This window comes from Python bivittatus, unplaced genomic scaffold, assembly GCF_059951505.1.
Source record: "Python bivittatus isolate LINGU-HERP-01145 unplaced genomic scaffold, Pbiv_v1 ctg000080_np1212, whole genome shotgun sequence".
Classification (NCBI taxonomy): Eukaryota; Metazoa; Chordata; class Lepidosauria; order Squamata; family Pythonidae; genus Python; species Python bivittatus.
In genome coordinates, this window is record NW_028277035.1 from 26,385,970 (window position 1) to 26,458,058 (window position 72,089).

The window sequence follows — 72,089 nt, forward strand, 5'->3', positions numbered from 1 at the left end:
TTATATATCAGCTCAGTCCCCATTCCCTTGAGTAAATTCTTCCTTCTGCTTCCTTGTAGCAATTATTTCTTTGTGTGAGGCTCTATCAATGTTTAATCTTGAGGTGTCCTCTTAATCCGTAATGTGAGAGGGCCCATGGAGCTTTTGAATTATATATTGCCTAGCTCTTTCTTATTTATTTATCTTTCTCTCTGTGTTTGTTTGCTTGCTTGTTTATTTATTTAGGTGCCTTAGAAGCTACCCTTGCTGAACGAATTCCTGGGAAACTCTGTCAAAAACCAACATCTATGGATGAGTTCCAGAAGAAACCCAACCAGAAGCATGATACAAGATCCCGAAAAGTAAGATTCAAAATCTCCTCAGCCTACAGTGGTCGAGTCTTAAAACAGGTATATGAAGATGGGCAAGAGCTTGAAATTTCAGAGGGAGACTACTCTCAAAATTGCCGGCCCTGGAGTTTTGAACCCCAAAACAATTTATTGGGGCTTAGAGAAAACCTAGAACCCAGCTTTTGTCCATCAGCTAAACTGAATGCACAGAGGATCAGTGTATTCAGAGAAGGGAACAAATATACCCTAACAAGTAGCTCTTCCCTCCTGAATGACTACAAGGTAGAGGGTAGTCATATGGTAAGTAATGTTTTAGTAAGCAATGTTTGGTCAAATCTAGTAAAACATTACTTTAGTACAGCATTAGTAAGTAATGTTTAGCCATGTTTAGTAAGACATTATTTTAATGAAACATTAATCATTTGTTTCAAATATATATTCTAGCTAATGTTACAGAAATATTTCAGTCCAGCATAAATTTGGAAGCCCAAGCAGAAAATAGACATAAGTGGTAGAATATGTTATGGGGAAGTTCCATATCCCAGTTAGGGAATTTATGTTTTACATGCCAAAGAACTCATACTTAGTTTTTTTATTGCTAGCTTAAAGGATGAAAGTACAAGCAGTGTAAATTGAAGACTTTTGCTTGGGTTCTGGAGAGCTGTTGACTATCAAAGTAGAGCATGTATGGTCTTAACTCAAACTTGTGAGATCCGTTCTACTAGCCTGCTCTACTTTTTTTATAAACATAAAGACCTATCAGAGGTTTGTGGAAATATACAGATATAAAAATGATCAGTTTTGGAATGTTATAGCTGTATAGTGTTCAAAGTCCTATGTTATATAAATCAACTTCTGGTTTCTCTTCACCCCACCCTTTTTTATTTCAGTAGAGTAATTTAGATGAAACAGGTGGACTGGCAAGGATTTTGTTGCTTCTATAGCTAAATGATTAGCTGTCAGAAATCTTTGTCACTCTATTGCAATCCTCCAGAGAACTACCAGTAAATCCAGATCTATTTTCTCTGCATCTCTTACAAATGGATAAATAGCCTAACTTGCTGTAAAGCAGCTTCTCATATTCCTATTGCTGAAAGAATAATTCTTTTATTCATTAAGCATTTTATTCAATCATATTTCTTATTAGGAAAACTGACATCCATATAGGACATAGATAGGAATGGAGAACTCTTTTTCATCTTAAAGTCCACATTTCCTCATTGTGAACTTGTTGGGGCTGCAGTAACCAGTGAGGGTTAGGAATAGTCTAGATGCCAGAGTCCAAAGTAGGTGTGTGTGAATCCACAGCGTGAAGAGCCAGTGCTGGCCCTATATGGGGTCACCCTCCTTTCTCTCTGCCTCTCTCTCACACCCACCCACCCACCCTTCCTTCCACAATATGCACCAATCAATTAAATAGTATAACAATGAGAAGACCTGCCATTATTCAGCTGGTTTGGAAATGTAATCAGTGCATGATCCAGATATCTTTCTTTGTGCATTGAGAAAGAATAGCATTTGGGAATGCTATATAAAGGCTTTCCTACACCTTGGCACAGGAACATCTGACTAAGCTAGTTTCCCTCTACTTCTACTCCCATTGAAGGTGGTCAGGGTTTTTATTCAACTTTAAGAAAAGTCTGGTAGGCTAGACCAAACTTGGTTTCCTTCCACTGAGATAGACAAGTTGAAGCTCTTTTGCACAAGCTGATTTAGTTTTTGTTTCATAAAGACATATCTGTTAGGCACTAAACAGAAAACGACTGGCATTCAGGGAATATATAAGATTTGCAGATCAATGGGAGCACTTTCTTTTAGTGGGCATTGAGAGAAAGCAAACTTCTCAGTATTAAGTATGGATTGGAGCTCATTAAAAAAGCCACTGGTCTTTTTAAAAAATTAAACATCTATGTACACCATTCCATTTCAGCATCCCCCCATTTTAGATTTTGGGAAGATTATCATCTATACCAGTAATCTAAAAATAATCCGGACACCACTGACCAAGAAAGAGCTAATCCAGAGAATCATGCAAAATGAAGGTGTTGATGACTGCTCCTTTGTGCACTCTGAAGGAAGAGGAGAAAGTAGCAGCAACCAAAGCAATGGAAACATAAACAATGCTGAAACTGAGTTGGACCACAACAAACATGTTTGGGTAAGGCAAATGATTTCTTTTTATTTGGTTAAGGATTCTCCTAGATATGGCCAGAATCTCAGGTGTAATTCCATCAGCATTGCCTGTTAGAAGGTTTGGTGCCTGGACAGTTGGAAGCAAAAGGGAACATAGGAAAAAAAGTGGCTTCTACATATTCATACATTAAAAGAAAAATTATATAATTAAAGAGGACCTAGGAGTTTTCAGGGCATATGGAATGTTGATGACAGTTTCGCTAGCAGAGATAAGAAATTCTAGGTCAAAGGAACTCACCCCATTATCACGCCATAATTATTTCTAGGTTCATTCCACCAGAATTAATAAACATGCAAATAACACCTCACAATATATAAACTTGTTTGTCATGTTTATCATTGATGTCACCTGCTTTGTAACTACAAACAAAAGCATTTTGAAACCTCTGAAGTTAGCTAATGCTGAGCCAGAGAATCTGGAGCTATAACCTTTCCAAGCACAGTGTTGCTGAAGTTCTTGGACAATAGGTCACTTTTACTCATCCAGATGGTAAGACATGGCCTTGTCAAACCATTCAGTTTTCTCCCTGTTTGGTAGAACAAGGTGTCAGTAGATCTGTGTCTAAAGCCATACACAAAGACAAAAAAACCCCAAAACCTTGTCTGTTTAACATGCACAAACACACACAAATACCAGTACTGTTTGGGACAAGTATATAAGAGGTCCCATTCATTGGGAAGCATATATTATGCTCCCTCCTGCTTGTCTCTTTTTCAGTCTTTCTTCTCCAAGTGTCAGGAAGAGAGGAATAGTTCTCTTGCAGGAAATGGTTTCTTGTTTCCTCTGACTCTGTGCATTCATTGGAGTGAGATCAGGTTATCCATACCAGGGGTTGACAACAAGGCACTTCTGATTCCTCCAGACAGGGCATAAGGAACCCCCACATGGATAATTAATTACAAATTAAATATGGCGCAAATGTTGTAAAGTCATGCAATCTTACATTACAAGAATATGGCATATTTCTCCTGTGAGATCTTGAAAATTAGACTGTTGGACTCTCACAAGATACAACAATTTGTCAGTATTTTAACTATTTAATTTTTGAAAAGATAGTGCCATCCCCTTTGTTCTGGACTGCATGATGATGTTACCAACTTCTTTTGAATATTACTGAGACTTAGGCAAAGAATGAAAAGGCTGACAAAACCTATATTTTTTCTAGGTATGAGTGAACTATCATCAATATGCACATAAGCAAACAAAAATAAGCATTAGAAAACATTCTGGATAAGTCATTTTCCCCCCACCCTGGCTTGTAATAAACAAGCCCTTCTATCATTATTAGAGTGATAGGCCTTAAACCCAAAGTTTCTGCCCATGTGCAGGAGGGCTACAAGATCAGGGCTGAAAAATCCAGACAGGCTCCTGCTTTTGGCAAAGAGATACAGAAAACTAATTCTTGGCTACTATCTAATGATTATCTGACTTTTGCAGTCTAGATATGATAGCCCTAATTTTCAGCCATAGATAAACATACAATTATCTTCTTTTTCCTTGTCTTTTAACACAGCATGAAGTGTACTCCACTTTAGTTTCCTTCCTAAGGTTATACATACATGTCCTCTGCCAAAGTGGCACTCTGAACAATTGCTTAGTATGCCTACTGGTAAAATGATTGCTATCAGACACAGACACCTAACATCTGTAAACCACCCAAGTCCATGAGGATTGAGATAGAAGATAAGTGGCATCAATAAATAAACATATCATAGCTGGATCTTAGAGGCCATCTAGTTAACTCCAACAGATCCTCTGTTCATCTCTGACAGATGAACATCTAGCCTCTGTTTCAAGACTTCTCAGGGAAGGACAACTCACAAGACCACATGTTAATCTGTTCCACATACATCCAGGAAGTTCTGATTGACTACAGTGTGAACCTCCTTCCTTGTCCTTTTAATCCATTGGTTCTAGACCTGCCCTTTAGGGCAATGGAGAATAAATCCACTCCATCTTCTGTGTGAGAACCCTTCTGTCATCCTTCAAGGTAGAAATAGGCAGGGATTCCAGGATTGTGCTTTATTCATCAGCTGTTCTAGTTCTTAAACGTTGAAGAACTGAAGCAACTTGCAGCAATGAAAGGCTGTAAGATGTCTCCCTTCCCCACCTCAAGCAGCAAAATTCAATCTACATTTGAATAGTATTTAACATTCTGGAATGGAAACCAAGCAAATACTGTAACTGTACATTTACTTATTTTGCCAAGGGGAAAATGGAGTGAGGAAAAATAGGCAAAAATATTGATTAAATCAACAGAAAAGTAGGCTATTCAAGCCATACCCTGGAGAACTTTTCTTGTCATGTGTTTTTCTTTGGATTGTGTGAACTGGTACGAAGGAAGAGTGTTTGATTGAGCCTTTGTGTTTCAGGAAGACGATGAGGAGAACAGCTGCTCACAGTGTAAAGGATCAGGCTCAAACCCCTGTGCTGTGTGTCACGGAAGCAAGTTTTCAATGTTGGCTAATCGGTTTAAAGAATCATACAGAGCTCTGCGATGCCCTGCTTGTAATGAAAACGGGCGGCAACCCTGCCAGATTTGTGTTGAGTGACTCTATCTGTTCTCTAGTTTCTCTTGACTTTCTTTTGAATAGAAAAGAGTCCATCAAATAGTCTATGCCCATCTACCTTTGTTTTATGCTAGGAAGCTATCTTTCCATGCCTGATTGTAAGAGTCTATCAATTGCCAGCCTTTCTACTGAATTAAAAGAGCTGCCACATGTTTTAAGACAGGTTTTGCTGATTCCAGTGATTGAGAGTCAAACTTCACTCTTACAGTAAGATAAATGTTATGTAAAAAGGCTTAACTTTGGCTAGCTCATGTTCTAGGTTCCTATTGTTTAAATTTTTAAAAGAACAGATCCAGCTCAGGATTCAGCATAACAGAAGAAACAAAATGGAACTCTTGTCCTGGCATAACCAGGAGTACCAATACTCAAGGAGAAAACAAGTGAGAGAGATAATGGGACTGTTGTAATGACCTTTGGATGAAAGAGTCTTTTTGGAGTCAGGCAACCTAAACAAATCGAATAAAACAAACAAACAAATAAATATATTTGTAAAAAGCCACGTGCTTACCTTTCAGGGAATTAGGCATCTGGAAACTCTTGAGGTTATTCAAACTATTTGTAAGCTAAAGTTTCCAGGATTCCTTTAGTATTTATAATTTCTTGCTTCTTTTTGGCAGAACAAAACTTATTGTTTTGGGGCTTGTTAAAATGGAGATGCATCAATTCTTAAAATGTTCTGAAAAAAATCTAGATTATCGCCATAAGGTAACAAAGAGATATAAAAAATTCTAATTCTTGGCTGCCTTCCAGTGATAGTACAAAGCTTTGCATTGCAGATGTAGAAGCCCTATTTAAATCTATGTTTAGGTATGGCTTCTGCCAGAAGATTCTTAGCACATAAAATAAGTTGTCAGATTCTATTTGACTACACTTTTAGCTGACTAAATATCCTGTAATGTTTAACATTCATTTGCATTTTCAGTTTGCAACCCATTTTGCAATTAGTTGTACATTCATTTCTCCACTGGTTCATCCTTTTCTTTCAGAACAGGATTATTTCAAATGGAATTTTTTTCATGTATTTTATATAGAGAACCATTTTTCTTCCGTTGTTTGATTTAGATAGCACTTCTTATTTCTAGACATTACTAGCAGAAGAGGGCGGGGAAGAAAACTACAATCATAGACCATTTGGGGGGGGGGAAACCATACTTTTCTTTATGCCTTTCTTCAGAGGGAAACTACTGTACAACTGAGGTTAATGGGGAAGCTTTGCCTCGCTCAGAATCTGCTGTTAACAAATGGTACTTGTGTTCTTTAAAAAGAATTCCCACTTGTAATTTCTAAGACATGAGTTCTGATTAGTTTGGATGAAGAAGCAGTGTTAAATATTTAACATGCTACTGTTGGGAACACCAGAAATATTGCTAATAAGCAGGACTGTGCAGTGATTTGGATCTGAAAGGGAAAAGGTGATTCAGAGCCCAGGTGCACATGAAGCACCTGTAGGCATCTCCTTCAATCCCACCGCTGCAACATAGATTCCTCAGAAAGTTGCAGACAAGGGGTATGAGTGCCCACATGCTCTCCAAATGATCCTTTCCCCTTCAAGTCCAAATTGCTGCACAGTCCTACAGATAAGTAAGCAAATGTGTTTTCTTTGGATGCTGTAGGATTCACTTTATTTTCTATGTTGGCTTTGCTCGTATATGAGATCTAAGGACTTGATGAACTAAAAGATTTCTTACACATTTTATCTCCTGAAGTTGCAAAGGTAAGTAATTTAGAACTGAGATGTGTATGTTATATGATTTTTTTAAAAAATAGCTGAATTATTAGCATTAATACCATTGTGCAACTAAGACCAGCTTGGATGTGCCAGTATGTGTCTCATTCAGATAAATACAACTGACTTGTAAATGTATAACCACAATAAGCCATTTTTGGTTCTAAAAAAATGTAACATAGAAACTGCTTTGAATTTTAATGAATGCAGAGAATGAATGTAAAAGGAAGGATTTTAATTGAAAAATCCTTGAATTTTACCCCCTAGTTGTATTTTGCTTCTGAATTGTTTAAAGTATATCAGCTTCCCCTTACTGCTAAGGATATAAAAACAATCCTCCATGAATTTCTGTGGGAATCCATGGAAAAATCTTCTAAAAGGACTACATTGTAAAAAATGGTAGAAGCACTTGTGTGGAATCTGCTAACATCTCCCTTTCTCCAGTCAAAAACTGGATATATTTATTTATGAACCTTTATTTATGAAAGTTGCCTATGTAAAAGGGGTAATTTGGGGGTGGGGAGGGTAAAGTTTCCCTTTGGAAAATTTGCAAAGAAAAACTATACTGTATTGAAAATTCATGTTAAAAAGAATGACAAATTATCGAGATATTGTTAAAGACTGAATTGTTGTTGTTGTTTAGTCGTTAAGTCGTGTCCGACTCTTCGTGACCCCATGAACCATATTGCGCCAGGCCTTCCTGTCCTTCACTGCCTCCCTGAGTTTGCTCAATTTCATGCTCATTGCTTCAGTGATGCTATCTAACCATCTCATCCTCTGCCGTCCTCTTCTCCTTTTGCCTTCAATCTTTCCCAGCAAAAGACTGAATAGATTAGGGCAAAAGAAAACCAAATTTTGGGACTATGCTTTGTCTTTCTCCTGTACTTGGGGACCTGCAGGGGATATGGCCAGCGATATAAGAAAGTCACTGAAGGATGTGGGTTTGATATTTTTGGCTCATTTCTTTCATTTTGCCTGATTGCAGAAATATAAATCTTTCATCTTGCCTTTTAAACCTCTAATCTCACCAAAAACATATAAGCCCCACTTATATTTAAAATAGGGGTTACATGCAATTTAATTTATCTATGAACCATTATGTTATACTGAACTTTTTCCCATGGGCTATTACCCCTCACCCAAAAGAGACCTGGTCACCCGAAACAGGGCTGCTGATCGGCTATCTGCAGATGCAATAAGAGCAGGAAAGTGAACTCACTTCTATGCTTTTATTTTCACAAGTAAGTCCTAATAAAGACCCTTACCTGTGTCTGGTTGGCCTCGTTCTCTTTCTTCAGCAGCATTCTAGGCATCTCTTGCATTACCACTTCCTAAAACTCCTTGGTAAACCAGGAGACCCTATGGGATCCACGACTGCAGAGTGTCTACACAGGCATGATCTATCTGATCTAGAGCCCTTGTTGTATTCTCATCCCAAGCCATGACCAAAGCCTTGGCTAAACCATGCATCAGAACTTTGGGAAAAATCTCAAGTTTCTTCTGAAACCTCACTGGATCCATCAGTTGATTGGGATGGGCTGATCAAATGGGATCATGGGACCTACCTCACTGCAGTATGTGTGTGGGGGGGGGGCACAGAGAACTCTGGGGTCAAGACAGCACGTCCATGGCAAGGGACTGATATTAACATCCCCCAACCCAAGATCACGACACCACTGTTCTGAGACAAAAAACAGATCTAATATATGATCTCCACTGTGAACTGGATCCTTTATAAGTTGGATCAGGTCTATGTTGTCATGGTGGCCATAAACTCCCAAGTAGCCTCTGACTCTGGGCCCAGTGAAGGCAGATTTTGCTTTCAAAGGCACAGATTTATTACTGTTACATCTACTTTGAGCCTCAGGAGAAAGTATGTATATACCAATCATATTCTAATCATTCAAATCTGAAGCATATAGTTTTAATCAATAATGGTATACAGATAGTCCCCTACTTGTGACCTTTCCTGTTGCGAATTTTCACTGATACAAACAAGATGGACCTGGAGGTCAGAACCGGAAGTTGGAACTGGAACTCAGGAGAAGGTGGGAAAAGGTTAGTTTGCTGCAAACCAGCCCTTTCCCACCTTCTCCCACCTTCCATTTGCATTTGAGGTTTGCACTGGAGTCGGAGTTCCCAGAAAGGGTTAGTTTACGTGGCGTGCTCCGTTGCTGTGTGAAGCAGGAGAGGGGGCAGTGGCAGAGGACAGGGGAGAGGGGGCGGAGGTTTCCTTCCTCAGACAGAAACAGAGCGTGCTGCGTTCCACCAGCTCATCCTTTGCTCCCCTCTCCTCCATTAGCACCCCCTCTCCTGCCTCACCTGGTGACGCATTGGCAGCAGAAGATAGAGCTTCTCTGCCCACACTGCTGCCCTGCCTCCTGCTCTTTTACTTTTTACTTGGTTGGACTTATGAACAAAATGGACTTACGAACAGCCTCTTGGAACGTAACCTGTTCATAAGTAGGGGACTATCTGTAATAGAATTGTCTAGACATAACAGCAAGGAAATTACAAAATTATCAGTATTGTTATCAGGTTGCTTGGCTGTGATCCTAAAGGTTAACAGAAGCACAAAGGCATTCTCATGGCTTCTATGTATTTACATGGGATTATTCAGCATACATATTCAGAACACAGAAATCTCTCTCCAAAGGAATATGCCGTATGCTCATGCATGGATTCGCATTTGTACACTATAGGGTGTTCCTAACAAACATCTGATTCAGAGATAATATTATTTGCCATCAACAGATTCCTTTCTATGACTGTAGTCTTCCATATATTACTCATATATTATTTGAAAAATTACCTTGTTGAATGTATTTATTTAAATGTGATATATCAGAAATTCATGTCAGATTAGTGGTATAGTAATTTGGCGCATTGAATGTCATTCATTACATAAAAATAATTCATATACAAGTGAATATGACTAAAATTCTTTGCATTGTTTTCTTTATTTACTATTTGTCTTTATATAATAGTCATAGCTAGTTTTTTTTTAACATTCTCTGTGAAAACTGTATGACCTTGCAAATTACTCTAACAGTTTGTAGAAGGGTAAAGTAAAAAAAAAGAAATCACTACAATAACAAATACATACTATTACTTATTTGGATGATCTATAACTTCCCTTTTATTATATTATCATTTCATTATCTCTTTTATTTCAAATGGCTTCAAAATTACAAAAGAAATTATGTTAATCAAAATGTAAGAAGTATATCAAGACAGGGAAGAACACATGTCCCTTTATTATGTGTATAAATAAAATATGAATAAATTGTTTCAACATATCTTTGCATACTGTAATTATATCAGCAATTTACCATAAAGGGAAATGTTTGATTGGAATGATAAGTATATATTAAAGTGATATTTCTACCTTTCAGTTCCTGCAACAGTGAGATGGGTGGTGACAAATTTGAAATATAAACAAACATAAACAAAAAGCAGAGCAGGGCTACTGTACAAAAATGTACTTTCCCCTGCAATCTTGTTATTTGCCAAAAATGTCAGAATAATGTAAGGTGGCAAGAACCCCTCTCTAGGGGCTGCTACAAGGTGGGGGTGTCAAAAAAGTTGAGATGGCAGCTGCAGTCATTTAAAAGAGCCGTCTCTTTTGTGCATGCACTGTGTGATCTATATAAAAAGGGTGGGATTCCGATCACATAATTTTAGCCGCTCTCAGGGGCCACCCTTGCTTCTCTCTATCCCTTTTTCAAAGATACTTCCTTAGCTAGTATCAGTCACCTCCAGGATTGGCTGGGGCATCAATGGGATCTGTAGTCTATCACTTACAGCACTGAAGAATTTGCCATGGACCAGTTTGGTTCAATAAAACTCTATTTAGTGTTTTAATTTTTCAGTCAAGACTGCAACCATCTTTTTAAAATTTAAGCATGCCTAAATTGTGTGCCTATATGTCACATATAGTATCAGCCTGAGTGCTATAACTACACTGAAAATACATAGCACCTATTAACCAAGATGTTAGAAATGGACAATGAAGGCAGAACCAGGAGAATGCTGCTTCTATGGGGACTGAACTAAATTCTCAAAGACCTCACAATGCCTGTAATTGAGTACAGGTTGGAATATGCAACTTTTGAGGGTTACAACTTGGTATACCACTTTGGGTATACTTCTTTCTTATTCTTTCTGTTCCTTAGTTTTCTTCTTCCACGCATGTATCTGCCATTCATCATTCTAAGATCACTGAGCATGATGAATATTCACCAGATTGGTTTCTAGGTAAGGGAGGAAATGCCTCCTGAAATCTTTGTTTTCTCTGAAGATTTCCTTGAAGATCTTATCATCCCCCTGAGCCTACTAATATCTTCCACTTGGGTGCAGTTGGACTACATAAGCAACAATACTTATCCCTGAACATTGTTAATGGAAACTTTTTGATGGCAAGCTAGTCTCTAAAATCAACTCTGCTTACATGCCCTCCAATAAGAGCAATGAGGTTGATGAGCACAAATGACAGAGATTTTCCTGAGGTGATTTGTTCCTTGTGCAATGACCTGCCATGGGATGAGGGCATGACTCCCTCTTTGACTCCTTTTAAATGTGTGTAACAGACTGCATTATCCAATTTCCTTTTAACTGAATTAATTTTCACTGCTATTAATATTTTATATTACAGTGTCTTATTTCATTTGTTTTTTTTACGAGCAACAAGACTTTTGCTTGCAATTTGCCCAGGAGTAGCTTTTGCTAAAAAAAAAAAAAAAAACCACTACAAAAGTATTATAAATAAAATAGGAGTGATTGGTGATGCATGTGGTGCTTTGAAACCAGTACATATTTATCCATGCAGTAAGATGTGGATGGCTAGGGCTGGCAGCGTTCCATTCACAAAAAGGTTTGGGGCATTGTAATATAATTTTTTTTTGCTTCTCTACTAGGGTTTGCTAATTTCACAGCTGAGTTCAGTACCTGATAATACAGAAGCTACTCCTAGTCAGCAACAGAGACACAACACATATTGGCTTACTAATGCCAGGCTTTCTAATCCTTGTTTAGGATTTCCAGATATGGGATGGAAAACCACTAGGGGGCAGCACAACAATACAGGAAAAACTATCCCTTTGATGCCACCCAGTGGTTGTCCAAACATTTGCAGCCTATATCTTGTAGCTCTACACTTGTTTCTCTAAAAAGTTGCTTACATACTCATTGCTCTAATTTTCCCAAAATAAACTGTCAAATGGGTTGATATCTGAAGGTCTGCCCCTCCCCTTTCACCTGTAACAATCTACCTGTACAATAATCTATCTGTACTTACAGGTCAATATCCAGAGTGACTCCCTGTTACAAGATGGGCAGAGATGAAGAAGGGGACCTTCTTGGCAATGGTCCTGTGGTTATGGACCCTTGTGGTAACTGTTCTAATACCACTACTGGCATCTCTCATTGTAGGCAACTCCTTCTTTACTACAGTATTACTCCCCCCCTTAACTTCAATTTTCTGCTTACTTCCCTGAGAGTAAAGCTTTTCACCCTCAGTCATAGTTGCTTCAGAATAGCAATATTTAGGATTACAGTGCTGTATTTGTGTGATTTTTACCTCTGATCTAATGAGATGTTTATGGCCACTGGCCTTTTTGCTATTATTTTGAGGAAGTCAAGGGCTGACCAGGAAGGGCAGTGGCTGTACCAAAATGGGCTAGAAGGCTATTAATGGGATTTTGGGGGTGTATCTGGGTTAAGACCAATCAGTTTATGCACTGATTCCGATCAAAAAAGAGAAACTGTTTTTTTTTCTTCTTGGTTTGCTTCCAACATTCAGTAGCACAATTACTAAAGGCTGCATGCTGTGCCACTTCTGTTTTATGACCTAATACTAAGCATTTTATTCCATATATATTCTATTTCAAATAAGGGCTTCCCTACTGGTACAGGCAGGCTAAATCTCAACACTGAGGTTCAAGGCCCTGCAGCCTGGAGTGGCGGGCAGCAGGGGCAACAGGAAAATGGTCTGACATCAATTCTTGGGTATAATTTAACACCAGGATTTTCAAAAACCGGATACTCAGAAGCATCTGGCAGCCTCTACTGTTGCCTAAGCTCCTTTTTTTTTTTTGAAATACAGTATGGTATTTTCTACTCCGAAATGCTGCTTATCCCCAGCTAAATAAACCTTCCTGTAAGGTTTAGTTGATCATCTGAAATTACTTCATCCGGATTCGATGCATAAAGGATTAATCGGAGTCTGTGCCGACGCCCACATAGCATCTGCCGGCACCTCCGTAAATCCGTGTTCTTGGAATCGAGCAGCAGGATCCGCGCAAATCCACGAAACACCGCGGCTTCTTTATGGAGTTGCCGGCAGGCGTAACTCAAGCGCTTCCGCGCTCCCCCACCCTAAATGCGTCGCTCGGGAAGAGACTTTGCTGCCCGCCGCGGCTTCCCCACGGCGATGATGCTGCAGTGACCGGTTTTCTTTTACAGCACTTTAACTGAGTGACTAGCCCGGAGGGAATCGCCGTTTATTTGAAAATCCAGAAGTAGCAGCGCAAACTTTGACCGGCGTCCGGAGAGCGGGCGAGGAGGTGTGGCGAGAGGCACGTGAGAAAAGCCGCTGCCTAATTGGATTGATCAGGCTCTTCCTTGTAGGTCGTACGCCAAACCTTTTTCTCCAAGGGCAGCCTTTCTATGTTGCAAAAGACATGGGAGTCGAGAATGTGGTTTAGCCCCGCGCGCCGAGTTATAATCCAGTACGTGTCCGTGCTGCTCTCTCCTGCTTTGAGGTCGCGGCCGGCCGCGACTCTCCGAGGCAAATTCAGAGCATCATTCAGGGAGCGCCACTTTTGGAAAGGGCGCTCCGTGCTCCCTGTCGGAAGAGCCCTGACCTGCCCCCCTTCCCTGTCTCCGGTTTGGCTCTGTGTTTACATTGTGACCTAGGACGGTGTTGTTCTGCAAGCAGTGCTATAGCCCGTCATAAAAGTTTTACGTAGTTCAGCAGTCAGGACCGGAGGCGAGGCTGGCGCCTGACGGAGGGAAGGGGCCTAGCCAGGCGGCTGGGCTGCCCACGCCGCCCGAGTTTGGCCTGGGTGCGCAGGAAGGGGCCGTGGCGGCTCCGTTCCCATCATGGGGGTGACCGTGGAGGCCCAACGAGTTTATAAATATCCTTTCGAGCAGGTGGTGGCCAGCTACCTCCGCAAGGTAAAGCGGGGAGCGCGGGGGCGCGCCCTTCCCCGGTCCTGGTTCTACTGTGGCTTGGCGCGAGCGCGGCCGAGTCCCGGTTCCCAGTCTCCGTCACTCGCCCTCCTCTTAAAGGCCCGGCGCTCGCAGCAGCACCTCCGCTCCCCACACGGTCCCGCAGGGGCTGCTGCTTGCCTTGCGCTCGAAGCAAAGCAGCTCGAGAGCCATGCCCGCCCGAGAGCACAGCTGTTCGGGCTGGGAAAAATGGCGGCGGCGGCGCCGTCAGACGTCTTTCTCATCTTAAGTCGGTTCGCTCCAAAGCCCCTTGTGTGTGCAGCTCCGGTTTCCTTGGCAGACTTGCCTTTGACTGCGGCGAAGCCAGGCTGTAAACATCTGTTCCTCACCAAGTGTATCCTCTTCGCCTTTTTCTGTGTTCCTGTTTCGGCCGCGGCTCTCTGCTTCCCTGTCTAGCTGTCGCATAATATGCGATCAGCCTTGTTCCTCCTTTGCGGGGGGAGAATGTGGTCGTGAACCTTTGTGTGAAGTGGTGTGCTTTTTCCTCCCTCAGCGATTCCTGGTGGACGGATGCTCTTAGTTTCATGTGTGTTTTGCATTACCGAGCACTTCTGTCCTTCCTTCCTTATAAACTTTTCTGCCTTGGATAATTCCCAAAGATGGTTTAGCTTTATCACTTTGGAACTATTGAAATCAAAACTGGTGCATAAACGCTGTATAGCTCATGCATGTCAGACTCTTATTAGCTACAGCCATGTTAAAATGATGTGCATAGCATAGTTTTCATTGTTACTGCTATCTCTCCTCACCTAGCCATAGACTTCAACACAGGTGAACTAATTTAGGGAAGTCTATCCCCCAAAAATGCATTTGGACAAGGAATAATTAATTTTAAAGGTCAAAATCAAACATTTGAAATTGGATGGAAGCCAGATGGTATCTATTTTAACTCAGGCAAGATTAGTGTTATACTAGAGTTTGCTGGTATATTTTGCAGGAACTTACTTTCCTGAATGCTATTTAAGGGAGAGTCCCACAAAACATGAATTGACAATAGTCGAATTTGCAAGTCACACAAACCGGAGTTGGCCCCAGCATTCCAGGTTGGGTTGCAGTAATGGAAAATTAGGGATCATTAAAAGCCATTTGTAGCTTTGGTTATAACATAGCTACCATCAGCAGCCCTAGTCAGTGGTAGTTCACAAAAGAGGGCAAATGCTAATCCTGCATATTGTGTTTATTTTGGAGTTTGTCTTGGTTGGTTTGTCCACATGCTACAGTGGCCAGATATGGCTTTGTCTCTTGGAACATTGTGGGAAAAACATAGACAATAGCATGGTAGGTAGTTTAAAAACTGTTAAATCAGACTGAAGGAGATTCAGGTAGAGAAAAATACCCAGGTATTTTTTTCTTTCTCTTTTCTAGAGAATGGTATCCTTATTCATTGAGGACTTCTGTGCACAAACAATTGTATGCATGAAAGCTAGTCTACTTCATTGAGATGTTCACACTGTTGGCACCAATGCCTGGAGTAGAAATTAAAATGTACACCAGTATTGAAGGTGAAACTGTATGGTGCAACCCTTCTTGAATATTTTCGTAATGCTTGAGTTGAGTTTATTATTAGACATTTAGTTGAAGTTGGCTTTTGGAATTGTAAGTTTTCACCAACTTTTTAATTACTAGTAATCATGATGATAACAGATAAGTTTGCTGTAGTTCTTTATCTGTTGACTTTTTCATATTGATGGAAAAACTCTGAAAGGAGGGGATAACCAAGGTTCATGTTTTTGTGGAGTGCTGTAGTCATGGTCATCTGAACATAGTTCTGTTTGAGGAGACCTTTGAAAACATTGTGTCCCGAAGCTCCAATTGATTCAGAATGGCCAGATATTGTATATAGACATATCTGTAAGTTCTAACAATTTTTTGAAATGAAAAGTAGTTTTGGGAAAGTGCACTTCCTTTTTGCATTTATTGTGCTTCTGATTATAGTTTTAAAAGGGAGATTTTTAAAGAAGTGACATTCATTTCTTCCTAATGTCTGGTTTTAGCCATTGGAGTCTGATTTCTGATATGGACATTCTTGTTCTCCTTTTGTCTTTATATGAATAGGAGTGCATAATTTGTTTAATTATAGATTGCATAATATGCTGACTTTATTGCCCTCTAGCTGTGACTTTTTAGAAATGAAAGTGAAATTAAAGAAATAATTACTACTTCCCTGCATGTTTTGTACTCCTCATACTAAGAACAGATGACCTTGTTAAAAACCATCTCTATTTTGTTCAAGGTGAACAAAGGATAGCTAATTTTTAAGCAACCAAGCACTTTTAATTTTATGGAGCTCTGTAATTTAATTTAACTTCACAGGTAGCCTTGTACATGTGAACTTTTTCTTTAGTTTCTATTATTTGTTTCTGTCTAAGAGAACAGATAGCTACAGGCGTTTTCTTCATCTAACAGTGTAAACTCACTGCTGTATTCTGAATCACATTCATTTTTAAATCTAGTCTTCTTAATATTTCATATCCTAACTTACACAATACTTTTTTTTTATAATATACCATCATGCTAATAAATTACAGTCACATCCAATGACTTAGTGTAATTTTGTCGTGTGTGTTACTAGTTCTCTATATCTTTCTGTCAGGAATTGTTCAATTCGCTTTTGCTAGTTTTGGCCATAGCTTTGCATTTTATGCTGAAAATCCTGCTTTAATAAAATTGATATGAGTTTTCTTGGTGTTTTTAGTGGTTTCAGGACTAATTTGTTGACTGTTTTTCCTACAGGTCATCATCCATGACTTGTAAATGCAGATGTTACAAATTAAATCAATTTACATAAGTTAATTTTTGCTGTAGCGTCTGTCGTTGTTCTACCATATATTAATGTATGTTACTTGTGTGATGGTCTATTTAATGAATAGTATTCTTGATAGAATAGGGTTTATTGGCAAGGGAAGAGGACAGTTCCCCATTTCCCATGCAGCCTCCTCAATATTTGTTCTGAAAGAGCCCTTGGAGCAGGTTTTGGAGGGTATAGTAGGAACTCATGAATTTTCATCCACAGATTTTCTAAGGGTTGCTGAACAGTGAAGGAGCAGAAAGGTGGCCATCATCTGCTCTATCTCATTCTAGTCCCCTGGCTAAATCTTTTGTCTCCTCCCCCCTTTCTGCTTTTCCTGTAAGTATTTGGTTATGTTGTGATCAGTCTTTTTTTTTAAATATAATTTTATTAAAGCCTTTTAACAAGATAAAAACTAACACAAACTAATATAAAGTAAGAAAGAAGAAAAAAGAAAGAAATCAGAGAAAAAGCAAAGCAAGAAAAAAAAGAAAAATAGAAAAGAAGGGAAAAAAGATATAAAGAAGTGGCTTCCGATATTCTTCACAGCAGTCATAAGTATAAATATGTTTTAACCTCTCTACGGTACATCATATTACTCTTCTTTCTATAATCTATCCTGTTTAATCATCAAAAACATAAATTACAAGTTCATTTTTTTCATTCTTGTGCAAAAAGTCTGTATGAGGCTTCCAGTCACCAATAAATGTAGATGGTGTCTTTTCTCTAATCAAAGAAGTCAGTTTATCCATTTCAGAGAAATCTATCAACTTCTCCAACCATTCCTCCATAGTGGGTAGTGTCAAATCTTTCCATCTCTATGCATAGAGTAATCTCGCTGCAGTAATCATATATTGAAATAATCTTCCATGGCTTTTTTTCTCACTGTTTGTCCATTAATCCTAAAAGGAAAAGTTCTGGTTTCAGTTGAATATTAATCTTTAAAATCCTCTGTATCAAAGTATATATTTGAATCCAAATTTTTTTAGCTTTTTTACGTGTCCACCAAGCATGATAAAGTGTCCCTTTATGTTATTCACATTTCCAAAATACGTTTGAAATGCCTTTATACATTTTAGATAATTTTGCTGGCATCATGTACCAACGATACATCATTTTATAAAAATTCTCTTTGAGATCATAACAATGTAAATCTCAACCCTTTTAATCACATATTTTCCCACTAATCCATCTGTATAGTATAATCAAAGTTCTTAGCCCACTTTATCATACATTCTTAACCTGTTCCTCCTTTTAACCACATATGTTCCCATTGATCCATCTGTATATTATCATCAAAGTTCTTAGCCCACTTTAGCATACATTCTTTAACCTGTTCTTCCTCTGTTTCAAATTTCAACAAAAATTTGTACAGGTAGTCCTTGCTAAATGACCATTCAGTGACTGTTAGAAATTACGACAGTGCTGAAAAAATGAACTTACAATCTGTGCCTGAAGATACAGCCATTGCAGCACGCCCGTGATCAAAATTCTGGTGCTTGGCAGCCCACCGACACTTATGACCGCAGGGGTGCTGCAACTCCCCCCACCACCTATCTCTCCCCCCCCCATTTATGCCCTTTTGGCTGCCCTGCACAGTGGCACTTGGCGGCAGCCCCAGGGCTGGGGCTGAAGTAGAGGCCCGAGGCATTCGGCAGTCTCAGCCAGCTGCCACCGGCCCCAGGCCTTGGCTTCAGCCCCAGCACCGCTGCTGCCACTGAGAAATGCTGCCTCACGCCCCATACTGCTGGCCTTTGCCATCTTGTACTGTTCCCCAAGCCACGCCTCTCCTTCCTTTCCCGGAGCCAGTGTCCTGTCATCCCATTCCTTCCTTAAATCTGGCCTCTCCTTCCTTCCTTAAACCTGGCGTCCCATCTTCCCATTCCTTCCTAAAGCCACGTGCCCCATACCTTCTGCAAGCCAGTGTCCCATTCTCATGATCCTTCAGAAACTTTCTGGTCTTCCCCAGGTCTCACAAGAATGGGACACCCGCTCCAGAGATGGAAGGAGAGGCATGGCTTGCAGAAAGTATGGGACACATTGCTTCAGGAAGGAATTGTAGGGCAGGATGCCAGTTTAAGGAAGGAATGGGAGGACAGAATGTTGGCTCTAGAAAGGAAGGAGAGGCGTGGCTTGGGGAATGACACAAGGTGGCAAAGGCCAGCAGCGTGGGGCATGAGGTGACATTTCTCAGTGGCACCGGTGATGCTGTGGCTGAAGTCAAGGCCTGGGGCAGTGACAGCTGGCTGAGACTGCTGAAGGCCTCAGGCCTCTACTTCAGCCCCAGCCCTGGTGTTGCAACCGATGAATGCCGCTGTGCAGGGTGGCCAAAAGGGCATAGATGAGTGGGAGATAGGTGGGCAGGGGGAATTGCAGTGCCCCTGGAGTCGTAAGCGCTGCTAGGGTAGCTGAGGCTTCCAGGGTGGCTGCGGCTCTGGGCCGCACTGCAGCACCCCCCAACTCACACGTGGCCTGCACCGGGCCTCCCAGGGCCTCCCCCACCCCCTGAGGCATCCCTGCACTCCTTACCTGGGACTCTGCTCACTTAATGACCTGCAATTCTCACTAAACGATGGCAGCCAGGAGGGCTGGGATTGTGGTCGCTAAGTGAAGCAGTCACGTGATAATTCACTTAACCGCATTGCTTAGTGATCTAAATTCTGGTCCCAGTTGTGGTCAGATAGCGAGGACTACCTGTACATTTTAGCAATTACATGTTCATCATCAGTACACGATTGTATTTCACATTCTGACTAACTTTGCTCCATACCATAAGTCTTTTTATCCATTTTAAATCTTTCAAGTAACTGTAAGTGGGAAAACCATTGACAACTATATCTTTCTGCTATTAGTTCTTCTGTTGCTTTGATCTTAAATTCCCCTTGATAGTTTTCCAATAAGTCAACCGTTTATCTGCCATTTCTCTTCTATAATATGCTTCTTAAGCTAAGATCCATAAAGGTGTTTTTGGGCACAACCTGGGTTTATATCTATTCCATATTCTCAATACAGCATGTCTAATAAAATGATTTTTAAAGTCTACATTAATAGCTTTATCATACCATAAATATCCATGCCATCCAAACCTCAGGTCGTGATCTTCTAACTGTAAAAGTCTCTTGTTTCTCAACAACATCCATTCTTTCATCCAGACCAAACAACAAGCAGTGAAATACAATTTTAAATCTGGTAAACCTAATCCTCCTCTTTTCTTTGTATCTTGTAACACTTTATATTTAACTCGTGTTTTTTTCCCCTTGCCATATAAATTTAGATATATCTTTTTGCCATTGTTTAAATGGTACATCTCTTGTCAAAACAGGTATTGTCTGAAACAAAAACATCATTCTTGGCAAAACATTCATTTTTATCACAGAGATTCTCCCCAACAGTGACAGTTTTAATTTCTCCCATTTTAACATGTCCTTCTTAATTTCAAATTGCTTCCCCCCCCCCCCATAATTTAAGCCACGCATGATTAAGGAATGGTTGATAAAGAATCTGTTTGAATAATGGAATTGGAAACTTATTTCATGATACCAATAAGTATTGTTTATATAGTGTGTAAACTTCTCTATTGGTGTGGTAGATTTAATAAAAATGTGATGTTTCTAGGTTTTCTCAGCATTTAATGTCTTTTTAAAAACTATTTTCTCAGAATTTCCATGTGTGTATTGAATTAATGCAGCCTCTCTTAAGCTGTGAGCATTGTTCTACAGCTCTTAGTAGTGGGTCTATTAGTTGGGCAATTCTGTTTTCCATACCTGAATCTTCAGTGAATTCCAGTCATGCTTCCTAAGTACTGATACATATCAGAAATACAGTACAAGGCAAAAACACTATAAAAACTGTGGAGTCCTAGGGGTTCTCTGAGCTTGGTTGTTTTCTTGCAAACGTTTCATTACCCGGCTAGGTAACATCTTCAGTGCTAAAATGGAATAGGGTTTGCTCTCTGTTCATATACAGTGGCATGCCCTGCCAGGGTTGGTGGGGGTGTGGGTTTTGTTTTGTTCTATTTTTTTCCCCCTCTGGTAGTTCCTTGATTGAGGTATTGTTTACTGCTTGTATGTCTAGTGGTAATCTTGGTGTTAATCTCTGCTTATCTGGGTGATGATTGCTGGTGAGGAGATGTTCTGGTCTTTTGTTTTCCTTTCTATTGTCTCTTTTGAATAGTGTGTAGATGTTGTTTATTTCTATGTGCCTGTTGATGGCTGCCTTGTCTGAATACCAAGATTCCAACAATTCCCTTGCATTTTTGGATTTAGCTTGGTCTAAGATGCTGACAGTTTCCCAGTTGAAACTATGGTTAAGTCTGTCCATGTGTTGTGAGATTAAGCAGTTTTCATCATGTCTTCTGACTGCTAGTTGGTGTTCATGGATGTGCTCTGCAAGCCTTCTGCCTGCCTGTCCTACATAGTGGTTATTACAGTCCTTACACTGTATGTTGTAGATGACTCCTGTTTTTTCTTGGGCTACTGGGTCTTTTGGTTTGCTTAAGATGTTTTGGAGGGCTTTAGTTGATTTGTGTGCTACGGAGATGCCATGTGGTTGTAATAGTCTGTTGGTAGTTTCTGAGACATTTCTGATGTATGGTAGTAGTATCCTTTTCATAGCTTGTGTTGGTTGTGTTGTAGTAGGTTGAGTGGTCAGGCACTTTTTGATAAAGTTGTGTGGGTACCCATTTTGTTGGAAGATGTTGTATAGGTGGTTTGTTTCCTTTTTCTGCTGTTCTGGGTTGCTGCCATGCGTTTGTGCTCATTTGAATAATGTTCTTACACAGCTCCTCTTGTGGGAGGTAGGGTTGTTACTTTGGTAATGGAGTACTTGATTAGTGTGGGTTGTCTTCTGATAGACTTGGGTTTCTAATTTGCTGTTGTTTCCTCTGCTGATGAGGATATCCAGGAAGGGTAGCATGTTGTTGTTTTCTTCCTCTCTGATGAATTTGTTATCTCTATGTGCCATCAACAGGCACATAGAGATAAACAACATCTACGCACTATTCAAAAGAGACAATAGAAAGGAAAACAAAAGGCCAGAACATCTCCTCACCAGCAATCATCACCCAGATAAGCAGAGATTAAACACCAAGATTACCACTAGACATACAAGCAGTAAATAATACCTCAATCAAGGAAGTACCAGAAGGGGGAAAAAATTAGAACAAAACCAAACCCACACCCTCGCCAACACTGGCAGGGCATGCCAATGTATTTAAACAGAGAGCAAACCATATTCCATTCTAGCACTGAAGATATTACCTAGCCAGGTAATGAAACGTTTGCAAGAAAACAACCAAGCTCAGAGAACCCCTAGGACTCCACAGTTCAACCCTGAGATACCATATTCACTTCTATTGGTAACATTATAAAAAGGCTGATAGATTGTAAAAGAGTTTTCTGATCTAAATTCTGCAGCCACAAGAATCATAAAGATAACATATAAAATCTCTTTATATTAGCATGCTTCATTTAATTTGCTCTATATTTTAATTATTCTTACACTAAAGCTTAAATAAGATTAAAAGGAATTCAGACTCTCTTGTCTTTAATTACTGATCCTTTAAGCCAAGGATAAGAAATTCTTACTCTCAAGTGAAAGTCTTTTATTTAGGATCTGTTATCTTTACTATGCAGCTTTTAAGGATTCACCCTTAAACACAATTGTGTGAGAAATAGATATTGAAAAAAGGCATAACACACACCTTAGATGATATCGTAATGTCTGTGTGTCTCTTTTTCTTAAGCTGAATTCAGTCTTGTTTTTATACATCAGTAATTATATGTTATATTCATCAATTCTAAATTCTCTCTACTCAGATAAAATATTCCTTGCTGTGTTTTAATTTTTGTTTTGGCAAACTTTGCCTCAGTAGATACAGGTAACCTTCAAGTTATGACCACTCGTTCAGCAAGTGTTCAGACTTGTGACGGTGCTGAACGAGGGGACTTAGGATGGGTCCTCAAAGTTCTGGCCATCACAGCATCCCTGCGGTTATGCAATCGCAATCTGGGTGCTTGGTTTCCAGCTCTCGATTATGACATTGCAGCGAGCTGCAGTCATGAGATCACAATTTCTGACATTCCCTGCTGGATTCCCATAAGCAAAATCACTGGGGAAGCCGGCAGAAAGTTGCAGTCATGTGAGTTCCTCACTCAATGACCTGTGTGGTCCTCGCTTAGTGATGGCAACTGGGACTGCAGTTGCTAAGCAGCTCAGTCATGTGATATGCTTTACGACTGTGTCACTTAGCAACGGCAATTCTTGTCCCAGTTGCTGTCATAATGTCTTACCAAATATCTGTACCAACACCTCACTGACCTTGCAGGGCTGAAAAGCTATGCAGGATTGGTCCTGGTTAGTACTTGGATGGAAGACTACTATGGAGTATGGCTAGACTGGAAAGCTGAAAACTGTCCTCAAAGAAGGCAGTGGCAGACTGCTTCCATGATGTTGCAGGGACACGTCAGTGAAGTTCCCAGAAATCAAACTTCGCTTGAAGGAGTCTTTACCTTCCCTTTGTTTTGACAGATCTTACATAGTATGCCCATTACCTAACATCTTATTTAAGTTTTCACAGTATGCTTAAAGATTATATTTTTCTTACATTTCTTAGCAGAAGCTCCACTTACAAAGTAAGTTGACGCTGGTATAATGGTGACACTTATTTTAATTTTATTTGATTGTACATGTGAGAAATAAATGCATTTTCAGAAATAGTATATAAAGAGGTAGCAATATAAATCAGTAAGTAGCAGTATAAATCAATAGCAATATACCAACACTGAATCTCAAAGTTCCTCTGTCTTTCAACAGACAGCAGAGGGAGTACATTGTAATCATAGCTCATCATATGTCAGGATTCAAGATATTTATATATTTATGAGATATTCATGAGGTATATTTATATATTCCGTCTATCTATCTCATGAAAGCATATTCCACCTGCCCAAAGCATTGAAGTGGGGCCAGTCTGCCTTGATTGTTACTTGCTTATGACAATAGTTACCTTTGCCAATTGAAGTGAAGGATTGTGGCTGATGGTTGTTTAGAAGGGGTGCCGTGGCACTTCAACAACTTATTCTGAAGGAGTCCTTCCCTTGAGGCAAAATATTCTTCTGAAGATCCTGATAGCCCCAAGATAAGCCAGGAAATGATGTAATGCTGTTCTCTGCTTTATTTGTTTATTGTATTTGTATGTTCTGAATCAGCCAAGGATTCCCACTACCTCCATATAGGCATACAGATAATTCCTTGGTGTAATGTCTGATCTGGTTCTTATTTATTGAATACATTTACACAGTTGACCACAAGATGGCATTAAATTGTTTTGAAGGCACTGAGCAAGTTAAAGAAGTTTGTGTTTTTAGAAAATATTAGCCCTTTTCACTGATAAAGCTTTCCACTAAGGTTGCTGATCTGTATTGTTTTCATTTATTTGAAACAGATGCCTCCCCAACAATGAAGTATTCCACCATACTACATGCTCTTCAGTTTTCTTTTCCATTTTAATTCCCCATTTTTATATTTATATATAATAAATATATATATTTCTATTTAGTTATGACATTGTCAAACCATTAACTGTATATGGTACTTGTAGAATAGAGATGTAAGATCTTCCTTGCTTTCTTTTTGCTTTTCCTGTGTAAATGGGGTGTTGCATTTTATAGAAATCCATTACTAACTCAGACTTGAAATGTTTACCTCTCATTTAGAGTAGTTGAGGCGTTAGGTTTAGATGAATTGCATTTCTTAATTTATAAGTGGCATTTTCTTATTGTCTTGAAGTGAAAAAGTGGAAAGGACTTCTTTGATTTAGGACACATTTGCACAGACATGCTTGTGGTTCTTCTGGGTTGGGGTTACCTTATTGTGGGACTCACAGTTTATGGTTTAGCTGCTCAGAATCCTACAACTGGGGGTATTATACAAGAATCATAAAATAATTAAATTTGACCTATAAATCCAGTTAACAATAATTTAATAAACCACAATTTAGCTGATGTATGAAACCTGCCATTGTTTTGGGAAAGGAGGCTATAGAGGTAGGTCTGCTGCTCTATTTCAGCTAAGTTGGGATTGGCAACTTCCTACAAGGTATCTTCCTTTTCCTTTTCTTTCTTTTTTCTTTTTTTTTCAGTTAGTGAATTTGCATATTACAAGAAGTCAAACCAGACAAGCCATGTTAAGAATTAGCATGGTGTGCAAATCCAGCCACTGGGAGTTGTAATCTGTGGTTCATTTAGTAAGTTTGTAAACCAAACCAATTACAGGCCATGCAGTAACATGACTAAACCATGGTCTTGTGAAAAATGTGAACTTGGTTGATGTAGTTTATTCAGCAATATGGGAGAATCTCAGCATGAAGACACAGATCTTGTAGAAGGACAATAATGATGTGCAATGCAGAGCAAAAATCTTCTGCCTGATTTTGGAAGAAAATTCCTTTGTAGATTTCTTGTGAAATTTGACTTGTGTGTCATTTTATCCATTTTCTTATCCATTATTTGATCTATAATGGTCAGAAAGCGGTTGGGTTTTCCACTGTGCTATTGCATATTGCAACCATATACCTGAAATAGGGATGCAGCAGCAAAAGCCAAAGAGGATGAGACCATCCCCTTAAAAGTAATCAAATGACTTAGATGCTGCTTTAAAGCAGGTAGTTTCGTATGGATATCAAATGAGCCTTCCAGAAGTGAAAGGACTCCTTTTGTTTCAGAATGGCTTTTGATTCCATGATATGCTACCATTTACAACTCCACTGTTTCTAGAGAGACCTCCAACCATCTGGAGCAGCAGGGAGGGAATGGGTCCTGCAAAGGAAGAGCTGAAAAACAATTACCTTCTCCTTTCCATTGAAGGTACTTTCTCCTGAATAGAGTTCAAGGGAGCACGACAACAGTGATGTGGGTTTTCCAGAAAATCTTGAACTGAAGATAATAACTGTGTGTAAATCAGGGTAGTTTTTATAGGGTAATTTCCAGTTTAGGTCAGAAAAGAAAAAGAAATTCCAAATACAAATCACCACGTGTATATGCAGGGAAATCCTACCCTTGCCCACAACTTTAGTTCTGTGAGCTGAGTTTGTATTCCTTGGTCTTCTGACAGGAGAAAATTGGCACGAGTGTGAGGTGGAATATTATGGGCTGGCTAATGAGTATCACTTAATTCTAGTAAATTTTGCTTCCCTCTTCCACATTTGGATTGGGTTTCCAGCATGTTCTGAGAAAAAGCCATGCTTATATTAATTAATTTATTTTACCTTCTGTGTGTTCAGAGAAGCGTAGTAAATGCTATATGAATTCCTATCAAGAATTTTTACAATTTCCCAGAATATATTTTTTTTTACAGAGATTGCCTCTCACTTTCTGGTATATTGATGTTTCTGGGTAAATCTGTCTTGGGATTCCAGTTCCTGTTTGAAGTTTTTTTCACTGAGGAGTCAAGCTGGAAATATAAACCCATACTCTACAGTACACTTAATCTATAGAGAATTTCTCCTGTTGACCAGTCAATATATTTTCTTGTTCAGTTTTCTGTAATCTAAGGATACAACAGTGGTCATTACACATAGATCTGGTTTACGTAAAAGTACAAGTAGTCCCTGAGTTAAGAATGCACAGTTTACGGATGACCCTTAGTTAAGAACAGAGCCTATTGTAGCAAAATTCAAGTTAAATACACAATGATTTGAGTTAATTATACAATGCTACTTGCACAGTATTATACAATAATACTGTTCTGGCTTACATACAAATTCGACTTAAGGGCAGATGTTGGGAATGGAACTTGTTCTTAAACTTAAACTGGTGACTACCTGTATGTTGTAGCTTCTAGTTAAATATCTCACCTAACTCATCTCCTTGTAATGGCATATGGAATTAAGTTATTTGTGGTTAAATATACATGGGTAATAGAATCTGCTGTTTAGTGGAAGATTTATGCAAATGATTTTTTGTGTTTCACATGAATGGATCTTATAGATTGTAAGTTTCATTGATTATGTAATTACACGATAACCTGGTATTTGAAAGCAGCAAGCAGAATAGAAACGTCTGATTTAATGGCCATATAGGAATGCTTAATACCTTATTCAGTTAATAAAACTTTCCTGCAATACAAATAGAAATGCGTTTTATAGTTACTATTTTGTTCTGAAATTTTACTTTTTATAGCATTTGATTACTAATATATAAGCATATATCTGAATTTTACCATTATTGCATAATCCATTTACTGCTACTGTCTTAAGTGTAGTTTCACCATCCATGGCTTCTTTTTGGTGGTTCCTTTTTTTTCCTGTATATTTACTTGAATGTGTGCTGCTATCTATATTTGAACATTTGTGCACTACTTTAGTGGAGTAAGGTATCATTTGATTTATGTTTTAAAATGCATTGATGTCAATAGTTGCATTATATTAATTTTTGAGCTCAAAAAGTGATTAGCTTAAAAAACAGAATAGTTAAGAAGGAAGGAATAGGTAATAGAGGTATAAAAATCAGTTAAGATCTGATTTAAATTTGAGATTTAAAAGTGGCATAATTAAATCTGAATTAAGGCTTCAAAGGCAACTTAATCTTAACCGATTGGAGATTCAATTTAGAAAGAAATGGACAATAAGCTATAATAGCAAAAAATACAAGTGTGTGCAACTACTCCATTTAAAATATTTTTTTGGCAGAATGATGAAAATAGGAAGGATGGTATACCCTTTGGAGGACAATCATCCTGCAAAATTTCAGCTGGATAGCTACAAGGATTTGATCATAACACATTTTTGGAATATTCCCCTAAAGAACATTCCCATTTTATGCAGAGATAGCAGGGATGAGGAAGCAGTTTCCAAATTGTCAAGCAAAGAACCTATTTAAAAATGGTGCTGAAATACTCCTTGTGCGTCATTCCCATTCCCATTCCTTCTCTCTCTCTCTTTCTCTTGTATGTCGCCCATTCCCCAAGCTCTGAGCATCTAACAGTCAGAAACATAGGAAAAAAGCCCTCAATAAAAATAAATAAATCAACCAAAAATAATCTCAACAATATTGTAAGGGAATAAAAAAGAGGACAAAAAACATAATGTGTCTGTTACTGCTTCCCAGTGTTCAAAGCTTGCCTTCCCCCAGGCCAAATGGGGAAGCCAGGTCTTTATTCCTCTCAAGAAACCCAGATGGGAAGAGGTAGACTGGATCTGCGTGGGGGTGGGGGGCTTTCCACAAATGGAGGCAGCAATAAAAAAACGCCCATTTTCAGGATCCTGTCAGATGGCATTCTTGGAGCAATAGTACCTGGAGGGGTACTGACCCTGTTTGATCTGATTGAGTGGGCGAATGGCTGTGGGAGAAGGCAGTCCTTTATCTGGTCCAGAAAACCAGCACCTTGAATTGCACCCGGAAGCCAACTGGCAGCCAGTGCAGCTCCTGAAGCAGTAGGTCACTGGAGTGTAATAGGAAACACCTGTTGCTGCACAGCCCACCACTTTTTGTGACAGCTATATCTTCTGAATGCTTTCAAAGGGCAGCCCCACGTAGAACACATTAGTGGTATTCCAAATGGGAGGTGACTAGGATATAAGTGACTGTGAGCAGGACTTTCCAATCCACAAATGGTTGCAAATGATGTCCTCTTGGTCACAGCTGCCACCTGTTCCTCCAGCAGGAGCTGTGAACTCAGGAGGACCACAGAGTTGCAAATCATCTCAGTGGGGAACTCCAGTCTTGTTCAGAGTCAGAGAGAGTGCTATCCTGGAATCATTTGGCTCACAGACCCAAGACCACTTTGTCTTGGAGGGGCTAAGCCTGAGTCCGTTTCTCCCCATCCATATCTGATGCCCCCCACCAGCACTGGGTCAGCATTTATACTGTGTATCCCAACACTGGGGGTGGCTGGTTTCCTTGAGGATGCTCTCTCCATCTTTTAACTTTATCTGTAGTCTTTTAATGTGTTTTGTAGTTTTTAAATGTTTTTTATGGTTTTTATTTGTGAGCTGCCTAGAGTCACTGATAGTGAGATGGGTGGTGTATAAATTTGATTTATAAATAAATAAATAAACAATCTGGGAAGTGTGTGTTATTACTTTATAATAACTTTACAATTTAAGAATTAGACTGATCCATATATAATACAGACTAACAGCAATAACACTATTCCAGGCACAGTTACACTACCTGCACCTGCATCTTACTGTTTTTAAAATTGTCATAGCATTTATGACATCTTTTTCATCATTTTTTTCTTGGATATTAACTTTACAGCAGTTGTTTCACTTCTGCTGTTTGTTACAGTACATCATTATCATTCCCATACAAATCTTTAAAATACTCCTTCCAGCATTCTCACTTAAGTTTCACTACAAATCATTTCATTACTTCTATTTTTAATTCCATTCACTCTGCAGGACTTTAGCCCTCTTTGCTCACTTCCAAAACAATTTTTATTTCATCAAAATAATGAATTGTTTTGCATTTTCTCTTTTAATTTTAACTGCTCCTTGACAACATACTTTGCAACTATTGTTTCTCTCTGTACACCTTACAGTACACAATACCTTTCTCTTACCCTCATTTTTTGCAGCAATCTTATATGTGTTTTTTTCTCACTCACCGCCAATTTCACTTCATCATTCCACCAACCATGCTTTTTCACTCTTAAACTAAATCTGAATACTTGAGTGGCACTCTGTAACATATTTTTTCACTTTGTTCCAAGCAGTTTTCCACATCCTCTTTCTTATATCTACTTTCTATTGATTCTGTTGAGAGATTAATTTATCTTCTAGTACTTTCTCATACAAAACTCATACTTTCTCTTTCTGCAGTCACTCCACTTTCACTCATGTTTCTTTCATTTCTTCCTTTTCCATTCTTAACACTATAGAATAATGATCTGTCCTGCGATCAGAGCCTTGTTTCACATTTGTATCCTTCACTAATTCTCTCAAAAAAAATTTGCTCATGAACAAATGTCATTCTTTAAGATTTACAGGTACTCCTCAACTTATGACCACAATAGGGACCGGAAAATTTGTTGTTAAGCCATGCAGTCATTAAGCGAGGCATCACGTGACCCCACCTGATCTAATATATTCTTAGTTCTCTAAATGGCACAATCACTTTTACTATATTCTCATCTTGTTTCCACCCATCTGTTCATGTCCTCTAACAATAGTTCCCCCCCGGATCGCATTCATTCAGAATGTTGTATGATTTTCTCCCAACTCATATTTGGTTTTTCATTAACACTATTCACTCTAACATGAGCTGTCAGCAACCTATGGATTCGTACTTTCATATGAAACCACAACGTGTATGACATCAATTAATACTTTTGACATATATTTTAATCTCTTCATTCATAATTAAATGTACACTACCTTACACATTTTCATCAGCTCTGCTCTGTAGGTTCAAACTGCCCATAATCAGATCTGTTACATCATTTCCCAACTGCTAATTTATTTACAGGAAAGCACATTTTTGTCTAACTCTAAATTATCACTTCATTAGAGTGAGTTTTATGAATAAACAGTATCAAATACACAGTGAAGCTGAGGATATGAAACCTTTTTGGGCTTGTGGGCATGTTTGAGATACTAAGAATGTGTTATGGTCACCACTATGCAACAACAGTTTATGAAATATTGCTCTTTGTTCTCTGCCAGTCAGTTTCCATCCCCACCCCATCTTGTCCAGGAATTAGACTAAAGGAAGGAATGAAACACACAGAGACAGAAGTGTGGAGAAAATATGTTAAACCATACACATCCCCCCATCACATATACCCCTTTTCTGCTTTTCCTTGCATGACCTCTTCTGTTCTCTTTCCACCACTACTAATATTGCAGTCTACAGGCTTTCGGTCTGATTGGGTCTGCTATCCACTTTTCTAGTTTTCCTCCTTCATGGCCACTATCTTTCTCTTTTCTACCTTGATTTTTTTCTCCTTTCCTCTTTCACCCTCCCAGTGTTGTGGCTCAGTTGATCCCCTTCAGAAATCTTTTGCTACTGCCAGTCAGAATAGTTAATCTCAAACCGCAAATGAATGGTTCTGATCTCATGGTAGCCCACAAAAAAGAGAATGGATCCCTCAGTGTGCATTGAGAGATTCTGATTTATGAAGTAATGTGGTTGACTATGAAAATTAAAACTGATGCTGATCTTCCTTCAAATTAAAGTTAAGCCAGTTAAATAGGAAAATTACTAAAATTCACTAATAAAAGTATTTCTCGTAGTGTTGTATGTAATACTTTGAGTTTAAATTGTGTTGCTTGAAATGATCTTTTTCAGCAACTTTGGAAAAGTCTTGAGTTCAGAAATGTTTACTAAATGAACCCAAACAGCAGTTTCATTTAATAGTTTCGTACTCAAAAGGGGGGTGTTTTGAATTTGAAACAGTTGAAATTCAAAACATTTTGATTGATTGATTGATTGATTATGTGCCATCAAGTCATTTTCGACTTCTAGCAACCACATAGATAAATTTTCTCCATGATGATCTATTCCTAACCTGTTCTTTCAAGTCTCCGAACAGTTCACTCATCGCCACTGAAACTGAGTCAGAATATTTTGGTAATCCTAGTTTCTTGATTCTAGCTCCTGAGTATATTTCTTAATTAATCAACAGTCACAGCAAATTTATTGGCATAAATTAACATCCATTCTCCTTCAACTGTTGAGAAATAAATAAAAAATGTTTATAGGTTTTATAAGTAACTTAGGGAAATTTTATTTTACTGTATAATAATTTGTGATATTTACACTTTGCATTTTTCTCTAGTATCCCAGTCCCATGGAGAAAAATGTTATTGCTGTAAAAACAGTAGAAGAGAAAACAGGTAAGCATTTTTAAAAATGTGTAGCACTGCCCAACTTAGCCTTGATTCAGTAAACTGTGCTCTCGTAAATTATTGTTTAGATTTTTATTTTATTTATCGTGTTTGTATAGCTGCCCATCTCACATAAAGCGATGATTACCGCAATGTGTTATGTGTGGGACTACCCTTGAAGATGGTCTGGAAACTTCAGGTAGTACAAAATACAGCAGCAGGAATATTGATTAGAACTTGGCATTGTGAAATATTAGGTCAATTTTCCATATTATTCTCTGGCTCTCAATTTATTTCAATCCTCATTCAAGTGCTGGTATTAATCTGTGAAGCCCTTCAGGGATGAGACCACATTATCTGAAGGAATTTTATTTATTTATGTATTTATTTGAATGTATAAGCCAACTCCAATGGACTCTTCCTAGATGTTTCTACCTGTGTCCTAAGATTATCTTCAGAAATGTCTGTCCCAGGCCAGACATTCACACACACACATGCACACACATTGGGAAGTAAAAGTTTTACTTAAAATTTAGTAAATATAGGCAGTGACAGGCTGAGCTTGTGTGAAAACACATCCACAAAGCAGCAAAGCCTCAAATCCCTAGAGAGCTTGCCTACAATGAGTTCCGAATGGCCAGAGTCCAAAGTGGGGAGCAGAAGCATAGTCAGGTCACAGTTCAGAAATCCAAGAATCCAAATATATGTATCCAGGACCCGGTTTCAAGAAGTGGAGTTTTCTCAGGCAACAGGTTCAGGATGCAAACACACAGTATTCCAGCAAACAGAGCGGTTATTCCCACAAAGAACTGCTGGACAGCAATGGCTCTTAAATGGAGTCTGCGTGAGAGACACCAATCTCTTCTGTTCTAGAGCTGGGAGGAGGTCCTGGATCCAGCCTTTCATCTGCCTCAGCTCAGCCATGTCAGCCTCAGGTGCCTAGTCGCTAGGCTTCCTTGAAGGCTGATATTTGTCCTGGGCATCTTGACCATCTTCCTCCATTTCAGACTTTTGAATCTGAGCTGGCCATCACAAGAGATCCTACTGTTACTGTTCTTGCTGAGGTGTGACAAATGGCCATCAGGCTGAAGCCTTTTCCATAGCAGCCCCCATGACTCTGGTGTTGATTTTACTGCCTTCTTGGCACCAAGCAAATATGTATTAATGCTCTCAACTTTTTAATGTATTAATGTTAATTTTAAATTTACATGTTACATGGAACACTAATCTGGTGGCTGTTTTAATTTTTTTATTGTATATTTTAATTCAGTTTCCTTACAGTTTTTACACTGCAATTTTAATGCATTGTAAACTGCCCTGGAAAACTTAGTTTTGAAAAGCCATATACAAAATAGATTTACTTCCTTTTTTGTTTAAAATGCTCAAGAAAATGTTCAGTTAATTTCATGTAATTGTGAGAACATATTCAGAATTAGTCTGCAATACCTATTTAATGTTCATCCACTCATAGAAATACTGTATACACAGAACTTTATAGACAATCTGACTTTGCTTTTAATTAGTCTAAGAATATTTATGAGATGATGCATACTGTAATGCTGGCATAGTAATTTTTACATCTAAATGTACAAAATACTTTGAAGTGATAGTAATTTAAATCTGTTCCAGTTAAGTTTCTGGTCTAATTTTGGAAATGAATCGTCTAGTTTTCTGGGTAGATGGTCTGTGTTAATAGGCTGGAGTGGCAAATGAGTATAATGCTGTAGGTTGTCCTAGATCTTTTGGCAGCGAGTTTCCATCAGTCATGTTGTCTTTTGCACTGCTGTATTTTTCTTTGATGTAATTGAAAAGTACTGTCAGGACTTCCAGAGCACCTAAGCCTTTATAGTTTATTTTTAATCAGAATATGTTTGCTTGTCTTTACCTTGTACAGATCCCTGTGATGCTCTCTCTATATTTTTGATAGTCTAGAGTTTTCAGACAAAGTTAATCAGTGTTTGTCCTTCCTGCTTCCAAGCTAGCTAATAGCTGTTTGTCCTTTGTGTCCATCTACAGGGCCCACCTTCTTTGCATGCATCTAATAAACATCTTTTCACCTCCCTTCACAAAAGGAAAAGGCTTGTTACATTAATCCCTCATCATCCATCCATCCATCCATCCATCCATCCATCCATCTCCCTCCCTCCCTCCCTCCCTCCCTCCCTCCCTCCCTCCCTCCCGTATTTACTTGCAGTGTACTTCTAAGTGTCTCAGGTAACTTAAAAAATGTAAACATTAAAAATCCCAAAGTAGCATAAATGATCCTAAAACTCTATAAGGCCTTGGTAAAATAATACATTTTGATCACTCTTCTGTTCTAATGGGGGAGGTGGGGGGCAAATGTCAACCAACCACAGTTTGTTTTACAATATTTATTTACTTGTGTCTAGTAGTCTGTGAGAAGAAGTGTTTTTGACTGGCTAAGTTGATGAAGACAGATGAGCTAAAAATATGAATGCCTTTAGCTCTTTGGTGACAGAGAAGTAAACCAACATTCAAAGCCTCCTGCATGGCTGCAACTGTAACAGCATAGTGATAAAGCTGCAAACAAACACCATTCTTCTTGGAGGAGGAATGGAAGGAAGACAAGCTATAAAAATGCATACATAAAAGCAGGATGTAGAACAATATGCTAAGCCTGTGTGAGCAAGGAAGGGAGAACAGTGGTTGAAAATTAGTCTACCTTTGGTTCAGTTAGAAATGAAATGAGCTGAGCTTGGGCCAGGAGATGACAGGCAGTATGGTGGAAAATAATTCTTATGGGGAAAAACCCAGCACCCATCACCCAAACCAACATTGCTGGGGAAGGCTGCTGTATTCACTTCACAAAAGTAAGCTACATTGAACTCTGGTTCTTTTGAGTAGACATGAATCAGATTGCATTGCCAGCTCATTATTAAAATTCACTAATAATATTTCTTGTTATGTGTTATGTGTAAAAATAGTCCTCGTTTAGCAACTACCTCATTTAGTGACCATTTGAAGTTACGATGGTGATGAAAAAGTAACTTTATGACCAATCCTCACATTTACGATCTTCAAGAGTGTGTAAAGCAAAGGAAAGCTGAAATAAGATCATAAGCACAATTGTGGTTTCATTTAGCGACTGCTTCATTTAATGACTGAGTTGCCCCCAATTGTGGTCCTAAATGAGAACTACCTGTATTACTTTGAGTTTAAATGGTTTTGTTTGAAATAATCTGTTTCAGCAACTTTGGAAAAGTCTTGAGCTCAAAAATGCTCACATGGGTTGCAGAAAAGTGGCTGAAGATCTGAGTATTTTACAGGAATGCTGATAATACTGTAGATTTCAAAGAAAAGCTGGCTTTTCTTTAGGGAAAAGTCATGTGAAAGGGAGGCACATATATTTGGGTAGAAATGACATTATTTTTGTATCATGAAAATTGTCATTTGATGAGCATTCAGATGTGAGATTTCTACTGGGTGGACATGTTTAGTGTCCTAGCCTTTCCTGGATAGTGGTCCCAAAATATCATGTAAGAAAACAGTTGTTTCACTCTGAAACATTTGGTTTACAAGTTAAATGACTTAAAGGAGAGATGAAGAACCAGTAACTTTTCAGATGAAGTTGGAATTCAGACTTCGGCATCTCTCACCAATAACCCTGCTGGCTGAGGTTCCTCACTGGTTCCTCATGCTTATTTAGAAGGCTGAGGAATAGAACTGAGTAGATATAATCCTTTGTTTTTTGGCTCTGTAGTTTTTCCTTCATAATATTTGGATAAACACTGACTTGAGGTGCAGTTGAGTGAAAAGAAAACAGAGGTCTCTGTCAAATTTCTGTTCTCCACAGTACTGAGCTGATATTACCTTGAAAGCTTTAGAGATAAAACCTGTTAATCCACAGCTTCTTAATCTTCATTGCCTACCTGCCTGGACCACCAGTTTTCCATTTGTCTTTCTGCCCTGTAATACCTCTCCTCTTTCCTTTACACTATTCTCTGATTAGATTTGAGATGGACTACTAGATGTTGCCAGCCCACCTTGACAAGAAGGAAAACACCCCCCCCACACACACACATACATACATACATATAATAATCCCTCTGACCCCTGTGGGTGGTATGTGTCTTCCTCAATCTCTGGTCCTCTACCAGAGGCCTGGGAGTTTGAGCATTCTGTGCAATATCTTAGCTGTTCCTAACACTGCACTCTTCTGGACAGAGAGTTCTGAGGTTGTTCCTGGGATCTGTTGGAGCCATTCTCCCAGCTTAGGAGTCACAGCCCCAAGTGCTCCTACTACCACTGGGACCACTTTGTCCTTTACTTTCCACATCCTCTCTAGTTCCTCCTTCAGGTCCTGGTACTTCTCCAGCTTCTCATACTCCTTCTTCCTGATGTTGCTGTCACTTGGCACCACTACATCTATCACCACCGCTGTCTTCTGTTCCTTGTCTACTACTTGTCTGGTTGATTGGCCAGTACCTGCTTGTCCATCTGGATCTGGAAGTCCCACAGGATCTTAGCCCTGTTATTCTCCATGACTTCTGTGGAATCTCCCATCTGGACTTGGGGGGGGTCTAGCCCATACACTGTGCAGATGTTCCTGTACACAATGCCAGCTACTTGGTTGTGCTGTTCAGTGTATGCTGTTCCTGCCTGCATCTTACACCCTGCCACTATGTATATATTCTTTATCAGTTTTTTTTCCTTCAGGTAGTAGGAAGCATTTAATTGCTAGTCCCCAGCAGTTATAATAGAACGTTTGATGTCTTGCAGCAGTGAGTAAAATGGGGCTATATAATTTTGTTCAGCTATGCATAAGCATCCCATTCAATTTCATATATTTATATGACTACTGCATACCTGCTGAAAATTATGCTGGGGTAGAAATATGAGCAGAATTTAGGATTGTGAGAAAATTCCTATGAGCCACTTTTCTAAGATACAAGATGAATCTTATGACAATCTTGGGTTGCATTCAAAAGGGATAATGCCACTTTATTCCTTAGTACTGAGATTCATCTCTATGGTTCAGAATAATCTAGCAATAATAATCTGTGAATTGTATTGATGATGCCTTCTTTTTTTCTGTTACTTAAAATCCTCAAGCATCTTTTTTTTAAGCTCTTAATTAGCTCTTTAAAAAAGCCACAGATTAGTTCAGCTACTGTTCTTCCTCCCTACATGTCTGCCAAAATGCTTCTTCCCCCCCCACACCCCAAGAACTGCCTTCTTATCCATTGTGGCTGTCAGATTGGGGTCACAGAGGTAGAAATGCCCTGTCTGCAGGAAAGAAAGGATCTCATTAGTGCATCTGCAATACTAGTCAGGAAATGAGTAAATAATTACTACTTTTGTGAGGAACAGGGACTAAGATGGCACCTTCCACCAACTCTGTTTCCAATTATTGCCTTACATGTTTTGTTTTGCTTTTTAAGGAAATAATATAGTAGAAGGGGAACCAAGCTATTTTTCAAAATATTTTTTTCTATTTTGTATTTTTGAAAATATAAGTTTTTGTATTTTCCGTTGCATGCAATTTTTAATATACTTTTTTCCTTGGGAAATATCAGCATATGACTCCCTGTAAATGTGTCAAGTGGGAAATCCATATACAGTACTACTATGTTTATTTAAAACTCACTGCAGAACGCTGCTCCCAAGGAAGAAAAATTCAGATAAGGTTTGAAAAAGATTTGCCTCTTCTTAAGAGCAAATAATGGCCTTGCTGCAGGCTATTTGCCCACCCAGATTATCAGTTAACATCTTCCTGAAACTCCTGGACTTAATTGGGAATCATTAAATATTAAAATGCAGATTGATTTTAGAAGCCAATCACGTTTGCGTTGTAGCTCAATGCCTATAATTTGAGAAGGGGGCTGCGCTTTAATTTTCAGAAAGGAGCTTTATTCTTGTCACTGGTTCAATTCAGGGCAAAAATAAATGTTTGTTGTCCAAGAGGATTGCTTTAGACTTCAAACACTGGCATTGCTGGGTGGCAGAGAGATAGTTTATGCTCTTAAGATGTACTTCAGAATGCAGAGTGAGCAGAACGAGCTGCTTTTGCACTGAAGTGCTGACCCAGGAAGATACTTGAAGCTTGTAGCTAGCAATATAGCTAGCTCAGAAATTAACTCCCCCATTGCTGTTTGCCAAAACTTACTGTGATTTCAGGGCAATTCCAGGAAGTTCTGGAAAGGTTGAATTTAGCATTTTATTTTATGCTTTGTTATCACCATCATAGGTACCAATAACATGGTAGATTTAAATGAGTTGTTCCAGCACTGGTAAGCAGGGGTGTTGACATAAAATCCTTCCTGGATTAACATGCTTCAGTATTCTTTGGGTGCTAAAAAGAGAACATTAACTAAATCCCTTTATGGCTTCCAAGCCTTTCTGCTGATATTTATGGGTCAGTTGTTTGCTTTTGTTTGTTACTCTGAAAACTTGTTCTTTTATTATCAGACTTGGGTACAGGAGTGATATATCGAAGAAGGATTGCAACATGCCAAAATGTAATTCCACAGATTTTAAGAAAGGTAACTAGTTCAATCCATTGAAATTCATTATATTTTTAAGATGATATAAGCAAACTATGTTTTTGTTCATTAGTTTAACTTTTCTGAGTTACGGATGATGGTATTTAAAATCCCACTTTGTGTCTTAATGATGAGATAGCTAATGTTCAAAGTCCTTATCTCAAAACGAGTATTGTAAAGCAATCAAAACAACATTTTTACAATATAGGAAATCTTGCTCTAAAATCAGAATAGGATGGTGATTCTTTTGTTTAAACTTCTCATATCTTCAACTTTCAAATTAAATTACAATATGTTCTGCTATGTATCATAACACTTTTTAAGGTGCTTTTTTAATCTGACATATTGAAAATATAATGATTCATATTTACTGCATTTCTTTTTACCCCTTCCATGCCTCATCTAGATGGGAAAACATAAAATTTACAGGTACCAAACAGAATGAAAAATGAACCCAAATGTTTTGAGTGATTATGTCTTGTGGGCAAACAGTTGGTGAATGCTTTCTTTTGGGTCTGTTACATTAAACTGGACTTAAAAGACAAATAAAATGACACACATTAAGTTGATGCTTTGCTTTAAAACATTGCAATTGGCAACACTTAACAGTGGTGCTAAGCGGTGAAAATAACCATTAAAAGCTTGCATGATTTGATCATCAACTGCTAAAGTTAATTCATGTGTTAATGTCAATGGTTACATGTTACTGATGGATATTAGCCTTAATATAACTATTAATCATTTTAAAAGGATGAAAACATTTGCTGAATATACATAAACTAATCTTTTTTTCCAAACTCCATTTACCCACCCTGTAAATATTGCATCTGGCAGATTAATATCCTGAAAGTGTCAGAAGTCTATTTAGAAGAGGAGTCATGGCTTAATATGCAAGAAAGAATTATGTCTATGAAGACTCATTGTCTTACGTGGACAGAGTATGCCACCATGAATGAAGAATCAGTCTTCAGAGAAAGCTCTGAAAATCCTAATTGGTAAGGCATAGTAGATTCATTTATTGCAAAGAGATACAGTGGTACCTCTAGTTACGAACACCCCTCCTTACGAATTTTTCAAGATACGACCAGCTCCGGCCCCAAAAATTTACCTCATGTTGCGAACCACCTCGAGTTACGAACCGGATCTGCAGCCATTTTCCCTCCTGTGACACGTGGCCTGCGGCCATTTTTCCGCCCGTTCCATGTGGTCTGCGGCCGTTTTTCTGCCCCTGCCACATGGTCCGCGGCTGTTTTTCCGCCCTGCCGCATGGTCCGCGGCCGTTTTTCAGCCCTGATGCGTGGTCCACGACCGTTTTTCCGCCCCTGACGCGTGGTCCGCGGACACCGGAACAGATTAACGGTCATTACATTGAACCTTATGGGAAAATTTGCCTTGTGTTGCGACCAATTCAAGTTGCAACCAGAGTCACGGAACGGATTAAATTCGTAACTCGAGGTTCCACTGTGTATGGATTTTCATGTACCACCTTCAGTAGGAAGAACTGAAGGTTTTGCCTTGGGCAGCTATGATAGTTCTTGGTGATATGGTAAGTCTGCACAATTTGTGAGCCACAAGCCAAGGGCTGCTTGCCGTATGCATGTTAATATGGAGATTCAGTGAAAATATTGATTTGAGGCCTTTCTAAGACTTTAACATGTTCTTTTTGTTTGTCAGACAGCTTTCAATTGAGCTGTTGTGCTCCATTAAAAGTTGATAGATAGGATGTCATCCAGCTGTATGAAAGTCATAAGGGACAATGGAAGAATACTCTTTCTGGTACCTAGTTGTCTCTAAAGCCTTATTTTCATATTTTTTATATTGCTGTCATTATTTATTGATTGTAATATTTTTGTGCCATTTTTCATGCTAAAAAGGCTTTTGGAAAGATTTATTACAAATTAAAAAGAGACAACAGTGGCAGAAAAACATAAAACCAACAGTAACATCACATTAAAAACATTAAAACAACAATATGGTCCTGGAAATAATATAAACTGTAATCTTATAGCCCAGGACTGTTATATAGGAGGGGTTAATCAGGAGATCCCACCTTGAAAGGGGAAACGAAACATCGAGTCCCTTTTTTCAACTTTTGCAAACCATCAGAACTCCAACATTAGGAGAGGGAAAAGTGGGGAAGGTAGTATAGGATCTGAAAGATCCAATTCTTCACAACACTTCAGCTGGAGAGAAAACTTACACCAGCCCTGCAGCTGATATAACAGAATTACTTCCCATTGTTTGCAAAGAAAAAAATGATGAGTATGTGTTGTTTGTTTGTGTGTGTTAAAATTGTAGCTGGGACCAGAGGGCTCAAATGCCTCTCTGCTCTCACTTCCAGTCTATTGGTTGCATTGCCCAGAGGGCGCTGGATAGTTTCTTGAAACCTCCAATCCTGAGGGGCCTTGAAAGGAGAAGAGCATTGTCTTAGTAAAATGCCTACTTGAAAGACCTAGTGACACTTTTTTAAACAATGAAACTGTTTGTAATTCTATTACAGATACTATATATTTTATATTTTGGGAATAATACAAGAGAAAAGCCTGTTGCACATGCCTAGCAAACACATTTATGTGAGTAAACAATTGCTCAAGAAGGCCTCCTCTATTGATGGTAATATTTGGGCTGGTTTGTACAAATAAACTAATCAAATGTTTGGGACTGTTTTGTTCAAATTAAATAGAAAATACCACATCCCTCAATACAACCAAAGACAATCCATCGCTGATCTCCCATGTTATATGAATCTTTGACTTCTAAAATACTTTAAAAATGGTTTACCACTTTTACATTTAAAAATATCTATTCAAAAGAATTGAACATAAAATACGGAGGTGAATGTTTGTATAATAAATGTACCAAAATGAAGCCGACTTATGCAAAAGTTATGTTGGAAATACATTTTTTTCATTGAAATCTGATAAAAAATTACAACACAAAAATAAGCTGTATTCTGTAAGGTGTACTTTCTAAAATCTGGTTACACTTCCAAAGTAAAGATTTCTTCAGATGAAGGCCAACTTTCGTTTTATTTTTGAGCTATATTCCAGTTGTTCTGGAAAAATAAGCAAATGTAATGAACCATTGATAAGAACAAGAATAACATCCAGACAATTGTAGCATAAAAGAAGAATATGGTGGAATTTAAAAATTGTCTTGAATGCTATAATGTAAACTACTGGCTCAGTGCAATAAATCTTGTTTAGAAAACCCCATGAAATAAAAATGAAATGAAATAATAACCGGCCCAAACTTAATGTATTATGAAAAAGTTAACATTGTTCAAAGTACGAAGATAACTGGGATTTTTTTTTTTGACAGCTATTTTTATATGAGCTCAATTTTCTTCAAGGAATGTATTTACTAGATAATTAGAATGTACAGCAAATATTAGTCACTTAGTTTTAATACATGGACCCACACAAAAAAAGTGCTCCTTCATTCATGTGGACTGGGACCCATTCTCCTGTGGTTTGAATCCATTCTGAGGAAGGGTGTGTGCAGGGATATTTTTAGCCAGTTGATTAGAATTAATTGGGTAGGAAACTGTTGGTTGAGAAGGACATGCTTTTGACTTCAGTCTTATGGTTTGGATATGAAAAGAAAGCAGCCCTCATAATTTTGTCTACATTAGTTTTTGTGGCTCACTTTAAAAGATTGGAGCTATAGAGGATGAAAAAGAGCAGATCAGTTGGGAATGCTACATGAAAGTAAGTCTTGGAAGCAACAGATCCATTACAAAAATATTTTGGTCAGCTTCTCATTCTGAAGGGGGAGGGACATTCAGGCTTCCACAAAGAAGGATATGATTTTTGTCCTGGGTTAACATATTTGAAACAGTGAAGCACATCAGTTTGTTATCTTTGAATTGCTACCTACTAAAATTTACTTACATTCTAATTCCTATTAGATTCTAACACTAATCATCAGGGCTTAAAAAGAGCACAAAATGAGATGCAATGTCAGTCCTTCAAAATGATCCTGAATTTCATTTCAGTAGTCAGAAGACTGTCTTCAAGCTGGCCTAGCAGGATGAGTCAATGAGTAACATTTCTGTAGATTTTATAAACAGAATCCATGGTTCCTCAAAATGAAGGGATTTCTAGGGATAGTATGTAAACCCTGATGTAGTCTCAGAATCCAATTTGGAAAAGGAAATATAAAGTATTATCGAAGGACTTGGGCAGAATGGGCAACAAAAGCTAGCTGATGTAACATGACTGCTGATGGAACTCAGGAAAAATTCTCTTGTATGAAACAGTAATTGACCTACGATTTGTTCTTTCATATCTGGGGGCTGCCCTTTCTTCACAATTTGGTGCGTTATTTTCTTTGTTTTGGAGCTTCCCAGCCACTAAGTTACTGGATTTCTTCCTGTTGATAAACCACATAGGCTAATGCACAGTTGATACACTGTGGCTGGGGAGTAAATGAATAATCTACTATTGCTGTTGATTCAGAAGAGACATTGAGTGATCCATCAGGATTACCTTGCAATTTGCAAATAAACATTTAAGTGGCAACTTTGTCCTCTCATCTGTTAACCTTATAAAGGGTTTATAGCCAAATGCAATGGCTCTTCTCTTTAGTTTATATTGGCAATAACAAAGGGAGAGCCCTCTGAATCAGATCAACTCATCTGGTCTAAAATTTTTTATAACACAGTAGCCAAGCAGATGCTTTCAGGAGGCTCGCAAACCCAGAATTTCTGCCTTTCTGTATGTATATACGTATACTTTGTGGAGAACACTGTATTCTGTCTTCTCTGAATTTCATTTTCTTCTTTTCCACCTGAGCATTCAGTTTACAACTGACCATGCTTAGTCTTCACTGGGCCATTCTTGTTTATTTTTTAAAATTCTTTTAAGATTCTTTGAAAAATACTTGTACATTGTTTTCTACAATGAATAAGACTTATTGGGAAAGAGACCTCCATGATTAGTGAATGTTCTTTGCTGTGACTAGATAGCTTCTTTGAAGTGTTTCTATTCATCTTAAGTCACTTCTGTTCCTATAGCTAAATTCCAGCAATGGAAGAAGCCCTTGGCAGTAAATGAAACATGGAATAATTGGATGGCAATATTGACAAAGAAATCTAAGTGATAAGTTTACAAAAACTACTTCATAAGAAAAGAGAGGCTGAATATTGAGTAAGCTGAATAGTATAAAATGTCTGAAAGCAAGGGAGTGGGACATTCATCTGACACTCATCCAAATATTAAAGACAGCCTTGTTACCTAGAAATCCTTTACTAGTATCTTATTTGAGATGTTCTAGGGAAAATGTGTGAAAACATCCAGAATCAACATTTACCAACTGGCTAAAATTCTTACAATGTCAACACTGAATTAGGACTATTGTACCTTGAAAAAGGTTGTAGTGCTATGAAATTTTCTCATTTACCTGGCTTTTAAAGTATGCTGGGATTATTTTGACAATATCTGAAAGACACCGTTTGAAATTACAGCAGCACCATTTGTTCCCATTGAAATTACAGCTTGCTGAAGCTTTGTTCTTTGCCCTGGTATGCATTCCAAAAGATGTCTTTTTGAATAGTCATAGAAAACGAGAAGGCAAAAAGGCAAAGTTAGTTTGCTCTCTGCTTCTCATAGCTTCCCATGTAGAAACATATGGAAAATTAGTCTTTGATCCTTGATCTTGGGAAGAAAGACTTCTAGACATCCTGTTCCAATCCCCAAGAGGAACATTGGGATTTAAAAGGCCAAACCAAATGTTGCAGCTCTAAAACTTTCTAAGGTCAGCTAATTTCTGCTTGCTAATAGAACTAAAAGGGCCAAGGAATATAATTTGGCTTGCTGTTGGTATAGCTCTGAAAGCAAAAATGTTAACTAATTTCATTTGTATTGGTAGTATATTCAAACCTTTGGTGAACAATGAAGCTTATATATTGAGCAGAACTGATTCCAAAATGTAATCCTATTTTTTTTTTCATGTTATCAAATGGTGCACACAGATCTTTGAGCTTTTTCAGGTACAGAACGCTTGAGAGCTGCAGACATATTTGGTTATAGGTAAGCGGTTACTTTTTCATCCCAAATCACATGAGAAATTGATGTTGTAGAATAACTTCATTTGAAAACAGTGGGGATGATGTTTTATTGGAATGATAGGTTCCACAATGGTTCAACACTTTAAATCCATTGATTTCCAGCAGTTGTCTTAAAGACTTTTAGAGTGTCTACATTATGTGTAGAAAATGACTTTCCTATAGTATTTGCTTGGAGAGGGAGGGAGGGAGGGAGGGATGTAAAACATGTATTAACTAAACAGTATGGCTTGGATGCTCTAGCAGCCTCTTAAGGACCTGCAATTTTAGGGTCTTTGAGAGTTGTGATGCTTGAACAGGAACCAACAATTCAATATTATAAGGAATTAGAAAGTTAAAATGAAAGTTATGTATCTGAATTGTGGAATAAAGAATTGGAATATCCAGTTTTGGAATATCAATGGGTCTAGGAATTAAAAAGCATATAATATATACCTTATGGCATAAAAATAAAAATTATTCATCAGAAAATATTTCACCAGGAGATATTATTTCATATTTACTGGACCATACAAAGAAAGTTTAAAAAGGGATGGATGTTAGATTTTTTTATGTTGGTGTTAAGATATGTGAAGGTTCTTTAATCCATATCTGGTTTTGATTTTAAATCATTACATATATAATTTTGTACTCTACTATAATTAAGAATCTTAATGCAGTGTTGAACTGTATTCCTAAAACACAGAATTGGTCAATTCATGAAGAGCTTTGGCTGTATTGAGCCTGGAGTGCAGCAAACAGAATAATTTTGCATGACTAGAAAGAAACTTACACCCCTGATTTTAAGGAATGGATCCAGGTATTAAGTCTATTATGGATTTTTGAAAAGTCTCTGCTCTAAAAATGAAGAAGGTGAAATGAGAAGATGAAGCAATATGTTTCTGTATGGTCTAGATTTGGTGATAAGCTTAAGGAATTAATTATATAGATCTTTTTTCCTCTCCCCCTTAATTGGTTCTTTTCTTTTCTTTTCTTTTCTTTTCTTTTCTTTTCTTTTCTTTTCTTAAATTTAGCTTTTTTTTTTTTGCTGTAATATATCTAGGGTTTTTTTTTTTTCATGGAATAATTTTCTTTTTTCCCCCTGTTGGTGCTGTAGGTTTCTGTATTTCACTATTAAATTAAAAACAGTGCAGAGGGATGTGCAATAAGAGCATGTGTGAATGGTAAGCTAAGCAGCACAAAAGCTGAGACTTGACTGTGCCTGGTTTGCTTAAGACAAACAGACCAGCAATTCTGTTGCCTGTTCCAGCCCTTGTTCAGTCTGTAGCTCTGAACTATACCAGCCATGTAAGTAACCAAAGTGACTGCCAATTTTGGAGCTTCAGGGAAACAATGTCAAGGATGAGAAGTGCACTGCAGAAATTTTTGCATTGTCATTTAAAGTGCTATTGCGATGCAAACATTTGTCTCTAGTATCTTCTGCAGCTTTCTGTAGTTATGTTAAACATGGCTCTGAGTTAAAAACTAGTGCAATGAAATTGTGAACTGGCCCTAGTTTAATTTTGCTAATGGGGATGTGGAGCTGAGAAACAATAATGGTATAGATTCTAAGGGGGTCTAAATGTTTATAAATACTGAAAATCGGTCAGAGTATAAGAAGGGGGAAGTTAGAAATCAAATATTTATTTTTCCAAGTGGCTCCTTTTTTTTTCTTTTTGTTTTGTTTTTTAAAAAAAACATTTATAAACAATAATAAATAACAATATAGTGGAGACCTTAGATTAAGCATTAAGTTCAAAGATAGAAACCTTTTTTATATTATTAAAATAATTTAATGCACTTTGCAATTGTCTATCAATGCCATTCTTAGTTTTAATTGTACAATTCAAGCAACTTTGTTTATTAACATTTTAGAAATTATATTGAACCTTGTTATAAACTTTTTTTCTCCTTAAAGGCTTAGTTTATCTAAACCATCATAATGTTAACAATTTCTAGTTTATATTGCATAAAGACGACTGTACCCAGCTAATATCTGTATTTAATAATGTGTTATTCATGTGCTTTAATGCAATAAAGCAATTACTAGGGGAAAAAACACAATAATTTGCATACCCCCTTCTCCACAAATGCATGTATGTTTCCCATATATCTTATAGAATTCATGGCTCAAAATAACTTTAATTTGAGTCTCTACTATCTACATGCTTTGCTTTCTGATACTGGTTCATGATTATGATGTCACTGTATCAAATATCTTTAGCAATCTGCCAAAGTGAAGCTATCCCTCCCCTCCCCTCCCCATTTAACACACAACAGTCTAGTTTAAAATGTAATAATAAATAGCAGAGATAGTTAAATGCCATCAAGTTGGGTTCAACTCCTTGATCAAACTTGAGTTGATGATATATCAACAGATACTATCTAGACCTTTCTTTCATAATTACCAATGCAAGCTTGTTTAAAGTTAAAATGAACAATGTTCAGTGGGATTTCTTCCGAGGAAGATAAGCAATGGATTGCAGCCTTGTGTCTTGATTAGGTAAGGTAAAGGAATGGCAAAACTCAATAATTGTCTTTTTCTATATAGATATTACAGTAATACCAGCAAACCTACTTTAGTTCTTATTTCTCCCATGCTAAACAGAGTTTATATTGTCAGCTTTGAAAATGATAATTACTGATAAAGGTGAAAAAGATGGAAATAACTGTCTGGAGTTATTTTCAGTTTCTGTGGCTCACATACATACACTTAGATTGTCCAGCCATGATTATTAAATGCCATTAGAAATGACAGCGCTGTCATATGCTACAGAAGAAACATTGCAACCCATATTATATACACAACTGCTTGTAGGGCTGAATTAGATCAAATGATCTCAAGATTTTCATTAATGATCACTAATCAGGTTTAAAGCGTATGCTATTTACATATCAATTCTAAAACAATATAGTACTTATATTGCATGTTATATATGATATATGCATAATTCAGGTATATTTTTAGTGACATCAGGAGGTGAAACTTTAATGAACTAGACATAAAACCACAGCAGAAAAAACATTTTTATAGTATATGATATGTGACCTTGGAGAGATGTGTAGAAAGGCAGAAATGCTATAGTAGAAAAGGATAGTTTCATAAAACAATTTATTGGATGCATCTATCTCATAGACATTCTTTGATGTGGTAACCTTTCTACTTCCTATTGTTTCCATGGGTCATTAGGATGGTTTTAATATTTTTTAAGCTTTGTCCTCGTTTTTTTTTTTTAATTTATTTCAAGAACAGTTTAACACATTGTTTTGGAATTCATGGTAACCATGACAAACATGGGCCATTACCAGAATATATTAGGCCTAATGCATTTTTCTATTCACATATTTGATTCATTCTTTTTATCATTAGCAAGTATGGGTTGGTGGATCCTTTGTTAGTGAGCTTTTATAGTCCTGCCTTAGGCACAAAACCAGCTGGGTGACCTTGAGCCAGGCACTCTCTCTCAGCCATAGGAAGCAGGCAATGGCAAAGCATTTCTGAATTCTTGCCAAGAAAACTGCAGGGACTTGTCCAGGCAGTCACAGGAGTCAGCACTGACTTGAAGGCACCCCCCTGCCCTTAATTTAACATGTTGATGAATTTACTAGGATGATTTAGTTTTGATGACCTATATTGTTCATGTTTCCTTAGTCATCTAGATGTTCTTGACCATCTATTTCAAATTTGGGTGGTGGGTATAACATCATCTAGGCATGTTCTCTTGTTCACCTCAGCCCTTTAACTGAAGCACTGGAATATGATTATTAATCTCATATTAATTGGGATAATTATTATAGATGGAGAAAAACTCTTTAATTATTAAAAATGTAGGTAAATCCAACAGAGGCCATATGAAAACTTCCATTACAATGGAAGCTGGAAAGATACCTTCGTTATCTTTTTTAATCTTCATGATAAATTCCATTAAACAGATTTTCTGTTTTTTTAAAGGGACTTTTATATTTTACTCTTCTTTCAAATGAAGAGTTGAATCATTGTCTTATTCCTAGAACATGTGTACCCATTCAACCACTAACCAGGTCAGATCAGTGATTCTGAGAACCCACAATCCCATAAACCTGGCTCTATTTTGGGAACACACAGTTTCCATTGATTTCTCCAAGAAGTGCTTGGAGTGAGGAGAGATTTGCAAAGTTTCATGACATCATTAGCCTCTTTCCCATTGGCCAGGCATATAGCAGCACAAGAGACTTGGCTGCCTTGACCAATCAGGTGGTGTTTTTTTGTGGGGGGGGGAGGTACAGGCCCAATGAGGATAATCCAGCAAGTGCTTTCTCTGCATGTTCTTCTTTGTTGTCCTCTGGCATCTGTCATCTCCCTCAACCTCCTTCTGCAACCTCCACACCTGCTCCTTCATCAGAGTAACCTTTAGGCTCATACTCTGCTGCTGTGGTTTACTCAAATGGAGGCTGGTGTTTTTCCCTTCACCACAAGTAGATAAGCAAAATGGGGCAATTTCCAGGATGTATCTGTTTCTGCAATACAATTGTCTGGGTAGTATTAGTTTAAGTTTCATATGATTGGGTCTGTTTTGCACTAAATTTAACACTTGGTGGTTCATTGACAGCAAAACCCCATTTTGGTCCGCAACACATTAGCCCTCTTTTTGTCAGGTTCAGCCCAAAGAACTCCATGAGACAGTACAGGTCTAGTTCGATAGCTTTTATTGGTTTCCAACCACAAGACAGAATCCTGCCAGACTGAATCTAAACTTCTCAAGCCAGCAAGCAAACACCGCGAATTCCTTAGGATGGTGCCAGTCTCATCCTCTTAACCTTCCCACGCTCCTGCTGGGGGCTAAGGAAAGGCTTATCTCCCCGAGCGTGGCCTTCACCAAACCATTCCATCACACTTTCCTCCCATAGGCGCAATGGAGGTGAATGCAGGACCTATTTGTAAACTTGTGACGTTTTTAGAAAGCATTTCCACTTTCTTACACCCAAAGTTTGTAATATGAAATCAGATAAGTGGAAGGGTTAGTCCGATAATAATTCTGGGACAGATTTTATTAGCTGAGTTAACTCTTGTATTTTAGAACATGATACTATGTTCCTGCCATGTGTCTTCATGATCTTCTTGTCTTGATACACTTCAACTAATTGGGAGAACTTAAAGGAATATTTACTGATCACTGTTAAATGTGTCTGAGGAAACATGACATGTCTTCTGTAGAATTTAGTGGTTTGTGCGCAATGACAAAACTTGCATCATGATGTCACAGTGCAAAGTCTTCCCCTTATGTACATATTTGCAATGTCATGCAGAATTTCATTTGAGTCTCGCCTATACATTCTTGTCTCACAGTACCTGTGTCAGTGTATTTTTTTCCTGTCCATTACAGTCTATGATTGAGTTCAGTTGCTTTTTCATTTTGTAGGACAGAGTTCATTCAGAAAGGAAATATAACACTAAAGGGGACTGGACTGCTGAATTGCTTCCTGGAAATTTTTGCACAATCCTTTTTAAATCAAGGGATCAAAAAGGCAAGTGCTTTACTTTTTAAATTTAATTTTTAAAAAAGATGTCAGGTTCTTGACATCTAGTGTGCTTTCCTCTGTTATGTACATTTATGACCTTTTTCTAAAACACTGGTCAGTATTTTATTTTTAGGATATATTAGTTGCTTTATACTAAAAAATGTCAAAGCATGTAGATTAGTTCAGAAGAGATTCTCATATATGTATTTATTTAGACTAATATAATAGGTAAACAACTGCCTACATTTTATTTATTTGAAGTTTTCATTCAGGCAGAGTTGGGTGAGTGCTTGAAGCAGAGTTATTCATATAAGTGCCTCATTTTCAACTAAGCCAAGCTCTTTTTAATTCATAAATTATCCCTGAGATATTTAGCTAGCAGCAAATTTGACTGTAGGATGCTGTTGCTGATGATTTTTAAAAACTTATTCCAAGTTCATGTATGTCCTGTATAAGGGATATTATTAATTATTGTTGCTGGCATAAAGTTGTGTTGTCATGATATCTTCCCAGAATCTAATTATAAGATTGGGTATGTACAGGTGAAACTCGAAAAATTAGAATATCATGCAAATGTTCATTTATGTCAGTACGGCAACTCAAAAGGTGAAACCAATATATGAGATAGACGCATTACATGCAAAGCGAGATACGTCAAGCCTTACTTTGGTATAATTGTGATGATTATGGCGTACAGCTTATGAAAACCCCAAATTCACAATCTCAGAAAATTAGAATATTACATGACATCAATAACACAAGGATTGGAAATAGAACAATATTGGACCTCTGCAAAGTATAAGCATGCATATGTACTCAGTACTTGGTTTGGGCCCCTTTTGCAGCAATGACTGCCGCAATGCGGCGTGGCATGGATGCTATCAGCCTGTGGCACTGCTGAGGTGTTATGGAAGACCAGGATGCTTCAATAGCAGCCTTCAGCTCTGCTGCATTGTTCGGTCTCATGTCCCTCATCTTTCTCTTGGCAATGCCCCATAGATTCTCTATGGGGTTCAGGTCAGGCGAGTTTGCTGGCCAATCAAGCACAATAATCCCATGGTCACTGAACCAGGTTTTGGTACTTTTGGCAGTGTGGGCAGGTGCCAAGTCCTGCTGGAAAATGAAGTCAGTATCCCCATAAAGCTCGTCTGCGGAAGGAAGCATGAAGTGCTCCAAAATCTCCTGGTAGACGGCTGTGTTGACCCTGGACTTAATGAAGCACAGTGGACCAACACCAGCAGATGACATGGCTCCCCAAATCAACACAGACTGGACTTCAAGCATCGTGCATTGTGTGCCTCTCCATTCTTCCTCCAGAGTCTGGGTTCCCAAATGAGATGCAAAAATTGCTCTCATCAGAAAAGAGGACTTTGGACCACTGGGCAACAGACCAGTTCTTTTTTTCTGTAGTCCAGGTAAGACGCTTCTGACGTTGTTTGTTGTTCAGGAGCGGCTTGACAAGAGGAATACGACATTTGAAGCCCATGTCCAGGACCTGTCTGTGTGTGGTGGCTCTTGATGCACTAACTCCAGCCTCAGTCCACTCCTTGTGAAAGTCCCCAACACTTTTGAATGGCCTTTTCCTGACAATCGTCTCCAGCCTGCGGTCATCCCTGCTGCTTGTGCACCTTTTTCTACCACACTGTTCCCTTCCACATAACCTTCTATTGATGTGCTTTGATACAGCACTTTGGGAACATCGAACTTCTTTTGCAATTACCTTTTGGGGCTTTCCCTCCTTATGGAGGGTGTCAGTGATGGTTTTCTGCACAACTGTCAGGTCAGCAGTCTTTCCCATGCTTGTGATTCCTACTGAACCAGCCTGAGAGACCATTTAAAGGCTCAGCAATCCTTTGCAGGTGTTATGGGTTCATTAGCTGATTAGAGTGGGACACTTTGAGCCTAGAATATTGAACCTTTTCACACTATTCTAATTTTCTGAGATTGTGAATTTGGGGTTTTCATAAGCTGTACGCCATAATCATCACAATTATACCAAAGTAAGGCTTGACATATCTCGCTTTGCATGTAATGCGTCTGTCTCATATATTGGTTTCACCTTTTGAGTTGCCTTACTGACATAAATGAACATTTGCATGATATTCTAATTTTTCGAGTTTCACCTGTATATTCATTCACAAACATACACATGCTCAAACTCATACACATAAGTGATCTTGCAAATTATAAAAAAGTTATAAGAAAAATTAAAAACTCTTGGCACAATATATTTGAATAATGAAAGCAATTTGTCCTGGACCATTTTGGGGTTCTTTGGATAATTGTCAGAACTGGAAAATAGATTAAGTTTGTATAGATAGAGTTGGGCAACATCATGAAATAAAGTGATGCTACATCAGCTTTTTTGGGGGGGTATTTCTTTTTATTCCTTTTGATAACTTTTTTTTAACCCACTCTGGTCAAGCTTATTCTGTGGATGCTGCCAAATATACTCTGAGTGGTTACTTAACTTTCCTTACTTGCAGATGGTTCACCCTTTTCTTTCAGTTGTTTTCTTTTTCATCCCTTTCTGTAATCATATTGGGATAAGCAAAATAAGACAGATGAGAGGTCAAAAGTATTTTCAGTCAGAAGTACATGGATGCACTGGACATACCTGGTGCAATTTTAAGAGTCAGAGCAAAGTCACATGAAGCAGCAAATATAACATACTGAAACTAATATGAAATACAGCTTTCCCTCAGTTTACATTAATTCACTTTATCTGAAGTCTTTAGGAAGCATAACTTGGGATCAAAGTGAGGGAAGCCCTTAATTACCCATGGAAGAAAATGCATATAGTTTTCCTTTCAGTACAGAGATCAGTTAAGTTCCATTGTCTATATTTGCATATAACAAACAGCCAGGTTTCTTGAAATATCAGCTTAGTTGATAAAATTAAAATGAGAAGTATTAGAACCTCAGTTGTAAGGAATATATTTATTGGGCAGTACCATTCTTTCAGTCATATATGACTTGCAATTGTCTATTAGTCATTTTATATATTCTTTTTTTCTTCTTCTTTCCCAACCCCTATATTAGAGGCAGCAGTGCTATGAGGAAGAAAGGAAAAGCAGCTTTCATACTGTGAACATAATTGATTCAATAAATAACATGTTAAGATTCCCAGTGCAAAACTCAAGAGTTCTCACATTTGTCAGTTAGTGCTGTATTTAGTAAATGGTGGCAAACTTAATTTAGACGGATGAGCTGTGTTAGCCAGTTCTCACTTCCTGCGGAGATGATGAAAACAGAAAAAGGAGTTGCAGTTTCCAATATTTAAAGTTTGTAAAGAAGCATTTTGCAAGCCATTCTGAATTTTTAAAATGTGGATCATTTGGGTTGTTGGTATTGTAGCTGATACAAAATTGCCATGGAATACATCCCAATTAGTATAGGACCTTGATCTGTAGCCACTGACATCCAGATCTGAAAACAAGCAATACAGTGAATACTAGAATCAAACTACCAAATTCTGATTGGCACAGTGGACGTGATACCAGCATGCTGGTCAAAATTGCAATAAGCTATAGCTGCAGTTTCCAGTTATAAGAGATCTGATAAATCAGTGCAAACAAAAAAATATAGTTTTATTTTCACAGTATTAAAAAAAATGTATGAGGTGTGAGCTTACACATAATCCCCCCAACCCCCCCCCCCACCCTTAAATGTTTGCATGTTGTGACCAGAAAGACATTCAATATTACTAGCTAAAAACCCACACAGTCTATTCAGGAAATGTTAAGAAGTGCTAAAGAGAATCTTTTTTTTTTTTTAGGAACTTGGAGGTTGTCTTATTGCCTTGTTTTCTAGGTAGATCTGTAGGTCCATTTGAGAGCTGCCTTCCCAAAATCTTAAGGTATGGATAGGATTTATAGAAGGCCCTGTTGTTTCACCACTTTCTCAGGATTCTTGTGATTTTTCATGGGTTCCTTGCTTTGCAAGTCAGTAGACCATCAGTGAAACTTGTAAGAGGTTCAGTACAGTAGGGCTCCAAGAGGTGACTCTAACTGCATTAACAAGAGATTGGTAATGACATTGGAGTACGCATATCAGTATTTGTAAAATATTTAGACTTCAAAATGATCTTGTCTGTGATGTTTTTACAGAGTATTTCAATCATGGAGAGACTTCTGCAAGACCAATTTGGAGGGCCTGTTTTATAATGAGAAATGTGAGTATATAGATGAACTGTTTTATTCAATTAACCAAGAAGGTTATAAGGTTTTATTCCATTGGCATTACATTTCTGTCTGTTGCAAAATCTCATTTGATTCTGAGCATATTTGAAAAATCTAATACTTGAATTCTGCTTGTACAAGAACTGTCACAAGTTCTTTATGACTCATTGCATTATAGAGTAAGCCATAAAAAGTTGTGGCTGCTTTAAGAGAGGTGCTTCCTTTGTGTTTCCATGTATGGTGAAGCATCTCGTTCCAAGGCTTTGTAGAGCCATACTAGGTTTTGCTTGTACTAGTAGTACTTGAAACATTTGGCTAAATGCTAACAGCAGATGTTGCCTCATATATAGTCTTTTATGTTTGCTCCTATACTATTGTTTTCTATACAATCCATATGTATTAGTATCCTCCTCCCAGCCATGTTTAAATGAGTTGTTCTGGAGTTGGGCAGTGCCAAAATAGAAATAAATAAATATTCCAGTGGTTGTAGAAAAGAAAGCAAATGGCTATTGATTGGTTTGTAGTGAATATTTTTCTACAAGATACTTATTGCAGCTATTTTTTTTTACCTTTCAGGAGGAAAAGTCTCCATGTGTCTAAGTTGATCCACAGCAATACGTCCTTATTTCCAACCCAACATTTTACTGAAGTTAACTCCGTGGGTTGTTTTAATGAAGAAGAAAAGATTGTTCAAAAGAAGACAAGGGTCTACAGTCTTCCCTAAGTAAAATAAATGGAATGATCTATTTGAACAGTATGTGCACTAGAATGATCAGGAAGAACGAAATATTATTTTGAAAAATGCATCAATGTGTACTTGTTCTCTGATTTCAAAGATGTAAATATTTATAGGAAACCATCCATTTGAAAAATAACTTCCAGATCTTTGGTTCTAAGGAAAATCTTACTAGCCAAAAGGAATAAGCTTTTCCTGTATTTTAATACATATTATTTTGCCTGACAGAATATATTACGTAGAAACTGAGATAGTTAAAAGATGCTGTGAATTTATACTATGTGATCACATAAGGACTGACTAAAGAATTTAGTTTTTTTAAAAAAATATTCATTGTTCTGAGATACTACAAAAGTTGTGATGAAGCTATCTGTTCAATCATGTCCAATTCTTGGTGATTCTATGGACCAACTCTTTCCACATTTTCCAATCTTGTACAGCTTCTTTTAGTTGTTTTATGCTCTGGTTGGTGTCGGCTTTGATGGTGTCTAACCACCGTGTTTTTTGGCAGCCTCGTTTCCTTTTACCACTGACCGTTTCTAGCATAACTGCCTTTTCCAGTGAGTTTGATCACATGACATAGCTGAAATAAGGCGGAATTTTGTGATTTTGCCCTCCAGTGATACGTCTGGTTTTATATGCTCTAATACTTGCTTGTTTGTCACCTTTGCTGACCAAGGAATGCACAGGAGCCTTCTCCAACACCACAGCTTGAATGAGTCAATTTTCTTCTTGTCTAGCTTTTTCATGATCCAACTTTTGCAACCATAAATAGCTATGGGAAACACGATAGTGCAGCCTAATCTGCATTTAGTTGCCAGTCTGATGTGCTCTTTATGGGGCTGCCCTTGAAGAACATCCAGAAGCTTCAACTGGTGGAAAAAGGTGGTGCGGGCAGTTATGTGTGCCCCTAGAATGGCACATGTTACACCTCTGCTCCGTGAGCTGCATTGGTTGCTGGTTTGCTTCTGGTTCAATTCAAGGTGCTGGTTTTGACCTTTAAAGCCCTACATGGCATGGGACCGGGTTATCTGAGGACCACTTTTCCCTGGATACATCTACCTGTCCCATCCGGCCTGGCAGGAGGAGCATATTATGGGTCCTATCTGCTAAAGAATTCCATGTGATGGGACCCAGGAGGTGGGCCTTTTCTGCCATGACACCTGCCCTTTGGAACAACATTCCCCCTGCCCCAGATGAGATTAGCCCCAACCCTATTGGCATTTAGGAAATCCCTGAAAGCATGGTTCTTCCAGCAGGCTTGGGGATCCCATGGAAATGGGGATCCCATGAGATGGTTACACTGTGTATAGGATGCTGGTCCATTTTATTTATATTGTTTAATTGTTGTTTTATCTGTTTTAACTGGTTGTTTTATTGTACGCTTCCCAGAGTCATGTTGTGAGAGGGCAGCTGTATAAATCTGAGAAATAAAGAAATAAACTCAGTTAAATATAGGTAAAATCTTCCTGATGGTAATAGCCTACCTATGGAAGTTCTGGGTTTTCCATCTCTGGAGGCTTCTATGAAGAGGTTGGACAGTACCCAAGAGGCTGCTTTTTCTGCACACTGCAGAAGGTTGGACTAGGCAATCCTTATGATCTCTCCCAAATCTAGAATTCTATGTGAAAAGATATTCTTCAAAATCCTATCTAATGATCTCACTATAGTATAATTCTTGCCAAAATACAAACCTCTGTTTTCAAGCAGAGTGCTTTTCCACCACACATAGACAAAATCCCAATTCCTGGGCCAACTAAACTGACCTCTACTACCTACTAGTAGTGCTCTAACTGCAGCATCTAACTTAATACAGATATGAGAAAATTGTGTATTAATTCTTACAGATTGGTTGCAATAGATTACCAAGAGTATTAAGCCTAGGGTTTCATAATAGACCATTAAGTATTTGAAATTGTTTATTCTACTGCCTTGATTATAATGTTATTTTGCTAGCACACTAGAATAAGCTGAAATGTGGTCTCGCACCTTTGCTTAATCATAGGATATCCAGTGACAACTTATTCTTGTCAACTCTTCAGACTGCCAAGGAACTCACAGCTGTTTGTCTTGGTAGAGAGTTACCAGGAGGAATAGTATTGACTTCCTGGATCTTTTCTCCATTCCATAGGTTGACCAGGATTTCAGAATAATTGTTAGCTTATTTGATAGGAAAATCTGCCCCCCACCCTTCAGGAAAAAAAAAGTATCCATTATTTTCCTAGAGGAAATATTTAGCCTAAGAAATATTTAGCCTAATAAATCTGTTATCACTGTGAAGGTTTAGGGTGACAGTGGGCCTAATCTGAGCAAGTGAGGATCTGCCTATAATAATGGCTCTATATAATATTCCCCACCTACAGATAACCTTCCTGCTCAACCTGAAAAAAGAAGATGCAGAAGATACAGTCCACTTCCATTTAAGTGCCCAGGGCCAGAAATTAATGACAGCTGTGAAATCATGAGTCATTTCTGATGGAGGCCTCAAAACAGATATTGACATCCCTCAGAACAACCAGCTGGGAGGATTTTGACATTTCTCAAAATTACCTATGCCAAATCAGATCAGATTATTGTGCACCAATGTATTTTTTTTTAAAAAATTGCAAAAAATTAAACAATTTTTATGGCTGCCCATATCATTCAAAGTCCAGAAGAGACTGCATAGGATAACTGATCACAGCACTGGAATCTTGACACGCCACACATCGTAGCTGGTGGAGAAAATACAGATTTGATTTCTACTTGTTTAATTGATCTTTTTGTCTGTGGTCTTTCTTTTTTGTCCCAGAATCTTTGCACTTTTGTCAAAGCATTCTTATATGGCATTTTGTATCTCCGTGAACTTGTCCTGTACTCTGTGAAGTTAATTTCCTAATAGTTTTTATCTTATTGTCTCCTTTGTCTCAAAGAGGATATTACAGGAAATATAAACAATGAATAAGATGAGTCATAGTAAGCTGGAATCTTTCTGATTCTAATGTTTGAGTTTACTATTTGACCTGCTTGGGTTACTATAAAGGTATTTTCCTTTCATTAAAGAAATATATTGCTTAGTTAGTGGATAACATTATGTTATTGAGTGTTTTAGACTTCAAAAAAAATTCCAGTCTGCCTTTCATAAATAATTCCCAACAGAACCCATTTTTCAATCCTTTTTCCAAGTGGATATTTCATGTTTGAAAAGAATGACCTTTTACTGTCAGAACAATAACACCAATATGTCCAAAGCTCAGCAAACAGCTTTTCTAAAGCCCACCTGCCCATCACAATCATCTTAAAATGTCCTCTGTTTAGACGTTTCTGTGCTTTCTACCTGTTGTGAGGGATGGCTAGCAAAATAGTTTGCCAGAGGATAAGGTTCAAAGGGATGGAGACCTTTCCCACAGTAGATGTTTCTGTCATGGTGAGCCTCTGAATTGTAGGGTGTATAGCCCCATGTGGTGAGCTGAATATGTTATGTGTACCCATAAAAACCTAAGCTCGGAAAACACAGGAGTGCCAACACAATATAAAAAATGATTAACTGCTGGCAAGATTGTTGAAGAGGTTTATCAATGACATGCTTCTTTGCTGTTTTAGCCTTGACTCTTGGCAGATGCTTGGGCGGCTTTGTAGAATATAACATGAATGTTTCAGCACTTGAGATACCTGAATGGAGCTGTATTCATTAATTTGGTCAGGCACAAATGCTTATGATATTTGCTCTGTCCTAGAAAACAAAACCAGCTTTTTTGTAGTGGCATAGATATTAAACTGAAATAATAGTTTGTAAACTTGATTCTCAACTCAAATCATTTGCAATATACTTACACTAATAAATTCTTTCATTTATTCTAGAACTTGCTTCCCATTATATATTTGCTGAAAATCAATCATTTAAAGAGCGACTAATGGTGTAATAAATATTTTTACATCTTTTCTCTAATAATAAATGTGCAATTTGATTTAAAATCCTTCATAATATTCATAATGTTTGCCCTTCAGATAATCTATTGATATTCTATATGCTTCTTTGCTAAAATGTGTAACACCCATAAAACTGAAATGCCAAACTGAGTTCTAAAATTAGTTATTTAGAAATTATAGGCAAACAGCATAAAAAATGACTCCTTAGCAAATATCTGGAGGAATAAGAAACTGGCCACAACCTTATTTTAATTTCTGAAGATTATAGACTGAATATATCAGAATCATACAATCTATAAGTTAGAAGGGATCTCACAATTTGTCTTGTCCAATCTTCTGTTCACTGCTAGTATCCACTAAACTATCTCCTACAGATGGTCATCTTTGAAAATCTCCAGTGACAAGTTTATCAGTTTTAGGCAGACTGTTTCACTGTTTAGCAGTTCCTATCATTAGAAGATTTCTTGTAATATTCAGCCTGAATCTTTTTTCTTTTAATCTCAAATTGCCAGCCCCTTTTCTGTTCTGTTTCAGAAGAGAACAGGTCCATGTTTTAGAGAAGAGCTTTTTAGACATTTGTAGGCTCCTATCATACATCTCCTTAGTCTTCTGTTTTCCAGGGTAAACATGATGATGGTGATGTGCCATCGTGGTCAGCTCCTTTCATTGTTGCTTACAGGATTTACTTTTAGGCCCTTTACTGTGGTAGCTCTGCTTTGATTCCACTTCATCCTCTCCATGTCCCTTTTAAGGTATTATGTCTAAAACTCGACACAGAATTCCAAGTGAATTACTGCCAGCCCAGAATACAATGAAAGAAATATTTTCTGTGATCTAGAAGCAATGCTTCTGTTACTGCAACCCAAATTTCCACTGGCCTATTTAGCTCCAGCATCACACTTCTTGGTCAAGCTCATGTGGTGATTGCTTACAAGTATTAGCCAATCACCACGAGTGTGTGTGTCCAAGAAGTGTGATCCTGGAGCTAAATAGGCCAGTATTTGTAGCTACTAGTACTTGTAGTCAATCACCATCTTCTCCCTCACACTGCCTCAAGCCAGGTTTCCAGAGTTACATCCAGTGGTGTGATGGAGCTAACTCTTATCGACTCAGGAGTGCCAATTGTTAAATTTTCACAAATTTTGTGAGCCGATTGAGAGCAGAGCAGAGCCCCAGAACCTAGTGCACCAATCAGATGTTCTGTGTCTGCCAGCGCACCACTGCCTGCATCTGATATTATCTATTCAGATATAGGACCTTACACTTACCATAATTGAACATTATATTCTTGGGTTTGGCCCAGTATTCAAGCCTGTCCTAACTTGACATACCTGTAAATTTGATAAACAGTATTTCCATTCCACCCTGTAGGTCATTTAGATTGACAATGAATAACATCAGGCTAAGGACAGAGCCTTGGGAACGCCACTCAGTATTTCCCTGCAGGATGATCCACAATCGTTTGAGTATGATTGTTCAACTGCAAATCCATCATTCTGCAGTACCATTCAGTCCATATTTATTCACCTTGCCCTAGTTTTCCAGCAGATACAAGTTTAATCGAAATCACCCACTACCACTATAGATTGCCTTTGTGAGAACTTAGCAAATTGATTTAGAAAATTATTCACATCCTCTGTCTGGGTAAGAGGACTATAGTAAACTTCCACAATGGCATCACTTTCTGTTTCTAACTCCACATGCTTTCCACACAATTTCCACATTTAAAGACAATAATTTCACCACATACAGGATTTCTTTACATGCAAAACGATACTTCCCTTCTTGATGGATCCATTTTTTTTAATAAGAATATACTTCAGGTTTTACAGGTAGTCCTCGCTTAATGTCCGCTCATTCAACTGTTCAAAGTTATGATGGTGCTGAACAAGGGGGACTTACGACAGGTCCTTGTAGATGTGGCCATTGCAGTGTTCCTGCAGTCATGGGATTGCAGTTTGGGTGGTTGGCAACCAGCTTGGAATGAAGATGTTGCAGCGTCCCATGGTCACATGATTGCCATTTGCTACCTTAATTGCCAGCTTCTGACAAGCAAAGTCAATGGGGAAGACAGCAGGAGGTTGCAAATGGTGATCACATGACTGTGGGATGCTATGACCACATGGGATTTGCCTAATAGCAACTGGAAGCAGTCCCAGGAAGTCTAGGAATCAACCTTTTTTGACATCACTCCCAGGATCCTGATTTCCCTTATTGTCTCTTGACAATCAGTGAGGAGAACTGATTAAAATACTACTTGCAGCTCTAGCTCTTTACCTCACTATCACTATAGTTCTTTTCCTCCTCAGGGTTGAGCTTTGCTTCTGTTGATCCCTCTAGTGTTAAATACTCTTTTCCACAGTCCTAAATAAGTTGGGAGGCTAGAACTGCTAAAGGTTGATGGAGCTCACCTTTCACATTCAGAACTTCAGATCAGTTGGTCAGCTCCAGTGGCACTGAACATTCATTCATTCATTCATTCATTCATTCATTCAGTATAGCCATCAATCTCACATACGTGATTCCTCTCAATTTGTGTATTTTTCCTTGCTACATGTTTGTGTGTGTACTTGCTATTCCCACTGGGGTTCTTTCCTCTCCTGTACTCCTGTACAACCTCCTGTGCCTTGTCTTTCTCAGAAGTCTTATTCTTCTGGCCTTTATTCACAGTACAATACCTGTGTGTTTTTCATGTGCCTGATGAATCTTAAAGAAAAGGTAGTCTCCAGTCCTCTCACCTTCCCCTCCAGCAAGGAGATAACCTGGCATTTGCAATAGATGTAATTAGCATGTTCTTCTGGTAAGAAGACCAACATAACACACACCTGGTTTATCATCACTGCCACTCTCTTGGAATTCATCCTTTCATCAGGATCTGAAGCTTGTTTTTTCCTTAAATTCTTGTAAAACTGCTGTTTGCTTGTTCTGATTGCAAGCTTCATCTGCCTGATTTCTTTCTAAAAAGTGCTGGAAGGAAAGAATGATATTTTTTCTCAAAAAATTGAGCCTGTTTTTCATTTGCCCTCACAATACTGTATTAAATAAGTATAAGAACTTTTACAACCATCACCTTTCTGATTCTAGAAGGTTGACAAATAATACAAAACATGAGCTTTATAAAATACATGGGATGTCCTCATTCTAAAATAATTTTACTATGAAGCAGTTATCAGAATTCAGTGGGACATTTCCTATTATATGTGATTGCTTTTACTTTCTTGGGAATAAACCTTGCTTTCTTGAATTTCTGTACATATGCACAGCCTTGCACCATAGAGATTTTCTGCTCTTCTCACATGGATCCCACTTCAACACATTTTAAGTACTTGAGAAAGGCAGCCAAGTAGAGTATCTTCCCTAGGCATGCATGTAGAATTCATAAATGCTACAGCTAGAATTAAGGTAAATTTTCACTGAAATTTCAGTGAAATAAGAGAAGGAGGGCCCATTAAATTTGCTAGTGGGCAAAGTGTAATAATATGGAGGGGGAAAAAAACTAAAGTTAATTCATACATGGACTGGGAAGTTCTGCTGGTTCACATTATTGCAGAAGGTGCATGACTTAAGTGTGTGGTAATCAGTCAACTTTACTTTTACTAATTTGCTTTGAGAACAACACTATACGACAAGTCACTGTTTTGGATGTTACTAATTTATCATTATACATTTTAATTTACCAAATAATTTCAGAGAAATGTATAAATATGAAAATGAATATGAAAAGCGCTTTATTTCAGTACAGTACTGAAATAATTCATGAAGGGCAGTACTTTATTTCAGTACTCCCCTTTATGAATTCTGACATAACCCTGTCTGCTAAAAATAAGACTCTACTTTGCCTTGGTAAGAGCCCCAAACACAGGATGGTATGGGCTGATTTGGTTTTTCTAATCTAGAGCACCATACGTTTTATATTTTTAATTATATTTCAAGTTTGTCACTGCACATCTCATTAAAAAATGACTCTGGGCAGTTTACAAAGCAGTCAAAATAAATTAAAATTACAATATAAACTAATCCTAAATAAATAGAAAATAAATATAATCCAAGGATATTAAAATTGGCAGCAACTCAGGGAGCATCATCAAGGCACCAGCCACCCCCAGGACTGGGTAAGAGCCAGGTCTTTAATCCTTTCTGGAAAGCCAGGAGTGTAGGAGCCTGCCACACCTCTGGGGGGAGAATATTCCAAAGGGTGGGGGCAACAGCAGAGAAAGCTCTCCCCCTGGGTCTTGACAGCTGACATTCTCACGCTGACAGAGTCTGTAACATGCCCTCTCTGACTGACCGGGTGGGACAGGTTAATGTGATGGGGGTGAGACAGTCCCTCAGGTATCCTGGACCCATGCCATGTAGGGCTTTAAAGGTAATAACCAACACTTTGAACTGGACCTGGAAACAAACTGGAACCCAATGCAGCTCCTGCAGTAAAGGTGTTATATATGCCATTCTTGGGGCACCCAAGATTGTCCGTGCGGCCACATTTTGAACCAGCTGTAGCTTCCAGAGACTCTTCAAGGATAGCCCAATGTAGAGTACATTGCAGTAGTTTAACCAAGAGATGGCCAGGGCATGATTGACTGACTGGAGAGCCTCCTGATCCAGGAAAGGGCATAACTGGTGCACCACATAAAGTTGGGCAAAGGCCCTCCTGGCCATGACTGCCACCTGCTCCTCGAGCAGGAGTCGTGAGTCCAGGAGGACCCCCAGATAACGCACTGAGTCTGTCTGGGGCAGTGCAATCCCATCTAAAACCAAAGATGGTAAATCCTCAGATACAGAGAGGCCTCCAATCCACAGCCACTCTGTCTTACCATGGTTCAGCTGAAGCCTGTTGCACCCCATCCAGACACCCATAGTCTCCAGGCACCGTGAAAGGGTGGTCATGGCATCACTCATGTCACCTGGGATGGAGATATATAACTGGGTATCATCTGCATATTGATGATACCTCAGCCCATGGTGGCGGATGATCTCACCCAGTGGTTTCATGTAGATATTAAAAAGGAGTGGAGAGAGTACCAAACCCTGCAGCACCCCATAGAGGAAGAGCTGTGGGCTGGACCTCTCGCTCCCAATCAACACCAGTTGGGATCGACCTTGGAGGAAGGAAGAGAACCAGCACAAAATTGTGCCACCCACTCCCAACTCCCTAAGTCGACCCAAAAGGATACCATGGTTGATGGTATCAAAAGCTGCTGAGAGGTCAAGAAGAGCAAGGATGGATGCACTACCCCTATCCTGCTCCTGCAGGATAGAGATCATCCATGAGCATGACCAATGCCATTTCTGTCCCATATCCGGGCCTGAAACCTGACTGAAAAGGATCCAGATAATCCGTTTCCTCCAGGATCCTCTGGAGCTGCAATGCCACCACCTTCTCAACCACTTTCCCAAAATGGGGAGGTGGGAGACTGGATGAAAATTGTCCAGTATCGTGGGATCCAGTGATGGTTTCTTGAAGAGGGGATGCACCAGTGCCTCTTAAAGGCAGCTAGAAACACTCCCTCAAGGATGAATTCACCATCACCTGGACCCACCCACATGTCACCTCTCAAGCAGCCTTGACCAACCAGGAAGGACATGGATCTAGTTGACAAGTGGTAGCACTGACTGTCCAAGGGACCCTGTCCACTTCCTCAGGTTCAACAAGATTAAACTGTTCCCAGACAACAGGGTAGGAGTGTACCCTGGGCATCTCTACAGACCATGCCTCATGCTTGGCATTCAACTGGAACTGGATCTGAGCGATTTTATCTCCAGATGCCTAGAAAACTCCTCTGTGTGGCCCTGTACATGGGCCACTGCCCCCCCCCCTTTCCCAAAAGGAATTGGGTGATCTTAAACAGGGCCGCTGGGCGGCATTCTGCAGATGCAATAAGAGTAGAGAAATTTGTCTAACTTGCCCTGTCACTAATTCAAAATCCTGCAGAGACCTCCATTTTTGAGATGTAGTCTAAGGACTCATAATGCTGGAAAGAGCAGGACGTCATACTGTAGGCCAAGATAGGAGAGCATTTTAAAAATAATACCTTATATATTGTTCCTATACAATATTGTACCTTGGAGGGAAATGGGACATTCCATTGTAAGATCTACAGGCATGTCTCATTGCAAAGTAATTTGTAAGTGGTCACCCATCTGCAAATTTTTAAACAGGGTGGAATGGTTGGAGGTAGAGAGAAAGATTGCTTTGACAGGGAGTATACATCCATCATATTTTATGGTTGGCCAGGCTTTCTTTTTGTGTGGTTGTACATGTAGTGGCACTAACCCTTATAAACAACCAACTGATTTATTTTATTGTCATTCTCTCCTTGAACTTCCTAAATTAGTTTGTATATCCAATATTCTCTTCCTCTTTCTTTTCCCACCCCACCCCACCCCACCCCATCCCTTCTTCACTTTCTTAACATAGTCCAATATTTTCTTTTGTTTGAAGACAATACATTTTCATTCTTTATCCTTCCTGTAAATTCTTCACTTTTAATTATTGGAAACATTGGAAGTGGTATGAGCAAGCAATTGCTATAGTCAGAGGACTCTACCATGGAGCCTTTGTATTCTTTTTACAAAATTTAGATATGTCAGCTGGAAGATATTTCAATCTCTCATACAAATATCATACTGCTATATGCTGAAACAGAGGGCAAAATAGTGCTATTATTTATTTATTCCCTTACTCTCAAAAATTACGTATTGCTTTTCAGCCTCGCATAAGATAGTCCAAAGAAGTATTTATTGAAGTTCAGCTTTCCTACATGTTATGTACATTCCCCAAACAGCTGTCTCATTTGTGTCTCCTCAGAGGCCTATGGCCTTGGTTAGCCTTGCACTGCAGTTTGCTTTTCCAAACCTTCTGCTGTCACTAGTTTGACTGTATCCCTCAACCTTCTCTTCCTCAAACATATGCAACAGCACACAAGGAGCTGTTAGGGTCCAACAGTTTGTGCTTTGTCCCCAGTCCTCCTGGAGGGGTTGCCTTGAAGCAATCATGGAGTCACATTCTTTCATTCTTAACAGCATCCTTGAATTATGTATGTGCTGAAGTAAAAGACATGGTTTTATTTTCTGGTACTGCTTTATCTTTATAAAACTAAGTTCAGCAGAAAGTTGGAAATGAAAAAGCTTTTAACCTTTGGAGACCGTGGGTGATCTTTGTCCATCTGCATTAGTATGGTGGCATTCTAAGAGGACAAATGCCACATTTGGAAGGTCCCTGCTGCTGCTGCTGCCCACTCTATCTGTGCTTCTCTTCGGTGATCAGGAAATGTAATGGGAACCCATGAACGACTGTCTCGAGGAACAATAGGTTGCTTTAGTTTTCCATTTATTTATTTATTTATTTATGAGCAAAGAACGCAGCTTGTGACAAATTGCTCCCAGGATAGAAGTTACTGTATAAAACACATAAGACCTGACTTTGTGTATTTTCTACAGATAAGGTGTGGAACTTACATTCCAACTGCCCTCATCCCAACCCTCACATCCAATGCTTGGGGATGATCAGGGTTGTGGTCCAACAACTTCTGAAGGGCTATTTCATCTCCCCTATCTTAAAGCCATGTGGGGGGGGGTTATTGACTGAAACTTTATAGTGGGCCAGAAAAAGAGATGGAGAAGAAAGTTGTTTTAATTTTTTTAATGCAAATTTATCTAGTTTTGCACTTGCAGACCAAAACATGGACCAAAATTCAGAGTTCTATTTCATAATGACCCTGAATGTTAGAATGGAGTCCTCCAATTTAATTTAAAATGCATACGTTAGAGAGTCTCCACCAAAAAAGCATAAATTAATTTTGTTTTGTTTTTTAGAGTACAGAAATGCATTAGGGGAAAATTGATTACAAAAATGCAAAGACTAGGCAAGCTTTCAGACAAAAAGTACACATTAGGAGACATTTGCAAAAATATTCATAGAAATTTGAGCTTTTTAAAAATTAATGCAAAACTAAGTAATGCAGAAATTGAACAAATTATAGTTAAAAATGGAGAAATAAGCCTGCATTGACAGATTTTCCCATCCTTAGAAGATTGGTTGGATATATCAGGGCAATTCGTCCCCTCTCCCATTTTTGGTAACTCTAATCTGGCTATAGCAGTGTTGTCCAAACTTGGCCACTTTAAGATGAGTGGACTTCAACTCCCAGAATTCCCCAGCCAGAATTCTGGGAGTTGAAGTCCACTCATCTTAAAGTGGCCAAGTTTGGACAACACTGGGCTATAGATTCAGAGATACAATTGGTGTTAATAATTATAACAAAACTTATTTAATTATTTTCAAAACTGAGCTACAACTCTGATGCAAAGTTGCAATTATCCGATGTCTAAGAATGAACATACATTTCTTTGACACGTGTCACTGTTTCTAGAACAGCAAATGTATATTCCAAATTGTATTTATTTATTCATTTTTGAAAACTACTCACTTTTTTCTTGAGAAAATAAAACAGATTGATCACTACCACTATGATAATGATCACATTCAAAAGGGGACAGTGGGGATATACAAAAGAACATTAGAAAAATATTCCTAAAATACAACAATGCATCAGTTGAAGTTGGTAAATTCATTTGTTTCAAACAGAGATTTTCAGATCAATTTAAATCCAACCACTTGTGACAGCTGTATTTACTTGCATGCTATTATATTCTGTCAAATTCTGAAATATAGTTCTTTTCCTCCTCCTTGTTTTAAAGTCTTATGTCTAAAATTCTTAGTTGTTTTACACCGTGTGCACAATTATTAGGCAAGTGAGTATTTTGACCATATCATCATTTTTATGCATATTTTCCACCTCCAAGCTGTAGAAACCTGAATGCTTATTGGATTTATATCAGGTGATGTGTATTTGTGTAATGAGTGGCCTAAGGAGATCAACACCCTATATCAAGGTGTGCATAATTATTAGGCAGCTTCTTTTCCTCAGGCAAAATGGGCCAAAGAAGAGATTTAACTGACTCTGAAAAGTCAAAAATTGTAAAAAGTCTTTCAGAGGGATACAGCACTCTTGAAATTGCTAAGATATTGGGGCGTAACCACAGAACCATCAAACGTTTTGTTGCAAATAATCAACAGGGTCGCAAGAAACATGTTGAGAAAAAAAGACACAAATTAACTGCCAAAGATTTGAGAAGAATCAAACGTGAGGCTACCAGGAACCCATTATCCTCCAGCGCTGCCATATTCCAGAACTGCAAGCTACCTGGAGTGCCCAGAAGTACAAGGTGTTCAGTGCTCAGAGACATGGCCAAGGTAAGGAAGGCTGAAACTCGACCACCACTGAACAAGACACATAAGTTGAAACGGTAAGACCGGGCCAAGAAATATCTGAAGACAGATTTTTCAAAGGCTTTATGGACTGATGAGATGAGAGTGACTCTTGACGGACCAGATGGATGGGCCCGTGGCTGGATCAGTAACGGGCACAGAGCTCCACTTCGACTCAGACGCCAGCAAGGTGGAGGTGGGGTACTGGTATGGGCTGGTATTATTACAGATGAGCTAGTTGGACCTTTTCGGGTTGAAGATGGACTCAAAATCAACTCCCAAACCTACTGCCAGTTTTTAGAAGACACTTTCTTCAAGCAGTGGTACAGGAAAAAGTCTGCATCTTTCAAGAAGACCATGCTGTTTATGCAGGACAATGCTCCATCGCATGCATTGAAGTACTCCACTGCGTGGCTAGCCAGTAAAGGCCTCAAAGATGAAAGAAGAATGACATGGCCCCCTTCCTCCTGACCTAAACCCTGTTGAGAACTTGTGGGCCCTTCTCAAACACGAGATTTACGGTGAAGGAAAACAGTACACCTCTCTGAACAGTGTCTGGGAGGCTGTGGTTGCTGCTGCACAAAAAGTTGATCGTCAACGGATCAAGAAACTGACAGACTCCATGAATGGAAGGCTTATGACTGTTATTGCAAAGGAGGGTGGCTATATTGGTCACTGATTTTTTGTTTGAAATGTCAGAAATGTTTATTTGTAAATTTTGAGTTGTTTGTTCATTATTCTCACTTTAACAGATAAAAATAAACAAGTGAGATGGGGGAATTTTCGTTTTTCATTTAGTTGCATAATAATTCTGCACACAAATAGTTGTCCAATAATTGTGCACACATAGATATGCTCCTAAGAAAGCCAAAACCTCACTTTTACTTTCTTAAATATTCAGGTTTAAGGTTTATTACCATTTTGGATTGACTGAGAGCACTGTAGTTGTTCAATAATGAAATTCATCCTCAAAAATACAACTTGCCTAATAATTGTACACACAGTGTAGTATGGAATCTCATTAACCGTGATCTTCTACTCAATTTTCCTTTGTTATGTATTTTACCTAAATGCAAGTTTCCCAAGTATGTTTGATTTTTATGCTGTTTTCACAAATGCATATTCACTTTTACCAATTCTTTGGTCTGGCATTATTTATAGTGGTGGACTTCACTAACTGGTGCCATCCATTTTGTGTAGGAATGAACCTGTAATCTCAAGGTAACCTAGAACCCCTTTGTAATGATAGTTTTATTTGCAAATATACAAGTGAAACACAATGTAAGCAAATAGATTTCTGTAATAGGCAATGCAACTGCTAATCCTGTTTTAAATTTCCCCAAATAACAACACGTATCCTTTTCCTTCAGTCTGAAAACAATTTAATCTTGTAGCTCTTTTTGATGCTGTCCTGCTTCAAAACTGGTAACTCTTTTCTTCTGTCAAACATCTTTGCCCACTATGTATACCACACCTCCTCCTACAGGACATTTTAACCATTCTATTATATACAGTGCTGTGCAAAAGTTTTAGGCAGGTGTGAAAAAATGCTGTAAAGTAAGAATGCTTTCAAAAATATATATTGTAATTGTTTATGTGTATCAATTTACAAAATGCAAAGTGAGTAAACAGAAGAAAAACCCAAATCAATATTTGGTGTGACCACCCTTTGCCTTCAAAACAGCATCAATTCTTACACTGCACACTTTGTACACTTGCACAAAGTCAGGGATCTTGTAGGATTAGAGTCAGGTGTATGATTAACCAATTATACCAAGCAGGTACTAATAATCATCAATTTCATATGTAGGTTGAAACACAGTCATTAACTGAAACAGAAACAACTGTGTAGGAGGCTTAAAACTGAGTGAGGAACAGCCAAACTCTGCTACTAAGGTGAGGTTGTGGAAGACAGTTTCCTGTCACAGGTCATGCACCATGGCAAGACTGAGCGCAGCAGCAAGACACAAGGTAGTTCTACTGCATCAGCAAGGTCTCTCCCAGGCAAAAACTTCAAAGCAGACTGGGATTTCAAGATGTGCTGTTCAAGCTCTTTTGAAGAAGCCCAAAGAAATGGGCAATGTTGAGAACTGTAGACACAGCAGTCGGCCAAGGAAACTTAGTGCAGCAGATGAAAGATGCATCATGCTTACTTCCCTTTGACATCAGAAGATGTCCAGCAGTGCCATCAACACAGAACTGGTGGAAACCAGTGGGACCCAGGTACACCCATCTACTGTCTGGAGAAGTCTGGCCAGAAGCAGCCTTCGTGGAAGAATTGTGGCCCAAAAGCCACACCTCTGATGTGGAAACAAGGCTAAGCGACTCAACTATGCATAAAAACATAGGAACTGGGGTGCAGAAAAATGGCAGCAGGTGCTCTGGACTGATGAGTCAAAATTTGAAATATTTGGCTGTAGCAGGAGGCAGTTTGTTCGCTGAAGAGCTGGAGAGTAATACAATAATGAGTGTCTGCAGGCAACAGTGAAGCATGGTAGAGATTCCTTGCAAGTTTGGAGCTACATTTCTGCAAATAGAGTTGGAGATTTGGTCAGGATCAATGGTGTCCTCAATGCTGAGAAATACAGGCTGATACTTATCCATCATGCCATACCATCAAGGAGGTGTGTGATTGGCCCCAAATTTATTCTGCAGCAGGACAATGACCCCAAACATACAGCCAATGTCATTCAGAACTATCTTCAGTGTAAAGAAGAACAAGGAGTCCTGGAAGTGATGGTTTTGCCCCCACAGAGCCCTGATCTCAACATCATCCAGTCTGTCTGGGATTACATGAAGAGACAGAAGGATTTGAGGCAGCCTACATCCACAGGAGATCTGTGGTTAGTTCTCCAAGATGTTTAGAACAACCTTCCTGCCGAGTTCCTTCAAAAACTGTGTGCAAGTGTACCTAGAACAATTGATGCTGTTTTGAAGGCAAAGGGTGGTCACACCAAATTTTGATTTGATTTGGGGTTTTCTTCTGTTCGCTCACTTTGCATTTTGTAAATTGATAAATATAAACAATTACAATATATATTTTTGAAAGCATTCTTACTTTACAGCATTTTTTCACACCTGCCTAAAACTTTTGCACAGTGCTGTATCTAGCCTAATCACCAGCCACTCCTAAACAGCACCTTTTGATAAACCCTCAACTTATAAATAATTAAACAGTTGTCAATCATTCTCAGAAAAGACATTCTTCCCTGAAAATAGTTTTTCAAAGTCTCCTATTTGCAAAGCTTTTTGAAAGAAGAAAATCCCAATAAAATTAAGAATACAGTAGTCCTATCTTTTTTCAGACTCACACAGAAGACTGAATAATTAGGAACTGCTTTAATGAATAACAGGAAAGTGTGCTCACACTTACACGAGGTCCAAAGCATTTCTTAATCATTTTTGAAGTCAGTTTTCCCAGATGATATGGGTGGAATGAGTAGGAACGCCAGATTTCATTTATGACAACCATACTGCACCCTAGAAAAAAAATAAGACTTTCAAGATACCTCGGACCAGCATGTGCAGCATATGTGATCTTTAAGGGAAGAGTATCAGAATTGTTTTTAGTGATCAGTTTTGTACTGGGTAATTTGAAGAGGTCCTCTGTCCAGATTTCCTTCCAGATATAGAAGTGACATTTATTTCTTAGGAATTGGTATTAGTTTATTTATTGGATTTAAACCTTACATTTCTACTTTAGCAAATTCTTATGACAACTTGCAAGCCTCATGCTGACATCCTGGGATCCAATCTCTGAGATTATGATTTGTTTGTAAGACCCGTTCCTGTTTATTATCTAAAATCTTAATATTGAAAATCTCATTTCAGGAAGGATAGGATTGGGCAATTCAAAGTTTCTGGGCAAGTTCATTTATGATGTAATGGGGTGTACAATTTAGGAGCAGAATTTCCTGGAGTTTCTTACATTGCCAATAGTTTTTTTCCTAGAAGGCCTCAGTGCCCCATCATGGGAAAGGGGTGTGTATGAAGACATTTTGCCCCCAAATTGTGAAGTTTGCCAGCCCATTTTGCTGCCAGAACTCTTGAGTCTCTGAACTACTGCCAGTGTTAATACTACAGCAATTAGTAGACTTGCTCCCAAATTGCTATCAGATCTAGAACATGGTTTTCCATAGTGTATAAGGCAATGAAGTACCTTAGCAGGCTTCTATCTGATAAAAATTCAAACCAGACCCACCCACTATGGGTGAGAGCCCACTGTAGGAAATGCTTGATGACAATTTTTTTTTTAATTTTGTTTTCTGCCTCTATTGCAT

General features: G+C 38.5%; 2 protein-coding genes across 5 annotated transcripts; both read left to right on the forward strand.

Moving 5' to 3' along the window:
* Positions 1–287: 287 nt before the first annotated feature.
* Positions 288–5,075, forward strand: GRXCR2 (glutaredoxin and cysteine rich domain containing 2). The gene is made up of 3 exons (XM_015887766.1): positions 288–629; positions 2,260–2,487; positions 4,896–5,075. The coding sequence occupies exons 1-3, from the start codon at positions 288–290 to the stop codon at positions 5,073–5,075; spliced, it is 750 nt and encodes a 249-aa protein (XP_015743252.1).
* An 8,403-nt stretch (positions 5,076–13,478) lies between these two features.
* Positions 13,479–58,471, forward strand: PRELID2 (PRELI domain containing 2). 4 transcript variants are annotated; one of them, XR_015794743.1, is made up of 8 exons: positions 13,734–13,995; positions 31,616–31,673; positions 38,094–38,167; positions 39,002–39,162; positions 49,613–49,718; positions 53,822–53,886; positions 54,470–54,647; positions 56,993–58,471. XR_015794743.1 is itself a non-coding variant. In XM_007426404.4 (7 exons), the coding sequence occupies exons 2-6, from the start codon at positions 31,628–31,630 to the stop codon at positions 53,876–53,878; spliced, it is 444 nt and encodes a 147-aa protein (XP_007426466.1). In that variant the 5' UTR covers positions 13,479–13,547; positions 31,616–31,627; the 3' UTR covers positions 53,879–53,886; positions 54,470–58,471. The 4 variants fall into 4 exon arrangements, 2 of the variants coding, with proteins under 2 accessions (XP_007426466.1, XP_087989820.1); XR_015794744.1 differs by having other exon boundaries at positions 54,470–54,617; XM_007426404.4 differs by lacking the exon at positions 13,734–13,995 and adding an exon at positions 13,479–13,547 and having other exon boundaries at positions 54,470–58,471.
* Positions 58,472–72,089: the final 13,618 nt, after the last annotated feature.

Bases quoted from the DNA above. Each gene is read 5' to 3' on its own strand.
- GRXCR2 (XM_015887766.1), top strand. From the start codon at position 288: ATGGATGAGTTCCAGAAGAAACCCAACCAGAAGCATGATACAAGATCC. The intron at 630-2,259 runs GTAAGTAATGTT...ATTCCATTTCAG, and splicing joins AGGTAGAGGGTAGTCATATG to CATCCCCCCATTTTAGATTT. The intron at 2,488-4,895 runs GTAAGGCAAATG...TTTGTGTTTCAG, and splicing joins ACCACAACAAACATGTTTGG to GAAGACGATGAGGAGAACAG.
- PRELID2 (XM_088133694.1), top strand. From the start codon at position 13,921: ATGGGGGTGACCGTGGAGGCCCAACGAGTTTATAAATATCCTTTCGAG. The intron at 13,996-31,615 runs GTAAAGCGGGGA...ATTTTTCTCTAG, and splicing joins TGGCCAGCTACCTCCGCAAG to TATCCCAGTCCCATGGAGAA. The intron at 49,719-53,821 runs GCAAGTGCTTTA...ATGTTTTTACAG, and splicing joins TAAATCAAGGGATCAAAAAG to AGTATTTCAATCATGGAGAG.